Source organism: Pempheris klunzingeri, chromosome 16, assembly GCF_042242105.1.
Source record: "Pempheris klunzingeri isolate RE-2024b chromosome 16, fPemKlu1.hap1, whole genome shotgun sequence".
NCBI classification, from domain to species: Eukaryota; Metazoa; Chordata; class Actinopteri; order Acropomatiformes; family Pempheridae; genus Pempheris; species Pempheris klunzingeri.
Window position 1 is genome coordinate 125,764 of NC_092027.1, and position 69,364 is coordinate 195,127.

Consider the following 69,364-nt stretch of genomic DNA (forward strand, 5'->3'; position numbering starts at 1 on the left):
AACGTGAACAAACTGAAATTTATCTAATAATTTATTTTTATAGTTGATATAAATCTTGTTATTAACTTTAATCACGTCAATCATACAGCATATACTCGTTTGGTGTTTTTCAAATGACTCTACACTATCAAACGTGATTAAATACCTTTATTTTGAAGGACAAATATTTTGCATCACTTCCTGGTGCAGCCTCGTTCTGATGAGTTGGAAACGTAAACGTCATCAGAGTGACTTACAATCGGAAATGTTAGTAATAACAACAACGTTAATAATAATAATAATAATAATAATAATAATAATAATAATAAGAAGAAGAAGAAGAAGAAGAAGAAGAAGAAGAATGTATGAAACACCTGTTCTCCAGACCTCAGACATCCTGTAAGGATCCCATATGAAACAGGAAATAAGAAATGTCACTATCAAAATAAGAGTAGTGGGGTTCTCTGTGAGTTGAAGCTCCTCCATGAAGTTCCAGAGTTTGGTGAAGAGGAATAAGGTCAAAGTTCGGTTGTGTTTTCAGGAATTTATTGTGCAGTAAAAATCATGTTCTCCGTATAATAATCATGTTGATGTTCATTCAGGGAAATGATCAGATTTAGAACAAGTGAGCAGCTCTGATGATCTATCGACGAGATCACCGTCTTAAATGTTCATGTTGGTTCTGTTGGTGTTCTGTTGTTCTGTTAGTGTTCTGTTGGTGTTCTGTTAGTGTTCTGTTGTTCTGTTAGTGTTCTGTTGGTGTTCTGTTGTTCTGTTAGTGTTCTGTTGGTCTGTTAGTGTTCTGTTGTTCTGTTAGTGTTCTGTTGGTGTTCTGTTGTTCTGTTGGTGTTCTGTTGTTCTGTTAGTGTTCTGTTGGTCTGTTAGTGTTCTGTTGTTCTGTTAGTGTTCTGTTGGTCTGTTGGTGTTCTGTTGTTCTGTTAGTGTTCTGGTGTTCTGTTGGTGTTCTGGTGTTCTGTTAGTGTTCTGTTGGTGTTCTGTTGTTCTGTTAGTGTTCTGGTGTTCTGTTGGTGTTCTGTTGTTCTGTTAGTGTTCTGTTGGTGTTCTGTTAGTGTTCTGTTGGTGTTCTGTTGTTCTGTTGGTGTTCTGTTGGTCTTCTGTTGTTCTGTTAGTGTTCTGTTGGTGTTCTGTTAGTGTTCTGTTGGTGTTCTGTTGGTCTTCTGTTGTTCTGTTAGTGTTCTGTTGGTGTTCTGTTGGTCTTCTGTTGTTCTGTTAGTGTTCTGTTGGTGTTCTGTTGGTCTTCTGTTGTTCTGTTAGTGTTCTGTTGGTGTTCTGTTAGTGTTCTGTTGGTCTTCTGTTGGTCTTCTGTTGTTCTGTTAGTGTTCTGTTGGTTCTGAACCTCCAAACACACTCCCTGATGGAGGCAACAGCAGACATCCTTGGATGGAACAGGTGGGTAATAACCATGACCAGAAATCGATCTGATTGATCTGTTTTATTGATCGATATGTTTACCGTCCGTCTGTTGAGGAAGACCATGCCGTTCCACTGAGAGCTCCACAGCAGCTACTACATGATTATTATCATTACTGTCTTCGTACACAGCTCCTCCTCACTTCACAGACTGTGGATGAAGAAATGGGAACACCTGGACCCACGAGGACACCGGCACACCTGCACAGGTGTCTTCTGGCTCCGCCCCCTCCAACAGTACTTCTCCAGGTTACACTGAAGGGGGGGGGGGGGTTAGTTCATTATTGTTAGTAGTAGAAGTATGTTTTGGAGCAGATTAACTCTCTCTGGCTGTCTCTCTCTCTGCCTGTCTGTCTCTCTGTTACCAGGATGGTGATTCTTCTTCTCTTCAGGCGCCGACAGATTCCAGGAAGTCTCCTGTTCCTCAATGACGTGACAACGTTTGAGTTCTCAAAGACGTCGACCTGAAGAACACAAAGACCCAGATCAACAATAGAGCACCTGTCCTCCCGTGCACCTCTCCACCTGTCTTCCTGTCCTCCTGTCTTCCTGTCCATCTGTCTTCCTGTCCTCCTGTGCACCTCTCCACCTGTCTTCCTGTCCTCCTGTCCACCTCTCCACCTGTCTTCCTGTCCTCCTCTCCACCTGTCTTCCTCTCCACCTGTCTTCCTGTCCTCCTCTCCACCTGTCTTCCTCTCCACCTGTCTTCCTGTCCTCCTGTCCACCTGTCCTCCTCTCCACCTGTCCTCCTGTCCTCCTCTCCACCTGTCTTCCTCTCCACCTGTCTTCCTGTCCTCCTGTCTTCCTGTCCACCTCTCCACCTGTCCTCCTGTCCTCCTCTCCACCTGTCTTCCTCTCCACCTGTCTTCCTGTCCTCCTGTCTACCTGCAGCGGCGTCGTGGCCGGAGTGAAGTCGGGCAGACTGCAGTCCACCGTGTGCAGACAGATGCAGCCAATCAGCAGCAGGAACACGGCACATGCATCCGGCTTCATCTGTCAATCAGTCAATCAATCAATCAATCAATCAGTTAGTCAATCAGTCACCAGTTAATCAATCGTCTGCTCGCCCTCTCTCTCTGTCGTCTCGTCTGATCACTGAAACAGGAAACAATAATCCTCTTAGTTGGTTTAGGAGACACGTGATCAGGTGATGACATCATGCTGGTCTCCATGGAGATGTACCTGGTTAAATCTCACCTGGCTACATTCAGATCAGGTGACGTGACGTCAGCCTGCTTCCAGCTAGCATGCTAAGCTAACTTCTGTAGCTTTGTGTGGAGATGAGTCAGAGGTCAAAGGGGAGTTCTTCCTCCACTGTGATCACAAACTCTGTCAACGGAACTTTTATTTTGAAAGCTGTCCCCGGAAGTGATGGCGGGTGTCTGACCGGGGGTCGGTCAGTGGAGGAAACCGTTAGCTGGACGGAAACAGGGGCAGAAAACCGTGAGGGGGGAGCTCGGTGAGCAGAGCGCGGACGGACCGACACCGTGACCCGCTGGACGAGCGTCTGAACCCGGAAATGGAGCCCAGAGGAGCAGGTTGGTTTCCGCTGGAGGCGGCTTCACTGCTCTGCTAACGATGCTAAGCTAACGTTAGCATTCACGGCCTTTGAGAATCATCACTAACGAACAGGTGATGTCATACTGAAGCACACCCGAGACACGTGGTCAGAGGATCGATCGATCACAAAGGTTAATCAATGATCTGAATCAGGGCAGACAGGGGCGGGACTTTTACTCTGAAAAACTAAACAGAAGCAGGAAACAAACACGTTCACTGAAACACAGAAATCAATAAAGCTGTGACCTCCTCCTGTCCTCCTTCTGTCCTCCTCCTGTCCTCCTTCTGTCCTCCACCTGTCCTCCTTCTGTCCTTCTCCTGTCCTCCTTCTGACCTCCTTCTGTCCTTCTGTCCTCCTTCTGTTCTCCTGACCTCCTTCTGTCCTTCTGTCCTCCTTCTGTTCTCCTGACCTCCTCCTGTTCTTCTGTCCTCCTTCTTTCCTTCTGTCGTTCTTCTGTCGTTCTTCTGACCTCCTCTTGTCGTTCTTCTGACCTCCTTCTGTCCTCCACCTGTCCTCCTTCTGTCCTCCACCTGTCCTCCTTCTGTCCTTCTCCTGTCCTCCTCCTGACCTCCTTCTGTCCTTCTGTCCTCCTTCTGTTCTCCTGACCTCCTTCTGTTCTTCTGTCCTCCTTCTCTCCTTCTGTCGTTCTTCTGACCTCCTTCTGTCCTCCTTCTGTTCTTCTGTCCTCCTTTTGTCCTCCTGACCTCCTTCTGTTCTTCTGTCCTCCTTCTCTCCTTCTGTCGTTCTTCTGACCTCCTTATGTCCTCCTCCTGTCCTCCACCTGTCCTCCTCCTGTCCACCTGTCCTCCTTCTGTCCTCCTCCTGTCCTCCTTCTGTCCTCCTTCTGTCCTCCTCCTGTCCTCATTCTGTCCTCCTTCTGTACACCTGTCCTCCTTCTGTCCTCCACCTGTCCTCCTTCTGTCCTCCTCCTTCTCTCCTTCTGTCCTCCTTCTGACCTCCTCCTGTCCTCCTTCTGTCCTTCTGACCTCCTCCTGTCCTCCTTCTGTCCTCCCTCTGCTGGTCAACACTTCTGTCTGTCTGTGTTCCAGTTTCTCCTTCAGACATCCTCAAAGTGATCGTTATGAAAGAGGAGCAGCAGGACCCCCCAGAGCCCCCCCACATTAAAGAGGAGCAGGAGGACCCCCCAGAGCCCCCCCACATTAAAGAGGAGCAGGAGGAGGTCTGGACCAGTCGGCAGGGAGAGCAGCTTCAAGGGCCGGAGGAGGCTCATATCACCGAGTTCCCACTGACTCCTGTCCCTGTGAAGAGTGAAGATGATGAAGAGGAAGCTCAGTCCTCACAGCTTCATCACAGACACACTGAACACATGGAGACAGAAGCTGATGGAGAGGACTGTGGAGGACCAGGACCAGACAGGAACCCACATCCACGTGGACCCTTAGAGGCCGAGGACCAGACTGAAGACTCCTCAGAGACCGAGACTGAGGACAGTGAGGACTGGGAGGAGACCAGAGAAGCTCAGTCTGGGTCAAAGTCCCTGAAAAACACCAAAGTGAGGAGATGTTACATCGGCAAGAAATCATTTGTCTGCTCTGAATGTGGGAAAAGATTTAGTCAGATGGGAAGTCTGAAGAGACACCTGTCCATTCACACAGGGGAGAGACCATTTAGCTGCTCTGACTGTGGGAAAAGGTTTGACTGCAGGGGAAACCTGAAGAGACACATGAAAATTCACACTGGGGAGAAACCATTTAACTGCTCAGTTTGTGGTAAAAGATTCACACATCGGGCGAATGTGACACAGCACATGGCCGTTCACACGGGGGAGAAACGGTTCAGCTGCTCCGTCTGTGGCCAGAGGTTCGCCTGGTCCACTCAGGTCAAAACTCACCGCTGTGACGGAGAGTCCTTGCCGCTGAACCAAGAGAAACCCTTCAGTTGCTCCAAGTGCAAGAAAACATTCAGCCGCAGTACAAACCTGAAGGCTCACATGAGAGTCCACACAGGAGAGAAACCATTCGGCTGCTCTGTCTGTCATCAGAGATTCACCTGGCATCATCAGCTCCAGACTCATACTGATGTTCGTCATTAGTCCTCAGTTCCAGATGGACGCTGAAAAGTAGAGACTGAGGACTAAAGTCAGGGACGAGGACGGGACGAGACCAGAGAACCTCAGTCGGGTCTAAACACTGTTAAACATAACTTTAAATAACAAGATTTGATCTCAAACTCTATCTGAAGACACACATGACTCCTCACACAGGAGAGAAACCCTTCGGCTGCTCAGTCTGTTAGGAGTGCTTCAGTTACAGAGGAAGCGTATGGAGTCACATGAGAATCCACGCATGGCAGAAATGCTTCACGTCCAATGTCAGTACACAATACTCACACAAACATTCACAGTAAAACTCCCAGAGGACCAGAAGCAGCCAAGAACTCCGATCCAGAGAGCCTCAGTCAAGTTTAAATGCTTTGAAAAATAAAGAGCCTGTAAGTGATGAGAGCTGTGACACTGACAGGAAACCCTTCAGCTGCTTTGACTAGAGGAAAACATTCAAGACCAATCTGAAGTCATATGCGGATTAACACAGAAGAGAAACCGTCTGGTTGCTCCGTGTGCCTCAAAGGATCTGCATATCAGACGAATGTGACAACACGTGGCTGTTCACATGGGAGAGAAACCGTACAGCTGCAGCGTCTGTGAGAACAGGTTCACCTGGTCCACTCAGGTCCAACACCACCAGCGTGTCGGCAGGTACTCCTTCTGACCTCTGACTCTCAGGAGGTCTGGACCAATCAGGAGGGAGAGCAGCTTCAAGGGCTGGAGGAGGCTCATATCACCAAGTTCATTCAGGGGAAAGTACAGGTAGAAAAGGTGAGTGAGCAGCTCTGAATGTGGGAAGAGATTTGGTCTCAGTGGAAATCTGAGATCCCCAACGGCTCTGATTGGTCGGCATAAAGAAGTTTCGGTGTCCTCTGATTGGTCGGTATCAGTCTGTATAAAGAAGTGTCCTCTGACAAACAGAAGTCTGATTGGATGGAAGCCAAGGGTGAAATGAGCCAAAAAGGGCTCCCTCTCTGAACTCAGTTTCCCAGAGTCCTTTAGTTTCACACATAGGTGCTAAACGCCCCCCTGGATCCAGATTTCCAGCCACCATTGGTCAATGTGGGACACACGACCCTAAACCAGAGCTCCCCCACTGCTCTCACTGACTTCTCCTCTGGACCCCTGAGGGTCCAGTTCTGTTCCACCTTGGGCTCTGCTGGACACCAGCTCAGCGCTGCACCTCATCCCTCCTGGACCCTGAGGGTCCAGTTCCAGACCTGCAGCTTTCTCCTCCAGCTCCAGCCTCAGTGTGGCCTGTACCAGAGCAGACCACCTTCTTCATGGCAGCGACACCAAGTCCTGCCCGAACCAAGCTTATCAGCGCCAGCTGACCCAAAGTCTACCACCTGATCATCAGAGCAACAGGAGCACACCAGCTAGTTAGCACAGAGCTGCTAACTAGCTTAGCACAGAGCTGCTAACTAGCTTAGCACAGAGCTGCTAACTAGCAGGGAACAAAGGAGCGACCGGATTCCTGCAGCCTGCAACAGGACAGCAAGGACAAAGAACCACCACCTTCTTCCAGCCTGGACCACCAACAGGCTGAGAAGCAGCACACTGAAGGACCTTCTTCTTCTCCCCTTTTAAGGACTGCTAACAAACTCTAACTGGGCATAGATAGCATAGCATTACTGCATACACGGCTAAGCAATGGTTAACCTTGTGAATGTATTGATTTGCTTTAATGATCACTGAGTTTGATTATTGTGATGTGTTGTAGTTTACTGTGCAGCCATAAAGTGAACATTAGTTAACTGATAGCACGACACTGTATTATTGGTAATCTTGTCTGGTGGATGTAAAACTTGTTTGTCGTTCCACTGGTCACATGACAGCTGTAACTGGGTATGAATAAAGTTTATTTTGAACAGGACTCATCTCGTTGTGGATGATAATTATTAATTATTTGATTATTATTATTATATATTAATTTTTATTGATGTCTGATTTTATTGGTGAAAACGAATAAAACCCATTGGTCAGTCTCACTGCTGCCTCAGCGACCTGCTCCGTCGTCACTACAAACATGCTGTCCTGCTGCAGCGCCACATGTAGATTCATCCGCCGCTGAAAACAGGAAGCTTCACTGCAGGTTGTTCTTCGGTGCCCGACACAGATTCACACATTAACACACTCACATTAGCATATATGTTAGCATCCTATTAGCATATATTTTAGCATCACATTAACATATATGTTAGCATTACGTTAGTATATATTTTAGCAATACATTAGCATATATGTTAGCATCACGTTAGTATATATTTTAGCATTACGTTAACATATGTTGGCATCACGTTAGTATATATTTTAGCATTACGTTAACATATGTTGGCATCACGTTAGTATATATTTTAGCATTATGTTAGCATATATGTTAGCATCACGTTAGTATATATTTTAGCATTACATTAGCATATATGTTAGCATCACGCTAGTATATATTTTAGCATTACATTAGCATATATGTTAGCATCATGTTAGTATATATTTTAGCATTACATTAGCATATATGTTAGCATCCTATTAGCATATATTTTAGCATTACATTAGCATATATGTTAGCATCACGTTAGTATATATTTTAGAATCAGAACCAGAACCAGAACCTCGAAGAGACCAGAGACCCTCAGTCAGGTCTAGACTCTCTGAGTGACGTCACACCAGCCGACTCAGATTTTATGTTTCATAGTTTAGCTTGTGTTCGACTCACTTGTTTCACCTGCAGGTTTTTTTTGGTTTGTATCTGATGTTAACATGACCGGCCAATCAGAGAGCAGCTCAGCGGCCAATCAGAGAGCAGCTCTGATTCCAGCATTCATCATTGATTTTAATGATCATGTTTGATCTGATCTGGATCAATAAATAAATCAATGATAATAAAACTACAAACCAACACCGAAGCTGTTTCGGCGCTTCGTGTCGTCACAGTCACACCTGCTGTAACGGAACAACACTGATCACCACAAACTCTGTCACCGGGACTTTTATTTTGAAAGCCGTCCCCGGAAGTGATGGCGGGTGTCTGGCCGGGGGTCGGTCAGCCGAGGAAACCGTTAGCTGGACGGAAACAGGGGCAGAAAACCGTGAGGGGGGAGCTCGGTGAGCAGAGCGCGGACGGACCGACACCGTGACCCGCTGGACGAGCGTCTGAACCCGGAAATGGAGCCCAGAGGAGCAGGTTGGTTTCCGCTGGAGGCGGCTTCACTGCTCTGCTAACGATGCTAAGCTAACGTTAGCCGCTCCCTTCAGTCCCCGCCCTGTCCGGGAGGCTCCGATCAGCTGCCGCCCCCGCGGACCCGGACTCGGTCAGACCGGGTCACGGAGCTAACATTAGCTTAGCAGGCTAACGGCCTGATCGGTCACGTCTTATCAGTCACCTTTAACCCCGGCGTGTCGCCATGGTAACCGCGTCAGAGCACCATGGCAACCAGCTGCTGGAAAACAAACGAATGGTTGAATGATTGATTGATGTTGATGAAGTTTGTTTTTTTATACTCAGATTAATTAGGAAACACGTTGTCTGTGACGTCACACAGGAAGTGATCGACTAATTAAGGACATGAGATCAGTGAAGCAAACAAAATAATAAATAAGGTTATAATAATACTGTGTGTTTCCTGTCGTGACTCGCAGCTCCTCCGTCGATGAACGTGACACTTTGTTTTTATCTGTTTCATACAGGTAGAACCTCCACCTTTAGAACGTTCTAGTGGTGCTTCTAGTTTTCCTTTGGCTCTCAGACGGAGATTTCATTTCGGTTCTTGTATCCTATCACAGCTGTCTGTACTCTGATGTTCTCCTGAGCCTGTAGGGGTTCTTCAGCTGACTCTAGTGGTCCTTGAGTTGATGGTTCTGCTTCATGGCTATTCGTTTTAAGAGGTTCTGGCTATGGGGGTCGTTCGTGGGTTCCTGTAGGTCACGTGGTCACTGAAGAAGTCCTAGGGGTCCATTAGGAGGTTCTAGTCATCCAGCAGGTTCTCAGGAGTGAGTTTATTGTTCGTCAAGGTGCTGATTGTGGTTCATGAGGAGGTTCTAGGGGTCTAGTAGGTGGTTCTATTTGTCAGAACCCAGAAAGACAATTAATTAATAATTAATTAAATAATCATTTAGGTTAATCTCAGATTCCTGGTGTCTGAGTTTGTTTTCCGTCTGTCCCTCACAGACGTCCAGCAGCCGGTGGGGGCCGAAGAACAGGTTCCCTGTGAGCGGCAGGACCCCCCAGAGCCCCCCCACATTAAAGAGGAGCAGGAGGAGGTCTGGACCAGTCGGCAGGGAGAGCAGCTTCAAGGGCCGGAGGAGGCTCATATCACCGAGTTCCCACTGACTCCTGTCCCTGTGAAGAGTGAAGATGATGATGGTCCAGGTAGGAACGACATGGACGAGATAATTTGATGAGATTTTAGGGAGCAAAGTTGACAAAGTAAAAGTTCAGCAGAACCCGGTTTAGGAGTGGAGAACGGTTCTTTAAAAGTCACCAGGGAGCTGAAACTGAAATGTTTACTTTCTGTTATTCTGTAGTTTTGGTTCAATGTGAAGCAGGATGACAGACGACCAGTTATCTTAAAGAACTCAATAGTTCTTCTACAGTTCTGATAACAGTCCAGGATCCCGGGGAACCCACATGGACCTCTAAATACACCGTCAGGGGACGGTTGGCATCACTGGAAGTCGAGCTTTTATGATTTCCCTTCGTTCTCTTTTGTTTGGAGCTCCAGACAAACGGGAAGTAAAACCAGTTTGATCTGAGCTCCTTCTAAAGGTCCGGTGGACCAATCAGGTCCTCGACCAGAGCTGTTTATGATGAGGAGGCGTTCATGTTAACTCTGATGCTGAAGAGGCGTCGGACCGACTGTCGGGGCGACCTGAGGAGAACCGCGTGAGACGGATCAGAGGGGATCTGGTGACCCCCCAGGCCTCCGTAGATTTGTTTGTTCATATGATTTAAAATCATGAATTTTCATTTCAGGTTTTCTTGAAAATTAAATGTGGAAACAGAAGAAAAAAAAAAAACTTTTTAAAGAACAGAGAATTCAACGCTTTGTGGTGAATCAGCGACTAAAGCCTGACTAACTAACCCGTGTTACTGTTAACTAACCCGTGTTATTGTTAACTAACCCATGTTATTGTTAACTCACCCGTGTTACTGTTAACTAACCTGTGTTATTGTTAACTAACCCGTGTTACTGTTAACTAACCAGTATTCTCCGTCTGTCGCCCTGCAGACGTCCAGCAGCTGGTGGAGGCTAAAGAACAGGTTCCCACCGAGCAGCAGGACTGGAGCCCCGGTGTGGTGCAGGACCCTCCAGAGCCCCCCCACATTAAAGAGGAGCAGGAGGAGGTCTGGACCAGTCAGCCAGACCTGGAGACGGGGGGGGGCGGCTGGCCGGAATCAGTCCTTCAGTCTCTGAACATCGTCAGCGTCCCCGCAGGCGAGCGGAGGCGGGGGGGTGTAAAGAAGACGTACAGCTGCTCCGAGTGTGGGAAGACCTTTGGCCGCAGCCCCCACCTGAAGATCCACATGAGGACGCACACCGGGGAGAAACCCTTCAGCTGCCCTTTCTGTGGGAAGAGCTTCACGCAGAAGGTGAACCTGACGTACCACCTGTCTGTCCACACCGGGGAGAAACGCTTCAGCTGCAGCTCCTGCGGGCACAAGTTCACCTGGTACACGCAGTTAAAGAGCCACCGCTGCATCTGTCCGCCCTCATGTGTCCGCCAGGATCACGGTGAGGACGGCGGGGAGATGGAGGGTGGGGACAAAGCCTTCAGCTGCTCCCACTGCGGGAAAGTCTTCAGTCGCAAGGACAACCTGAACATCCACACCAGGATCCACACAGGGGAGAGACCTTACAGCTGCTCCATCTGCGGGAAGAGCTTCAAACACGGAGGACACCTGACACAGCACATGTCGGTCCACAGCAAGGAGAACCGCTTCAGCTGCAGGGGCTGCGACCGCAGGTTCACCTGGCTCTACCAGCTCAAGAGACACTCCTGTGGCAGGTCTTCAGAGCCTCAGGGGGTCTGGACCAGTCAGGAGACTGACATCAACGAGTCCCTGGTCACTCCTGTCCCTGTGAAGAGTGAAGATGATGAAGAGGAAGCTCAGTCCTCACAGCTTCATCACAGACACACTGAACACATGGAAACAGACGCTGATGGAGAGGACTGTGGAGGACCAGAACCAGACAGGAAGCCACATCCACGTGGACCCTTAGAGCCTGACCTGAAGGCTGGAGACTCTCCTGAGCCAGGAGTCATTAGCAAAAAGGGGGCCAGAGAAGTTCGGTCCAGTCTGAAGCATATGAAAGTCCCCAACGTGGATCCAGGAGGTCACCCTGTGAGGAAAGTGTTCAGCTGCTCTGAGTGTGGGAAGGTCTTTGGCCGTAAGGAACACCTGCAGACTCACGAGAGGATCCACACAGGAGAGAGACCCTTCAGCTGCCCTCGCTGCGGGAAGACATTTGGCTGCAAGAGGTCCCTGCTGGGTCATATGACCAGCCACACAGGAGAGAAACCCTTCAGCTGCTCCCAGTGTGGGAAGAGGTTCGGCCGGATGGTGAATCTGAAGACACACCAGAGGCTTCACACGGGCGAGCGGCCGTTCAGCTGCCCCTTCTGTGGCAAAGGCTTCACCCAGAAGGTCCACATGACCCAGCACATGGCCGTCCACACCGGTGAGAAGCAATTCAGCTGCAGCGTCTGTGACAAGAGGTTCACCTGGCTCTCTGGGTTCAGGCGCCACAAATGCAGCAACGAGCAGTCAGAGGTGGATGAGAGCCAGGCAGAGGAGAGCTCGGAGGCTGAGCCTGGGGAGAAACCATTCGGCTGCCGTCAGTGTGGCAACAGATTCAATCACAAGCACAACCTGAAGGCTCACATGAGGATCCACACCGGAGAGAAACCGTTCAACTGTTCTGTGTGCGAGAAAGGCTTTGCCGCCAGCGGAGCGCTGAAGAAACACCTGAGGACTCATTCGGGAGAGAAACCCTTCAGCTGCTCCGTCTGCGGCATCAGGTTCACACAGGGGGGGAACTTGAAGCGCCACATGGCCCAGCACACCGGGGAGACTCGGGAGAAACCCTACAGCTGCTCCGTGTGTGCCAAGAGCTTCACGCAGGTGTCCAACATGAAGCGACACATGAGCCAGCACAACGAGCCACTGCAGGCAGCAGGCAGTGACGCTGGGACGGGCTCAGATCTGACCCAGGACCAGCAGGAGGAAGCCCAGAGTCTGACAGCACTCAGCCACTGACTGCGGGTCTGTCTGAGCTGCACACGGAGGAGTTAACCAAAGCATTTGATCTGGTGAAATATTAAGAGGGAACAGGAGGTGTCTGATATAAACAGCCAGCAGCGTGAAGATGGAGTCAGTCTGTGTTTGTGGGTCCATCATTCAGTCTGCAACATGTCAGGAAATATTAACCCCCCCCAGATGTTCTGTGAGTCCAGCAGGACATCAGCAGGCGATAAAACATGAGCTGAACAACTAATCAGTGGTTCAGATTCAGTGTCTGACAGACAGATGACAGACAAACAGGTGAGAGACAGACAGGAGAGAGACAGACAGAAAGGTGAGTCTGGAACAACCACGCAATGAGGTGTCAGAACCCCCCCAATAAATGATTAAAAGAGGGTAGAAACCAGAGGAGCAAACAAAGATGGACCTCCATTATCAAGAGGAATAAACACAAGATAGAGTTCAGAGGGACCACAGCAGTCAGGATGCCCCATGAGAGTCAGACCAGGTTTAGGAAGTCGCCCCCCCCCCCCTAGAAGAGTAGAACTCCTGCGACGTGTTTTAAACATCAGTCAGTCAGCGAAGACTCCAGCCTGTCCTGTTCCTGTTTCTGTTTCTGCTTTTGTTCCTGTTTCTGTTTCTGCTTTTGCTTTTGTTCCTGTTCCTGTTCCTGTTTGTGCTTTTGTTCCTCTTTCTGTTTCTGTTCCTGTTCCTGTTCCTGTTCCTGTTCCTGTTTCTGTTCCTGTTCCTGTTCCTGTTTCTGTTTCTGCTTTTGTTCCTGTTCCTGTTTCTGTTTCTGTTTCTGCTTTTGTTCCTGTTCCTGTTCCTGTTTCTGTTTCTGTTTCTGTTTCTGTTTCTGTTTCTGTTTCTGTTCCTGTTTCTGTTTCTGCTTTTGTTCCTGTTTCTGTTTCTGTTCCTGTTCCTGTTCCTGTTTCTGCTTTTGTTCCTGTTCCTGTTTCTGTTTCTGTTCCTGCCATTAGAAAACAACGGAGATGTTTTCATGTTTATTTCAAATGTTTGTTGGCGTCTCTTCACATTTCTTAATGACAGTGAAGGTTTTTGGACTAAAATGATAAACTGAAGGAACTTCTGAAATGTTTGTGTAAAAAAGTGACAAAACATTTGAAATGAAAAGTTTCTGTAAAAACAGACGTTGTCATTGGTCTGCGATCATGTGACTAAACTATCTGAATGAAGGTTTGAAGCTACGATAAAAACCTTTTTTTCTTTGGAGTTTGAGTGGAAGATGGTGTTTGTCATGATTATTCAGTTTCAGTCATTAAAGTCGTGAATAAATGTCATCTTTATGACCACAAGGATCCTGTTTGTTAAGAACCAGCTAACAGTCTCTGTTTGTGCTAAGCTAGGCTAACGTCTGCTCTAATGAATAACTGGAAGAACGGTCGTAAAGCTGTTTGTTCTCGGTGCTGCGTGATGAGAGAAAACAGCTTAAAGGGTAAAAAACCTACAACTACCAGAATGCACTGGACTCCAGGCCTGTCCAATAGGAGCAGTCGAGGCAGACGGGCCTCTCTTTTAGAACCATCTCCTTGTCAAAAAAGTGGAGCAGCACCAGTCATCCTGGGGGGGGGGGGGGGGGGGTCTGTGTCGATGGTCCTCCAGATGCTGTGAGTCGGCCCGAACGTCTAATTCTAATTATGCAGACTGTCTGACGAACCCCCACATGAGCAAACAGCAATAGGAGCACGACTAATAGTGATTACATGAAGAAGGAGAAGAAGAACAGACGCTCAAAGTCACCGACTGGAATTATTTTATCTGCACTCCAGGAGGACAGATCAGACTTTGGTGTCTTCCAGGTTCCAGATGGAGAACCAGGCTGTGGATCAGCTGTGGTTCCGTTCAGCTCTCAGGTTGATTAACCCGTTCTGGGGGTCGAAGGATGTCAAGAGGACGTCAAACCGTTTGGGTCACACGTAGAGGTTCTAGAGACCACATGGTCGTTACGCTCAGGTGAACTGAGGAAGGACGCCATGTGACACAGATGGGGGGGGTTACATCAGGTGAACCGTTTTCCCCTCTGTGTACTTCTCATGTTCTCTTAAGGAACCCTGTCACGGCTTCGCACGAAGCTCGTCTCGGCACCTTTGGTGACAGCAGACAGACAGACTGACTGACTGACTGACTGACTGACAGCAGACAGACTGACGACAGACAGCAGACAGACAGACAGACTGACTGTCTGACTGACTGACTGACTGACAGCAGACAGACAGACAGACAGCAGACAGACAGACAGACTGACTGTCTGACTGACTGACTGACAGCAGACAGACAGACAGACAGCAGACAGACTGACTGACTGACTGTGACTGACTGACTGACTGACTGACAGCAGACAGACAGACAGACAGACTGACTGACTGTCTGACTGACTGTCTGACTGACTGACAGCAGACAGACTGACTGACTGACGACAGACAGACAGCAGACAGACTGACTGACAGCAGACAGACAGACTGACTGACTGACTGACAGCAGACAGACTGACAGACTGACGACAGACAGCAGACAGACAGACTGACTGTCTGACTGACTGACTGACAGCAGACAGCCAGACAGCAGACAGACTGACTGACTGACAGCAGACAGACGGACTGACTGCTGACTGACTGTCTGACTGACTGACAGACAGACAGCAGACAGACTGACTGACTGACAGCAGACAGACAGACGGACTGACTGCTGACTGACTGTCTGACTGACTGACAGCAGACAGACAGCAGACAGACAGACTGACTGACTGACAGACAGCAGACAGACTGTCTGACTGACTGACTGACTGACTGACTGACAGCAGACAGACTGACTGACTGACAGCAGACAGACAGCAGACAGACTGACTGACTGACTGGCAGACAGACTGACTGACAGACAGCAGACAGACTGACTGACTGACTGACAGCAGACAGACAGACAGACAGACAGACTGACTGACAGCAGACAGACAGCAGACAGACTGACTGACTGACTGGCAGACAGACTGACTGACAGACAGCAGACTGACTGACTGACTGACTGACTGACTGACTGACTGACTGACAGCAGACAGACTGACTGACAGACAGACTGTCTGACTGACTGACAGCAGACAGACAGCAGACAGACTGACTGACTGACTGACAGCAGACAGACAGACTGACTGACTGACAGACAGCAGACAGACTGTCTGACTGACTGACTGACTGACTGACAGCAGACTGACTGACTGACTGACAGCAGACAGACTGACTGACTGACAGCAGACAGACAGCAGACAGACTGACTGACTGACTGGCAGACAGACTGACTGACAGACAGCAGACAGACTGACTGACTGACTGACAGCAGACAGACAGACAGACAGACTGACTGACAGCAGACAGACAGCAGACAGACTGACTGACTGACTGGCAGACAGACTGACTGACAGACAGCAGACTGACTGACTGACTGACTGACTGACTGACTGACTGACAGCAGACAGACTGACTGACAGACAGACTGTCTGACTGACTGACTGACTGACTGGCAGACAGCAGACAGACTGACTGACTGACTGACTGGCAGACAGACTGACTGACTGACAGACAGCAGACAGACTGACTGACTGACTGACTGTCTGACTGACTGACTGACTGACTGACTGACTGTCTGACTGACAGACAGCAGACAGACTGACTGACAGACAGCAGACAGACTAACTGACAGACAGCAGACAGACTGACTGACTGACTGACTGACTGTACTGTGTTTGTTTTCTATCTTTGGCTGTGTCCCCCCAAACCAGCTAATCTTTGCTGTGCGTAACGCCGTCACGCCCCCTCCCCTCAGCCGGTGGAGGATTTAATTGTTTCCTCCTCCTCCTCCTCCTCCTCCTCCTCCTTCTCGTCCAGTAACGTTGTGAAGAACTGAGGAACCGCAGCGGGACATCGGGACAACAACAGGCCGAGCAGAGGAGCCGGACCGCCGGGGAGGAGCGGAGGATGACTCCCGCTGCCGGGACGGAGAACCTCCCGGAGCCGCTGAGCCCCGGAGGAGGCGACATGACTACGGAATAAACATCCCTCCATCTGTCAACCTGTCGGTGAGAGATGCAGGATAGCTACATAGATGGAGGGTGGAGGGGCAGATACAGGTGCATGTGTGGACGCTGTGATGGCGGCTGAAGGTGCAGACGGAGGCGGCTCTCTGACGCTGCTGTGTCCGCTCCTCGACGCCTCCGCGCGGCCACGGAGCAGCACAGAGAGCCGCTGAGTCCACCTGGAGCCGGACCGGCCTTCTTCACCGTTATAGACAGAGTCACCGGCCCCCGGGGGGGGGGGGCTGCCCGGCTCACTGCGTCCTTCTCTTTCAGGATGCAGGATGTCTGGGCCGGCGTCCGGACCTGCACCGTCCCCCGAGCCCCGCGGCCCCCCCGGGGCGGAGCTGCCGGACCTGAGCCACCTGACGGAGGAGGAGAGGAGCATCATCCTGTCGGTGATGGAGAGACAGAAGAAGGAGGAGGAGAAGGAGCAGAGCATGCTCAGGTAAAGGGGTGGGGGGTGGGGGGGGGGGGGGGGTACTGATAATTGATTACAGACGTCATCACTCATGATCAGCTGCTGTTGACGGTTTGTTTATGTCACGTCTGACTAAATAAAAGCACAGCGCCTCCAGTGTGTATTTTCAAAATAAAAGCCACTTCAGTCGCAGCACAGAGATTTACAGTAAAATGCCGTCACCATTAACATTCCCGGTGACGTCATGTGACCTCTGACCTCTGGTCATTGATGTGTGGTTTACATAGCTATGCTAACTAACAATAATGCCAGTTTCATGAACGGGGTGACACAAGAGACTCTTAAAGCCACGCAGTCGTTTTAACCAGAGCTCCAGGAAACAGTTTCTAGTCTATTGCTGACTGACTTTGGTGTTTAAAAGGTTAGATGATGCAAAGTCCTGTGTTTTAAGAAGTAGAATGACTTTTTTTGTCAATAGAGTCTGGTGAGGGACAGCTGTTATATCAATATCTTCAAAGACCTGGACAGGTGGAATCCATTCTGCGGGTTCAGTCAGTTGGTCAATAATGTTGCTGCCAACGTGTCTGAAGTTCTGCAGGTTAAAAGTCCAACAAACGACGAGTCAGAGACGTGAGCAGAAGCAGAGCGACAGATATCGATTGAACAGTGTCATTCGTATCATTAGTATTGATGTTATTATTGGTATTGTTAGTAGTAATAGTCTTGGTAGTAATGGTATTAGTGTCAATTAATATTGTTTACAACTACAGCTCCCATGATGCTGTGGGAGCTGTAGTGTTGCCATGGAGACAGTGAGCTCTGGGCTGCAGTCTGAGCTCTGTGTTTTCAGGCCTTATTTGTATTTGTTCCTGGATCTGGATTTCAAGGTTGCAGGTTCTCCAGGATCTCAGCTGTTGATGAAGAACGCGGTGATGATCAGAAGGTTCTGCTGGTTCTGCTGTTAGAAGGAGAGAGCAGAGCCACTCTGGTTCTCTGGTAGAGCAGGTCTGAATGGGTCCATCTGGGCTGGTTCTGCTCAGTTCTAACGTTCTCCAACAGATGGTGCAGGTCTGTGGAGGATCAGAGCCCCCAGGATCCACGGTCCCCTCAGTCACAGGAAGTCACATGACTGACAGACACTTCACTGATTGGACAGGTGATGTCATCCTGCGTCCCGCCTCCTTCTCTGACCTCTGCCCTCTCTCTGCCCCCCCACAGGAAGTTGCATCAACAGTTTGAGCAGTACAAGGACCAGGTGAAGAAGCTGGGGGCGGAGCCTCAACCGGCGAGGACGGTGCAGGCTGAGTCTCCCACCTGCGGCGTTTGTTGTAAGACCAAGTTCGCCGACGGCTGCGGCCGCGCCTGCTGCTACTGCCAGAGTCGCTTCTGCGCCCGCTGTGGGGGGGGGGTCCCCCTGAGGGCCAGTAAGGTCAGTGCTTATGTGGAGGGGGGGTCTTCCTGAGAGCCAGTCAGGTCGTTGTGGGGGGGTGTGAGGATGGGTTTCATGGTGTTAAAACATTATTATTATTATTATGTTCACGTGTGCTACTGAATGAGTCCTGAGACAAAATGGGTAACGTCATTGATCCTGGATCAGTTATTGGTGATGTCATGCTGACTGAGGAGCAGCTGATTGGCTGCTGTCGGCGTGTCTGAACACCAGATGGAGCCACGTGTTCATTAAAACTCAGTCAGTCTGTAAGACAAAACTCCACCAATGAGGCAACAGGATTCATCTTGTTACCGGGTCAAAATCCTGTGAATCATCCAATCACATCTCTGATGTTATCAGGATTAATTTCATCCAAAACATCTGTTCATACACAATCAATAAATGAGAATCAGACCTAGAGGAGAATAAACAAGACCGGATCAATGAGGTGTGAGTGAAAACAGGAAGTGTTTCAGGTGACATATTGGTGATGTAGTTTCTGGGTGATATTGATTATTGATTGTTCCAGGTGATATTGATCATTTCAGGTGATTATGATTATTGATCCTTTCAGGTGATGTGGGTGTGTAACGTCTGCAGGCGGCAGCAGGAGATCCTCACCCGTTCGGGGGGATTTGACTCGCTGCTGTCCATTGACCACAGCTCACATGGGGTTCCACACCCAGTGACGCAGGGGCCGGGCGCCACAGGGCCTCAGAGCGACGGAGCCACAGAGCGGTCAGTAGAACCCGGCAGAACCCAGAGGGAGAAAACCCAGACAACACATGTTCCACTTGTTTTTTTTCTGGAGCTTTCGGCCACATCTCAAGGCCTTCATCAGCAGATGGATTCGTTCAGTTGTCATGGAGATGATGTAGTTATCAACTGTCCACCTCTGATCACATGACCACAAGACTATTTCCATAACAACTGAACAAACTGAGGAAGACCACAAGGTGTTGGTTAAAAGCTTCAGAAACAAGTAAGTTGGACTTTTTCCTCTCCCTCCTCCTTCTCCCCCTTGTTCTTCCTTGTTTTCCTCCTCTTTCTTCTCCTCCTCCTCATTGTTTGCCCCTCCTCCCCCTCCCCTTCCTCCTCCTGCTGTAATCAGATAAACAGATTAATAATCCTGCAGCTCAGAGAGGTTTACTGCTGCGGCTAAATACAGCAGCACGCTAACATGAGCAGGCTAACACACAAAGGCTAGCACATGCTAAAACGTATAGGCTAATGTAAACATGCTAACACAGAGAGGCTAACAAATGCTAACACACACAGGCTGAGACATGTTATCACACAGGCTTAAACACAAAAGCTAACACATGCTAGCACACAAAGGTTAATACACACAGAGTAACAGGCCAGCACACACACTATATCACATGCTAACATACAGCTAACACACACAGGCTGACATGCAAACACATACTGGCTAGCATACACATTCTAACATGCACAATGTAACACACAGGCTAACACATGCTACAACACAGGTTAACACAACTCTCATAGGGAGGGTGGGCGGTGATGTGATTTCCTGTGTGGGCGGAGCAGAAGATGAGCAAGGGGGAGGGGCCTCAGTTATGATCCAAATTCCAGTTATAAACCTGCTGAGTGTGTGTGTATGTGTGTGAAGCTTCAAACGTCCGACAGCCGACAGACAAACTGTAAGAACTCTTAATTCTGTTTAATACGTCATGTGAAGAGTTAATACTTCATACTAATTGTCATTTCTTATCTGTTGTGGTTCATTCAGCAGCTTCAGGTTTTAAAACAAAACCTAATCAATAAATAACTAGAATTAGTATGCAGTAATTTTAGATAATAATATATAATCTATTACTCTGAACAGTGAGAACTCTGTACCTCTGACTTGTAGTTCAGTAAGATTTTGAATGCAGGACTTACCCTCGTGTGTGAGTTTCACTGTGGTTATTTAGTGACTGAAGTCACTGGTTCCATCACTACGGTAGAGAACCAGCTGTGGACCTGCTAATGCACCAACATCACCAGAGAAGAAGAAAACTGAAGCTGGATCTAAATACTTCAGAAATCGTCTTTAAATGGTGTTTATCTTCTCACGAGGTTCTCTGGGTTTTGGTTCTGTGTTGAAACAGGTCACAGTTTGTTTATCGAACAGACTCCTCCCCCTCCACTCTGATTTGTTCGTTCTGTGTGACCGACAGGAAGCCCAGCCCCTTGGGGTCGTATTACAATGGTGGGGGGGGCACGATGCCTCGCTCTCCCTCTGATCACAGTCTGGACCGCCGCAACCGCTCGCCGCACAGCTACCATGGTGACAGGGAAGAGAAGCTGCACGGCCGGAGGCGACCAATCAGAGATGGACGTGGCCGCTGGCACTCACAGGTGAGTCTGACCCGACAGGTACATGCTCATTATTATTCATAGGTTTTTATGTATTTTGTTGGTTTTTATTATGTGTTCCTTGAGTTTCTATTTCGTTTTGTTTCAATATGACTGAAACTTTTTATGGTCTCTGATTGGTCTAGGACCACCCTCTGGACCAGGTTCCGGATGAATACGAGCAGCGGCGGCGGCAGGAGGAGGAGTTTCAGGCTCGTTACCGTAGTGACCCGAACCTGGCTCGTTACCCAGTTAAACCGCAGCCGTGCGAGGAGGCAATGAGGATGCTGGCTCAGGTTGGCAGGGTCCGCCACCAACGCCGCCACAGCGATGCCTCCCTGGCAACCGCTGAGCATGACCACCTGATCCTGAGACAAAGCGGTAGGCGTAGAACCATCAGCCTTTTGGTGCCTTACTCAGGGGCGTCCAGTCTGACTTGATGTTTTCCTCTTAGCTCTCCGTCAGAATCGACTTCCAGGATTGGTCGGATCTGGGGGTCAGAGGTCGTTCCATGTCGACCGTGCAGCCATCAGCCCCACATCACCCCGCCGCAGCCCGTTACCTCGGCAACACCTGGACCCGAGTGCTGCCGTCAAGAGGAGACCGACCGACGAGAACACGGCACAGAGGTTGCGGAGGATGGGGAAGATGAATGTGATTGGCAGCTTCAGCAGCTCGGAGGAGGAGCTGACCACACCTGAGTACGCTAGCTGTGAGGAGCCTGAAAGTGAGTAGCTACATGCTAACTACTAGCTACATGAGGCTAGGTGGCTACATGCTAACTGCTAGCTACATGGTGGCTTTTGGCTGAGTGGTGCGTAACTGGTGGATGGCCACATTGACCTGTGTGGAGTGGAGGGTTAAAGAGGTGCTGCAGAGTGTCGTCTGCATATTATCAGAACCAAAAAATTAACACAATTACAACCTGCAGGAGCTTTGGCCAAGTCAGGGCTCACTTACTAGCTTTTTGCTGGAGCTTTTGACCATATGACATTGGCCTTCTATTCTCAGAACATCAACACAGAAAATCTCAGCCAAAGTACCCTTTAGCCTGATGAAAACAGATGGCCCTCATGTCCCGCCCCCTGCTGCGCGAGCTGCTGTTGGCATGTTCTTGTTTAAACTGATCTAAAATGAAAACTGTAACAGACACAGGATTCATTCTTTTTGCAGTAGAAAGCTCAGACTTCGGTCTTGATGTTGTAAACCCGTGTTGCAAGTTATTGATGTCATTAAATTATGTTGCGAGCAGCATAAAGGTGGCTACAGAAAGCACCACCAACAGTCTAACAGCTTCTGGGAGGAAGCTGCTCCTCAGTCTGCTGGTCCTGCTCCAGATGCTTCACAGCCTCCTGCCTGAGGGGAGGGGGTAGAAGAGTGAGTGTGCAGGGTGGGTGGAGTCCTTCATGATGCAGATGGCCCTCCTGTTTCTGCTGGTGTAGGTGTCTGTGGTGGGGGGCAGGCTGCTCCACGTTCTCCACCACACATCCGTAGAAGGTCAGGATGGAGCTCCAGCGCCTCGGCCTCCTCAGGAAGCACAGGCGCTAGGGGGCCTTCCTGACCAGGCAGGAAGTGCTGCAGCTCCAGGTGATGTCCTCGGTGAGGTGTACACCCAGATACCTGAAGCTAGAGACTGGGGGGGGGGGTCTGCCCTTCCTGAAGTCCACAGATGGACCATTTAGATTATAGAGTTCAGAAAAGAGTGAAAGCTCAGGAAGATCCACAGTGCGGGGGGTCTCACAGAGGGGGGGACTCTCTTTGGGCCCGCTGGACCAGGGGAACGATTATTGTAATGACAAGCAGTCAGTTCCAACACTTTGGGGTTCTGGTAACAAAAGCTTAAAAAAAACAAACCTGTAGCTGGTGAATATTCCCAGAAAAAAATCAGACATTAACGTTGTAGATTTCACATATTCTATTCTCACATATTTGCGAGACATTGTTAGACATTGTCTGAGATTAAAGTCACAACTTTACAGGAAGGAAACCTCATGGCTTTACTGGATTGGTGTCATCACGTCACAAACGCCGCCGCTTGTGTGTTCTGCCTGTGGTGATGACCTCACCGCATTATACCACGCCGTCATTTTAGCGATGAGGAAGACCTTGTGATGTCAGCACAGAAACAGTATTTTTAGTAATTATTTTTAGTTTTTTCTTGTTAATAAACAACTTTAATCTTAGAAATTCAGCCCCATTGTTGATAACTCCTGAAAAAGTACTTTGAATTTTCCTGTATTCCATCGTCTCATCATGATTCTGGAGAACACGATCCTCAATATGATCCTAATACACAGACTACATGCAGAAGATAACATGTATGTAACACGTATGCAGTTCCATACAGACAGCATGTTGGCTGAGTCTGAGTGAGAGTAGAGACGCTGAGTGTATGTTCTCTCTGTGCGTCGGTAATTAGCTCAGCGAGATAATCTTCTTACAGATAAACTCTGTTCACCTCCAGCTGAGCAGGTTCACCCTGAACTTCCTCTAACAGACACCAGAGGGTTCCTACTAGAACACTCTGAGAACCACATGCTGACAGCTCTCACCTCAGAGAACAAAATACTCAAACATGTTCTGTGCTGGTGGGCCCTGTTTTTACTGGACTCTTAAGTTCCAGATCCGGAGCTTCTAATACTGATCTGAGGGTTCCTGTAACCGTCCCAGGGGTTCCATGACTGTTCAATAGGGTTCTGTTTTGTTCCACACTGGAACTCCACATCTGCTCTGTGTGGTTCTTCTTCTGTTATGTAGGGCTGTTTTTTTCTACTTCATTTCTTTTGGGTTCTCGTCCTGTTCCGTTGAATAGTTCAAGTTGTACAAGTTCTGTAAGAACTCTGGTCAGTAGAGTGTCTTTGATATCCCCGTGGGTTCTCTGTTCAACATGGTTCTTAGGCTGACCTGCAGGATTCTGTCACTGTTCACAGTAAGGTTCTGTTTCTGTACTATGTAGCTTTTTTGTTGCTCTAAAGGGCTCTATGTTCTGTGAGTTTATAATAGCAGTGAGCATGCCTGTGGTTCTATTCTAAAAGCTCTTCCTTTTAATAAGGTTATTTTGTACCCATAATTCATAAATATATTAGGATTCTATGTTTGGTGTTCTGCTGCACTATAGGGTCCACACTGTTTGCTGTGGTTCTCTTTCAGCTTCTACTTTAGTTCTGTTGGTTTCTTCCGCTGCTCTATCAAACAGTTCAAGTTCTTTGTTCAAGTTCAAGTTCTGGCAGAACTGCCTCTGCTCTCATTGCTCTGGTTGATAGAATTCTCACTCCCAGTATCGCACAGGATTGTGCTTCTGTTCCTGTTGTGTACTATTTTTCTTCTAGGAGGTTCTTCTACTGGGCTCTGATGCTGTTGCTGACGGTTCTGTCAGTGTTCAATAAAACTTTTATTACTTTCATGTGATGTCTTGTAGGGGTTTTCCTGTGATTCACCTACTACTCCGTGTCACAGCTCCATTTTGTCATTGTTCTGTAGGGTTCTACTTTGTTCTATTTTGCCCCTGTAATTGGTACTGCATGTGTTGTGGGAGTTTCCTCTGCTGTCTGCAGTGTTCGACTGGGTTCTCCTCTTGTTGTCTGGGATTCTTCTGTGGCCTGAATGTGTTAGGTTTCCTACAGGTCATGTCTCAGGAAATCAGGCGTCATGCTGACGAGTTAATCTGCTGCCTCGGTGTCGTTGAGCCACAAATCACCTGGTCAGAGATTATGAGCTCTGATTGGCTCAGAGGGTTCTCAGTTCCTTCTCTCAGGTCTTAGCTGGAGGAGCAGCTCAGTCGCCACCGTCTTGAAAACATCTGGAGAGGAACAAGAAGCAGGAGAACCTTCAGCAGACCCTAAAACCGGAACAGTCCAGGCTGGGAGAACCGGTCTGAAAGTCTGACCCAGATTAGAACAGAACACGACCTCCTGGCTACTCTGGTGCTGCCACCAGATCATCGCCTTCACTGTTGTTCAATTGGATTAACAGTGGAGCGTGTGGATTACCCAGCCTGTCTCAAGAGTCACCGCGGAGAGACAGGAATAGAAACTGAATAGAGACGGCAGGAGGCAACTGTCCACCAGCCAGACCACAACATGTCTACACACCTGAGAGGGCAGGTGAACACCACCGCACCTGCTGGATCCTCCGCTCATCAGGACCTCTACTGATTTTTCGGTAAACTGCTGGATTTCCTGGTGATTTTCTGGATTTCTGTGACAAGATGGAGCAGGTCAAGACTTCCAAACTGCATGCCAGGCTACAGCTCCGGCTAACATTGGGCTAACAAGAGCCTGACTACTGGCCAAAAACTGGCTAACATAAGGTTAACAACAGACTAACATCAGGCTAGCTACAGGTTAACAACAGACTAACAGCAGGCTAACAACAGGTTAACAACAGACTAACAGCAGGCTAACAACAGGTTAACAACAGGCTAGCTACAGGCTAACAACAGGTTAACAACAGGCTAGCTACAGGTTAACAACAGGCTAGCTACAGGCTAACAACAGGTTAACAACAGGCTAGCTACAGGCTAACAACAGGCTAGCTACAGGCTAACAACAGGTTAACAACAGGCTAGCTACAGGTTAACAACAGGTTAACAACAGGCTAGCTACAGGTTAACAACAGGCTAGCTACAGGCTAACAACAAGCTAACAACAGGCTAACAGCAGGCTAACTTGGGTAAGTCTGTGTTGATGAGGAAGCTATGATTCTGCTAAAATAAGAACAACAGCAGCATTCAGATTGAGGTAATCTGATTACTGAGCTGCAGCCTGCAGGCAGAGTTCAGGGTGACAGTGAGGAAGAGGAGGAGCTGCAGGGTCACCACCTCCTCTTCAAACCCCTCCCCCTATACTTAAGGCTGTGCTTTAAGACAAAGTTCTGTCGCATAAAGGTGGATTGCAGGTGACATTTAGGAATTATTAGTGTGTTTGTTTTTTCGTGGTTTCATGTGGTCTTTGTTATGTAAAGTGTTGGATCAGAGCCTGGACCGGCTTTAAGTGTTGGATCAGAGCCTGGACCGGCTCTGGGGGGTCCGGCTCTGAGGGGGCCTCAGGAGGACTCTGTCTGTCTGTGCACTGATGGCTGGTGAACAGTCTGTGTTGTTTCGTATCGAGCAGCTCTAGTTTCTGATTCAGGACTCAGCTGCTGAGTCTCCTAATGCCTGCTGGGAAGTGGAGTTCCTTTGCTTTGGTTCTGTGGATCCATTGATCGATCAGATCAGATCAGGTCTGATCACAGATGAGTCAGAGCTGTGATCGATGTCAGACCTCTGACCTCAGCTCTTTCCTCTCGTTGCTAGGAGACATGGACAGCCAATGGTGGGATCACGGCTCCTGGCACAGCGAACCGGCGCCCATGTCTGTGGTAGGACTAAGCCCCGCCCCTCCGTGAATCCATCCATCTAATCCCACCTACACCTGTCTGCCCCCCATTAGTCTGCCCCCACCACATGTCAGGTCACAGTTAGTGTGGACTATTGTTGTTGTTGTTGCTGTTGCTAAGAGACCACATGTGTGACTCATCAGCAGCCAGTCACATGGCAACCATCCAAGGATGGAGAGCGTCTGATTGGTCGAATTCTGCTGAATAAGAGGATGAAGGATGGGACGGTTCCTGCAGATACAGGGGCGCTGCTGGGACTCAAGGTGACAACCTCTTCATCTTCCTCTTTTTCTTCCTCCTCTTCCTCTGTGCTTATGGGTGGTGTGTTTTCAGGTGGTGGGGGGGAAGATGACGGAATCCGGACGTCTGTGTGCGTTCATCACTAAAGTGAAGAGAGGAAGTCTGGCTGACACCGTGGGACACCTGAGACCAGGTAACAGTTTCATCCTGCTCCCAGACTTTGTGCTAAGCTAGGCTAACAGGCTAACAGTTTCATCCTGCTCCCAGACTTTGTGCTAAGCTAGGCTAACAGGCTAACAGTTTCATCCTGCTCCTAGACTTTGTGCTAAGCTAAGCTAACAGTTTCATTCAGTCTTTGTGCTAAGCTAACCCCGCCCTACTGTGTTTTCAGGCGATCAGGTTCTGGAGTGGAACGGTCGGGTTCTTCAGGGCGCCACGTTTAATGAAGTTTACAACATCATCCTGGAGTCCAAACCAGAACCGCAGGTGGAGCTGTTGGTGTCCCGACCAATCGGGTGGGTCAAAGGTCACCAGAGGTCGCACCGTCAGCGGCAGCCAATCAAACAGAAGCGTTAAACACGTCTGTAGCGACAGCAGACTGAGGTGGTTCATGTCTGAGGTTACAGGAGCTGATTTAATAGCAGGTTCTGATGTTTTAGATCCTGACCCGGTAACACATCAAAAGTCAGATTCTGTTGACGTGGAAACCAGCAGCAGCTCGACCAGTACAGACTGGACGAGCAACCAGAGGTGCACTGACCCCGAAATCTCACCGGGGTCGTCTGCGTGGTGTTCAGGTGTGGTAGGGTTCAGCTCTGTCCTCCTCGAGTCTTCATCTCCATCGGGAGCGTTTCAGATCCATCCATCCATCCATCACATCCAAGATGAACCTCTGGTCGTCATGGTGTTAAAAACCCTCGGACCGGCTGACGTCTGGCCTGGTGCCCCCCCATTAGAGAATAATACTGATGTGCTGCTGGAATATACCACTGACATTCTGCACGGGGGCTTTTATTTTGAAAACTGAGCAGATTCTCTTTGCTGTTCCTGTGTCTGACTTCCTGCCGCCTCCTCTGCTCTGAGCTGCTTGACGTCCGTCAGAAACAGACCAGGAGAGAATCTTTAGCGGAGCGCTGAGACCCTTCTGGGGGGTCTGAAGGTGAACTAGAGCCTGAACGTGACACAGACGCTCCTGGTGGGATTTTGGCTTTAGAATCAGAGACGATGAGGAAGAGGCTCAGTCCTGTAAACCAGAAACTAAACGATCACCAGTTATTGACGTCCACCTTCTTACTTGTTAGATCAGATTTTTATTTAATTCATTCCTGGTTTCTCTCCCATATTTAATGTTATCGTTTTTTCCACCTAACAGAGAAAAGGTTCCTAAACAGGAGACCGTCAGGAGGAGAAAAATGAAATGTTTAATAACAATGATGATTAATTAGAGGGTTGTTGTCAACGACAGGGTTCCAGTTCCTCTGTGCTTCCACTGCAGCAGGTTCCACTGTTAGTACATGATGCGCCCAGCTGGAGTTTAAGATGATTTTCTCTGTAAAACCAGAGAATCACAGACGGACTGTGATGAACAGCGAGAGGAGAACGTCTGTGGATCAAATGTTTTCTCTCAGACCACCTCCAGATTAAAACGTTCTGGAGGCTGTTAACACGCTGATTTCTGCTCCTCAGAGATGTTCCCAGAACGGCAGACGGAACCCACGTCCAGCTGGACTCCAGTGAGTTTATCACACAGAACCATCGCAGAACCAACACAGAACCTCCACAGAAAAAACAGAAAAACCACAGAACCACCACAGAACCATCGCTGAACCACTGCAGAATACAGAACCACCACACAAAAACCACAGAACCACCACAGCACCACCACACAACCACTGCAGAATACAGATCCACCACACAACCACTGCAGAATCCACACAGAACCAATGCAGAGCCACTACAGACCACAGAACCACCACAGAACACACAACCACTGCAGAACCACCACAGAACCAAGACAGAATCACCACACAACCACCACAGACCACAGAACCACAGCTGAACACAGAACTGCCACAGAACCACCACAGAACACAGAACCATTGCAGAACACAGAACCAACACAGAATCAAGACAGACAACAGAACCAATGCAGAACACAGAAGTGCCACAAAAACACCACAGACCACAGACGCACCAGAGAACCACCGTAGAACACAGAACTGCCACAGAACCACCAAAGAAACACCACAGAATACAGAACCATTGCAGAACACAGAAGTGCCACAGAACCACAGAAGAACTACCACAGAACACTGACCCATTGCAGAACACAGAACCACCACAGACCACAGAACCAACAGAAAAGACACAGAACCACCATAAAGAGACGCAGGTTCACCACAGAACACAAAGCCACCACAGAACCAAGACAGGCCACAGAACTAACACAAAGACACAGAATCACCACAGAACCACCACAGAACCACCACAGAACCAAGACAGACCAGGGAACCAACACAAAAAGACACCAAACCACCACAGAACTAATACAGACCAAAGAACCACCACAGAACCAAGACAGACCAGGGAACCAACACAAAAAGACACCAAACGACCACAGAACTAATATAGACCAAAGAACCACCACAGAACCACGAGAAAGAGACACAGAACCACCACAGAGACACAGACCGATCGGAATAAAATAACGGTTAAAGGAGGTGTGGCTTCCTGACGGGTTCTTTGTGTTTTGTGTTCAGGTTCCAGCTCCTTCGACTCTCAGAAAGTCGGTCCATCCATCTCCATCACGTCTCCCATGAGCCCCAGCGTTCTGTCCGGACAGGTCGCTGTAAGTTTACCCAGCACACACTGCACCGGCACACCCCACAGCCAATCAGCTGTCAGTTAATGGTGATGTGTGTGTGTGTGTGTGTGTGTGTGTGTTACTGTGTGTGTGTGTGTGTATGTGTGTTTCAGAGTGTGAACCGGCGTCCTCTGGTTCCCAGGATCCAGGTAAACCGTAGTTGTAGAGGAGTGTCGGTTCCACCTCTCTGTTCTGTAGCTTTAGCCGTTAGCCCGCTGTTCTTCCTGCTTCCCGTAGTGCAGGAGAAATGTACGTTGTGATGGTGAGGTTCTGAGACATTGTGTCACTGGGTTCCATTTGGCTCTGTTTCTGTTCCACAGGACACTGCTGCTCTGTCGGGTTCCCTGTCTGTTCTCTTTGGTTCTGCCTCTGTTTTATAGGGCTCTTCTGTGGTTCTCAGGCTTTCTGCCTCTGTTCTTTAAGGTTCTACTTAAGTTCTGAGGGTTTCTCGTGGTGCTCCATCGATCTTGGGGCATAGGATTTAGCTCCAGTTCTATCCTGTACAACTTTTCTTCTATTTTTGTTTCTTCTGATTTTGTTTAGGGTTCCTCTGTTACTAATGAAGGTTCTGACATTGTTCTACAACATAGGTCACTAACTGGCGGACCGTGGTCCGGGTCTGGACCCAGACACCTTCCTATGTGGACCCAGACCTATTATCAATAAATTACAACAACATATATCACACTAACTAAGTTAGACATTATGATGTTCCGCACCTTTTGCTTTAATACATTTTCTCTGACTGGACCTTTTTGAATTTTAGTTGAAGAATTTTAGTTGAATAACCCTGTTCTATAAGGTTCTATGTGTTTTATGGTGTTTGTCTGATGTTGTTATAGGGTTGTTACTGTGTTTTCTAGGTTTACACTGATGTTCTACAGGGTGCAGCTACTCTGTATAGTTGTTCTACTCCTGAGAGGGTTCTGCTTTGTTCTGTTATGTTCTGGTTTTGGGTACCTCGGGGTTCCTGAGCTGTCCTGATTTTCACCTGGTGTTCTCACAGGTGAAGCTGTGGTACGATAAAGTTGGTCATCAGCTGATCGTCACCGTTCTCGGAGCCAAAGAACTTCCTGTCCGAGATGATGGTCGACCGAGGAACCCGTACATCAAGATCTACTTCCTGCCAGACAGAAGGTAAAGAAAGAATCAGGGCTCTATGGATGAGGTGGTAGAACATGCGTTGGTTTGGGTATATGTGATGTGTCTTGTTCTCTGTGGCCCAGTGTTCTCTGGCTTCTCGTGTTTTCGGATCCATGTGGTTCTGCCATAGAACCTGCACAGCCTCTAGTCTAGTTCTGTAGTGGGTCCTGGTCTGTGATTGGTCTCTTCTCCTCACAGTGATAAGAGTAAGCGGAGAACAAAGACGGTGAAAAAGTCAGTGGAACCTCGGTGGAACCAGACCTTCATGTACTCTCTGGTCCATCAGCGGGAGTTCAGAGAACGTATGCTAGAACTGACAGTCTGGGATCAGGCCCGAGTCCGCGAAGAGGAGAGCCAGTTCCTGGGAGAGGTGAGAAACTGGAGAGCACACAGAGAACACACTGGGAACACATATGGAGAACACACAGGGAACATACTGAGAACAAACTGAGAACACCCAGAAAATACATGGAGAACACACGGAGAATGCAAGGAGAACACCCTGAGAACACAATGAGAACACACAGAGAACACGCAGAGATCACATGAGGAGAACATACAGTAAACATACGGAGAACACACAAGAACACACAGGTAACATACTGAGAACATACTGAGAACAAACTGAGAACACAATGAGAACACACAGAGAACACACAGAGATCACATGAGGAGAACATACGGAGAACACACAGGTAACATACTGAGAACAAACTGAGAACACACAGAGAACATACGGAGAACACACAAAGAACATCCAGAGAACACACAGGGAACACACGCAGAACACCCAGAGAACGCAAGGACAACACCCTGAGAACACAATGAGAACACATGGTGAATACACAAGGAACACACAGAGAACCTGACCTGTCACTGTAAAGGAACAGTCCACAGAAAATCTCAGCAGCTGTTTTGACAAAATGTTTGTTAGTCAGTTTGTTTGCCCCCCCCCTTAGGTTCTGATAGAACTGGACTCGGCCCTCCTGGACGATCAGCCTCACTGGTACAAACTGCAGCTCCATGACGTGTCCTCTGTGCCGCTGCCCAGCGCCTCCCCCTACCTGCAGAGGAGAGGACTGCAGGCCGAGGAGGGGGGGGCAGGGGGGAGGAGACTATACAGTGAGAGACACACACTCTGTCTGGTTGTTTGTGTTTAATTTTTTTCTTCTTCTATTGTTGATTTTGTTTTTTGTTTTCTCCCATGATGCCTTGCCAGACAAAGGTCCTTACTATAACTCAGGTAATGACACCTGTGTGTGTGTGTGTGTGTTTGTGTGTGTGTTGCTGCTGTAAAACACTTGTAGAACTGTCTTAGGCCTCGCCCCCTGTCAATCACAGGTGTCAGGTGACTTTGGCGTTTCTGTTCTGCTGTTGTTTGTCTGAGGGTTTCTGATCCCGGCGGCCCTCAGAGGTTCCACAGGTTTAGGAAGTGGTTCTGGGTTCCATCAGACTGGCCCTGATGGTGATTCCAGGTTGTTAGCGTCCCAACGGATATGGATGTCTGGGAGTCCTTAACAGAGGTCCAAGAACGTTTGCCAAGAGGGTCCGGATCCCAAGAACCCTGGGAGGGCTTATGGGAGAACCAGAGAATTTTAACATCTGGAATTCCTGAGGAGGTGTCATGGGATCTCAGAGGGTTCCAGCTGCTTTTAATTGATGGATGAAATTTCAGGGTTCCTTAGGAGGGTCTTAGGTCCACAGAGGGGTTCTAGAGTCTCCCAACAGGGTGTAGATGTCTGAAAAGAGCCAGCAGTCATGGCAGCATGTCAAGGGGATCCTGGGGGTTCCATGGGTTCCTTTGGAGGTCAGGGGTTGTTTTGTCTATTGTTTGTTTTGGTGCTTTAGTAGGATATTCTAGGGTTCCTAAAGGGGCTTCCATGGAGGCTCCTGGGGCCAGACACGTAGTCGTAGTCTCAGGTCGGGTTCGTCTGTTTGATGGATGAAGCTAGACGAAGCTAGACACGCCATGTCACACCTTTGAATGTGTTCATTCAAATAAACAGCCGAGAAGTCACTGATGGAAAATATGCTGCTGCTGCAGCCGCCATTTTTTCCTCTGTGAAGTGTCTCATTTTACCCATAATGCACTGCATCAGTCAGAAGGAAGTTTAAGGCAGGTAAAGAAAAGAGCCTGACTGGCAGTCGGTGTTCTCTAAGAAACCCCAGGGTTCTTTACAATATTCTAGAGGTGGTTCAGGGGGCTTCAGGGGGATCCTAAGGTGCTGCTGAGGATCCTAAACTGGACCTGAAACCTTTCAGTTGGATTATTCTACTTTCAGTAGGCGATTAGAGAGGATTAAACACCAGCTCAGTCTGTGTCTATGTCTCTCTCTCTCTGCCCCCCCCCCCATCTCTCTCTTTAGGGTCTCAGAGGATCAGTGACAGCGAGTTTTCAGATTACGACTGTGAAGATGGCATTGGAGTGATATCAGGTGAACTCATCATATTCATATACATATACATACATACACATACATACATACATACATACATACATACATACATACATACATACATACATACATACATACATACATACATACATACATACATACATATATGTGTGTGTGTGTGTATATATATATATATATACACTTTTGCCCATAAAGTTGGAATAAAATGTTTTTTACCTCTTCTCATGAAATGATTGTGACAATGTGATTTATTCTTGATAAATAAAGTTTATATCTTCTCAACCTTTGCAAACTGTGTATTCAGGCTTTAACTAAATTGGGGGTATTGAACAATTATTCCAACTGTATGGGCAACAGTGTGTGTGTGTATATATATATATATATATATTTACACACACACACACACACACACACACATACATATATATATATATGTGTGTGTGTGTGTGTGTGTGTATATATATGTGTATATATATATAATACTTAATACACACACATATATATATACATATTATATACATCCTGGTGTCTGAGTGCCTGTTAGGTAGTAAAAGTGTTGGAACTGGTCCAGTAGATCACCTCAGCCAGCAGCCACCAAACGGGCTGCAATGGCTGCAACGTGATCCTTTGGGACAACTGCACCTGATCACAGTAGGTCCACTAAAAGTCCCTTTTGATGCTCTGTTTCTTTGTGCCCAGACTATAGACAAAATGGGCGGGACCTCCACAGCTCCACCCTCTCAGTGCCAGAGCAGGTGATGTCGTCCAATCACTGCTCGCGATCTGACATGGTCAGGATGAGGTCACGGTCGCCGAGCCAACCGCCCCCTCAGAGGTAACCACCTATGTTTGCTCATGAGGTCAGACCAGGTGAGGTGACTAAATCTGAGCTTTGATTGGATGCTGGGGACCAATGAGATGAAATAAGATTATTGATTGATTGTTTATCAGGGACCAATAAGGGGACATCTGTTCTGGTGCAAACACTGGGTGTCCAGACAGCCACTCAGCTTCCTGACAAGCCTCACCTTCATTTCACACCACTGTGCTAGCAGTAACCCTCTGACCCTCTGACCCCTGACCTCTGGTTGCCAGTGGTAACCCTCTGATCTCAGATCTCTGACCTGTGGTTGCCAGTGGTAACCCTCTGATCTCAGATCTCTGACCTGTGGTTGCCAGTGGTAACCCTCTGATCTCTGACCTCTGACCTCTGGTTGCCAGTGGTAACCCTCTGATCTCTGACCCCTGACCTCTGGTTGCCAGTGGTAACCCTCTGATCTCAGATCTCTGACCTGTGGTTGCCAGTGGTAACCCTCTGATCTCTGACCTCTGACCTCTGGTTGCCAGTGGTAACCCTCTGTACCCGTTGTACCGGGAGGACGCCGTGCGGCTGCTGCGAGGCTCCAGGCTGAGCCGAGCGTACTCTGACGCTGGCCAGTACAGCAGCCTGGACAGGTAACCATGGCAACACACAGCAATGCACCTGACCTGGGTCACCTGGACGCTGGCCAATCAGCACAGTGTGCAGTCCAGCCAATCAGCACACAGCCCGAGTTTAATGACACGTTGAGGGGGGTGAGGGGGGTGGGGGGGGTGCCCCCCTGACACCACTCAAACACACAGCGAGGACTGGAGCGGGTCTGAACCAGGACCCAGGTCAGGTTGTAGTACTGATACTAGTCCTGGTTGTAGTACTCATAGTACTAGTTGTAGTCCTACTTGTAGTACTGGTCATAGTACTAGTTAGAGTACTAGTTGTAGTCCTGGTCTTCGTACTGGTTGTAGTACTGGTCATAGTACTAGTTGTAGTACTGGCTGTAGTCGGTTGTACTGGTCTGACTGCTTCTCTGTGTATTCAGGAGGTCACTGAGGAGAATGTCTGTTGCCAACTCTCTCGACTCCCACGACAGGTACTGTATTGTAGCAGTAGTACTCATAGTATTGCTGGTAATACACATAGTACCACAAGTAGTACTAATAGTACCGGTAGGAGTAGTAGTAGTACTGGTAGTAGTACTTGTAGTGCCAGGAGTAGTACCTGCAGTACTGGTAGTGGTAGTAATAGATGCAGGATTAGGTTGTGACCTCCTCGTCTTGTGTGCTTCCGTGCGTCAGGTATTTTAATGGTCCCAACGCTCTCTGGACAAACCACATGATGAACGGGAGCTGTGAGGACTACAGGTGAGCCCTGGGGCTTGTGGGTAATGTAGTGTAATGTTAGTGGATGATGTCGCTTTTGTGCCAGTCAACACTGAGTGAATTTTATTCTCAGAGGTTGGACTTCCTATTGTTCAGAGTTTGTGAGGGGGGGGCATGGTCTGTCCAGGTATTCTTCAGGATGTACCTGCTCGTCCTGACAGGAGGCCTCTGACGGAGTCACCTGGATGGGCTAGTGGGAGGGTGCAGGTGTGGTTTGGTGACTGGTGATGATGTGGTGTTCTGACGTGTTTCTGTTCTTCAGTCAAGACTTCATCCCTGACTTCCCGTATGAGCCTGATGCCTTCGAGGAGGAGCTGCTGAGGTAAACAGACGGACAGGTGGACAGGTGTACAGACGGACAGGTGTAGAGTTAGATGACATCATTAGGTCCTCAGTCTCTCCTCCTCCTCCATCCCTCCATCCAAACCTCAGGCCTTCCTCAGTACAAAGCATGCCAACTTTAGACTCCCGTCCCTGGGTGTCCAAACAGGGACAGCAGCAGTCATGTGGTGTCAACTACCCAGCTGGACTCAGGTGAGTAAACACAGCTGGACACCTGGAACGATGTTACATCAACTCAAAGGTCCACCGACAGGTCCTCATAGGCTCAGCTGATACTAGCTTAGCATGCTAACATTTTCTAGAGAACAGGGCAGTGTGGAAGGTGTGTGTGGTGACTGTGTGGTTGAGTGAGTGAGAGTGCAGGCAGCAGAGGGAAAGGTAGGGCTAGCGGCTAGCGGTTAGCAGTTAGCGATAAAGCTGTCAATTTAGCAGGAAATGTTCAGAGAAGGTTACAGCACAGGAAGACTGAAGGCTCACACTCATCTCTGTTCACACCTGTGATGTTTCTGTTCTGTTCAGAACATTCACCGAATATCACATTTACACAGTGACACCAAACGTCCTCCCGATGTTCTGTGGACTTTTCTCCACAGGATGAAGACCATAGACTGAAAGCTCTCGCCTGGCTAACAGCTCAGACAGACATTATTTTAAAAACTGTCCACCATCCAGGTGTGAAATGGGATCTGTAGTGTCCTGGTGAACCAGGTGCAGGGACACCTAATCAGATGGGAGCGGCGGTCCCAGGCAGCGTACCTGAAAGCTCGGGGCAGGTGTGTGAGTGGACCTTTGAGTGGAGGACATAGCGTCACAGAGCAGGTGTTCAGGTGTGTTTACTCACCTGAGGAGAACGCTGCGGTTCCACCTTCAAACTGATCGGCTCTATGTGTCGAGAACAACCTTAGAATTTCACTCCTTCCAACATCCTTTCCCTCTCACAGAGGCCTTATGGGAGACGCAGTGCCTTTCACTTTTCTTCTTCTGTGGTGTCTGATTTCCATTCGTGCCTTACATCTTCTGTTTACCTGCCTCACAGCCCTCCAAAGGTGCGACCAGCTGGCCGTCGTCATGGTGACATGACTGACTAATCGTTCCTGCAGGTGCAGTGGTTGTCATGGTGTCAGTGGGTAATGGTTGTCATGGTGATGTGCAGGTACAGCCGGGGAATGGACCGGCGGGATTACTACACTCGCTCTCGCTCGGCTGACCAGCGAGCACTGGTGGACCGACCACTCTACACTCGGTCCCTCTCCACCGACCGAGCTGACTCCACCCACCTGAGGTCTGGACACTCCGCTCCCCCCTCACCTGCCTTGACCAGGTGACCCACAGGCAGCCAATCAGAAAGCAGCTCTACCAAAGTGGAGTCTGTGGATGTGGTTCTTATAAGAGAAGCATGGGTCTGTTTGAGCATTGGCCACACCCCTTTTTCTTTCAACCCCTCCCCTTCAGTGATGTCACACTATCTCATTAACCTTCTCTTTTTTTTTAATGTTTCATTTTCTGACCCGTTTATTTTACAGCATGCTGCCTGTCTGTCTGTCTCTCTGTCTGTCTTTCTGCCTGCCTATCTGTCTGCCTGTCTCTCTCTCTGTCTGTCTTTCTGCCTGCCTATCTGTCTGCCTGTCCCTCTCTCTGTCTGTCTGTCTGTCTGTGTGTGACTTGTTGACGTTCGGTTTCCTTCCTGTGTATCTGGTTTTGTCCAAACTGAACTTGTCGTCCTGCTGAATCCGTCCTCTGGACAGACAGACAGACAGAGACAGACAGACAGACAGAGACAGACAGACAGACAGACAGACAGACAGACAGACAAACAGACAGGCGTCCTCTCTGTGTCCATCTTTACTGTTGCAAACATAACCGTCCTGCTTAAGGGACAGTCCGTATTATTGGCGGTGGGGTTGTACAGTCATGTGATCCTGGCGGCCTGCAGGCGGTCAGCGGTCCACAGATGGACCTGATCAGGACGCAGCCTCTGATTGTTTTTTAAATCGGTGGCGGTGGAGTGAGACGACTCATCTGGTTCAGTTTGGACAAACTTTACAAGCTGAACACGAGTCTGAGCCGACTCCAGCTGGCTGATCAAACCATCCTGTAACCTTGGAGACACAGTCCTGTGGTCAGATTGGTCTTCTGCCATGTTCACCCCCCCCCCTAGTTATCCTCTAGCTGTGTGCTAACTCATGTAGCGTAGCTACACTCTGACGTCTGACTTGTGACCTCTGACCCCCCTCCTTTCTGCTTGGTAGTTTGATTCCTGCTTTTCCTTTTTTCCGACAGGATGAACCCGCGGGGCGGTTCGGCCCAGACGAGCCCATCAGGAACACCAGTCTGCAGCCGCCGAGGACGCCAGCTGCCCATCGTCCCGCCCAACGGAGCTACAGACAGAAGTACGTCTGTCAGTCACCTGTCAGTTGACGTCTGAGGCAGCCAACCAGCTGCTGACCAGCAGTGACGGTCACAGTCTGACCAATCAGAGCAGAGATGGCAAAGTGCCATAGAACACATTTTTGTGTTTTCCTCACGTCGTCTCTCTAGAACCGTTTTGTTCTCTGAATGAGTTTGTTCCCTCTGAGCCACAGACACCAAACTGTGTAGACATTTCACTGAAAACATGTGATTCAGGATTTTAGTTTGGTCTGAATGTAACTGAAGGATGCTCGACCTATGGTCGGTCGCCATGGTTACGACAGTGTGAAGATGCTGAGATGAAAGGCATGGTCGCCCGTGAGGGGGGGCGCTCTAATGGTGGGTCCTGGTCCTGTCTTTCAGGTGGAGGGGAACCCTTCGACAGCGTGCAGACAGGTACAGGCTGTTCTCTGTGTGTAGTCTAAAGTTCCTTCAGCATAGAACTAGAACGGTTCTGCTTCCCTGTAGAACGTCTGAGGAGAACTCTAGTACCTGTAGTTGTATCTGTCCTGATATCAGGTAACACTGTGAGAATTATTAAAAAAAACATACATCTGAACCACATATGGTGGTTCTTGGGCATGCTGGGAAATGTAGTCCCTCCAGAAGGTCACAGCAACTCGTCTGAGCCATCGTCTGGGACGGTCAGCGGGTTCAGGTTCACTGTCAGTTAGACCTGATGCTGGATCATGGGACAAGGTGCAGGTGCTTCAGGTAGAGGCTCCCTGACGGTCAAGACCAATAGGAGTTTTAACAAGCAGCAGTAGAAGAAGAAAAGCTGCCACGTGATTGGTTGCAGCTGAAACAGGTCATGTGATCATTCATCGTTTGTCTGTTTTCATTGATCATCTCTTCTGTCTCATTTCTCTAAAATCTTCTGCCATCCATCAGTTTTGGCAGCGTTCACCACAGGAGCACCAACGGCAACTGTAGCCCCTCCCACTCCACATCATCAGGCCCCACCCCCTGCACACAAACAAGCCCCCCCCCTTGCCAATCATCAACAACCTCCTCTTATACGGATCCAGGCTCCGCCTCCTCCTGCTCCGCCCCAGCCCCAGCCCCATCTGCCTCCTGCACCTCTACGTGCACCTTCACCAGCCCCGCCCCCAGCTCCTGTCCAGATCCAAGCGCCACCCCGAGCACCTACCCAAGCGCCAGCCCCAGCCCCTACCCAAGTGCCAGCCCCAGCTCCGGCACCTACCCAAGCGCCAGCCCCAGCCCCGGCACCTACCCAAGCGCCAGCCCCAGCCCGAGCACCTACCCAAGCGCCAGCCCCAGCCCCTACCCAAGTGCCAGCCCCAGCTCCGGCACCTACCCAAGCGCCAGCCCCAGCCCCGGCACCTACCCAAGCGCCAGCCCCAGCCCGAGCACCTACCCAAGCGCCAGCCCCAGTACCTACCCAAGCACCACCCCCAGCCCCAGCACCTACCAAAGTACCACCCCCAGCCCCAGCACCTACCCAAGCACCACCCCCAGCCCCAGCACCTACCCAAGCCCCACCCCCAGCCCCAGCTCCTATCCTGGACCCAGCCCCACCCCCTGCTCCGGCACCTGCCTCTGCTTCAGCCCCACCCCCGCCTGTTCCAACAACTGCCCAGGCCCCTCCCCCAGCTCCTGTAGTCCAATCACAGCTGCCTCCCGAGCCCACCCTGCCTGCTCCACCGCCTCCAACACCTTTGCCAACACCTACCCCTTCCACCGCCCCCTCACCTGCCCCACCCCCACAGACTCCAGGTGTGTATGTCACAGGTTTGATTTGTAAGGTTTGTAGACCTGTAGATCCATGAGAACCAGTCGCTGCTGACTTCATTCATTCATTCATTCATTCTGTTAATCCTGTCAGATCCAGACAGACGCTCAGCGACACCTGGAGGGACCAGAAAAGGCAAGTCCTAGCCTCACGTGGATGTGATCATGTGTTCAGGTGATCCTAGTCAGCTGGTAAACTCGTAGCCTGCTCAGGTGTTGCTGTCCAGGTGTGTGGAGGTGAACTCTGGTATCTGATTGGTCTGATGTGAGGAGGATCACCTGAACAGGTGTGTGAGTATCGCTGTTGTCTGACTAATCATCTCTCTCTCTGCTATGATGCAGAGGTCAAATGGGAGGACCAGCAGAAGAAAACAGCCAATGGTATGGTACTACCTGTTAGCCACGCCCACCTTAGACAGGTGGCTCCTCCCCCCATAGAACACTCAGTCATGTGACAAGTTAGTTAGCTGACTCTGTGAAGAGATGGCCATTAGAGGAGTATTTCGTGTTTGGATTTCCTGTTTCTGACACTTCATCATCAGTCAGATCAGGGTTAGGTATCAGTGTGTCCTCAGGTAGATCTAACCCTCTGCCATCTGCACAGAAATGAAACCGTACGTAATGTCGGCTGATTTTGTGGCCAAGAGGAAGCATTTAAATGCAGTAAAGAGTTGGACCCAGAATTGAACCTTGAGGTACCATGACGACACTCTGTGGAGACAAATGTTGTTTTTAAACAATCAGCTTTCATAAAATAACAAGTCGAGAAAAATGAAACCAAACATGAATGTGTGTGTTGATCTTCTGTAGTGTTGAAGTTTATCGATGAAGGTACCAAATATGGATACCCAGTCCATCCAAGTCTTTGTCCTTCTTCCTGTTTCTGTGATTTCTTGGTGAATTCTTTCTCGTCGGGTTGATTGTCTTCTGTTTTCCGTCCCTGGTGGTCCTGTGAAGGCGAGGTGTTACCACCGAGCAGAGAAGGTATCTGTCCTCATCTCTTTTCTCTCGTTTCCAGTCTGACTGAACTTCCTGTTCCTCTCGTGTTCATCTCGCTTGTTTCTGTCGGCTTTGTCGCCGATCGCTGAGTTGTTGTTGATCACTGGTGACTGTGTGATGTCATAAGAATGACATCCAGATCAGGTCTCAGCGTCTGTCGATGATGATGATGAACGTGATTGGTTGGTTTTCAGTGTGATGGCACTTCAGATTCAGTGACATCACTGTCCAGAGACCTGAGACTATGACATCATCAATTCTGTTGAACATAACTATGACATCATTGTTTCTGATAACATCAGAGCTGTAATAAATTGACTCTCCTCTCGTCTCTTTACAGGTGTGATGAAGGACCCATCAAAGGTGAACAGACTGAATTACATCATCTCTGGCATCACACAGCACATACATCACTGGTGATGTCACACACCTGCTCACCTGTCATCTGTCTGTGTCTCCAGATGTCCTTTAAATCATCAGACAGTGACGTCAGCGAAGTGTCTGCCATGGCCACCATGTCCGCCCTTGTCCGATCTGCCCGCAAGATGAGGTGAGACCAGCAGCCAATCACAGGCTGAGGATTGATGAGTGTTGAGTTGAAGTTTAGAACATGTGATGTAGAAACCTCTAGAGGTGCCAGAGGAAGCATTCATTCTCTGTGGAGCATGCACATGACCAGTAAATGACACATGACCCTGCCTCCAGCAAAACATCATCCCATGATGCATCAGTCATCTTTCACCATGTTTTAACATCTGTTGCTGGTTACACATGACTGAGTTTATGTTAGCATGTGTTTCTTAAATACCATGCTATTAGCATGTTTTCATTAGCTTGTTGTTTAAATACCATGACATTAGCATAGTTACATTGATGTTTTATTTGCTACCTGTGTTAGAATTTTGTCTTTCAGTTAGTGGGATCTTGTTTGTCATAGCATGTTGACTCAATATCATTCTGTCTTCTGTTGCATGTCTGCATGTGGCTGCTCTCTCTCCTCTCATTGGTTGAGGCAGTCGGGCGGAGGCTCTGGAGGGCCAGTCGGTGGAGTTGGGGGCGGGGTCAGAGGGAGCACAGGGGGCGTCAAAGGATGGAGCTATGCTGCAGAAGCGCGAGTCAGTGGAGGAAAAGGAGGAGGTGGAGGAGCCTAAGACTTCAAAGTAAGCAACCAACCAATGAGGCGTCTTAGCAACAGTAGTGACCCCACCCAGTTCCTCTGTGGGCTGCTTTGACCCCCCCCCTCCTGGTCTCCCCTGCAGGCCGGCGCAGGCGTCTGGAGCTCCGCTCACCAAGTCGTCAAGCGTCGGTGGGGAGATTTGTTCGTTGGGGAGAAACGACGACGACGATGATGACAAGAAGCGACGCTCAAGCTTTGGTGCAAAGATGATGGGGATGGTGGGACTGGGAAAGAAGAGCCAGAGCGCCTCCCAGCTCAACCCCGAGGGTCAGTACAAGTTTAACTAGTAACCAGCAAAAGTCACCAACAGATTCTAATATTTATCCTTCGGCTGAGCAGCGTATGGTCCGCCTTTATGCTGATGACACTGTCTTGTTTTTCACGAGGTTCCAGACCTCTTTTATTCGTCTGTACCTGACTGAGTGTGAAACCTACCTGATCCGGTTCAGCTGTAGAATAACCGAGGAGACGTCGGCCTCTTAAAATTCACTTTAAACATCTCAGTCAGAAACTAAAAATCCAAACTGGAGTCTGATGCTGGAACAGAGTTCGATTCTCCTTCAGTGACAGAAGGAAAAATCATCATGAATCCACAGAAGACTCCAGTTCATTCCAGCAGGAACTAGGACGCAAAATATCAAGCCAACAACGCCGTGTAATCAAAACGATTACATCATCAATTCATTCAAATGAAATGTATTCTGTTATTTGATGAATAAAATCTAAACAACGTCAAATAAAATGTAGTTTTAACGCTGAAGTTTTATTTAGTGAGTTGCAGAGCGATGCTGCAGCTCGTGATTGGTCGAGTAATTTCCTTCAGCAGCCAATAAAAGTTCAGTTTGGTCTCGTTACCTGATGGTTTCTGGGCTGAATTCATCTGAATCCACTGAGATCCGACAGGAAGCAGCAAACAGACAGGAAAAGCTAATGGCTAACGTGCTGAGGCTAGCGTTACTCCAGTCGGCCGTCTTTCCTGTTGATGTTGGAGGGAACGAGTGCTCGCCGTGGTCACATGACAGAAAGATGATGGCGCTCTGCTGCCTCCTGCAGGAGGGATGATGCAGATGATCATGTTAGTCACATGTTCTCCTCTTTGTCTCCATCCCTCCATCCAGAGGAGGAGAAGAAGAAGAAGGTGATCAGACTTCCTGTCCAGAGGAGCGTAGAAACCGGCCTCGCCATCGACTTCAAGTCTCGTTTCACCCGTCAGCCGAGCCGCGACCCCGACGCCGAGGAGCCCAAACCTGGAGCGTACGCACCACTCCTCCTTTACACCTCCTTTACTCCTCCTGCACACATCCACTCCTTCACTCTTCCTTTACTCCTCCTCCTCTCCCTCCATCTTTGATCTCTCTCTCTCTCTCTCTCTCGTCAGTCTCATCTTTCCTGGGGTGAAGTTGGCGTCGGACAAACAGTTCACTGGCTTCCTGGAGGGATTAGGCCCCGCCCAGCTGGCTGGACGGCAGACGCTGGCCACGCCCCCCATGGGTAACGACCAATCAGAATGTCTGTTACACTTTACATGTCAACATATTTAAAAAGGCCAGTCTGCTCTGATTGGTCGGCTGTTTTTAAAACATCTAAGACACGCCCTCTCTGTCGTCTGATTGGCTGTCTGCTGGTCAGGTGACATCCAGATCGGGATGGTGTTCCGGAAGGAGCGTCTAGACGTAGAGGTGATCCGAGCCCGGGGGCTTGTGGGTAAACAAGGCAACAAGAACACGCCAGGTAACGCTAATACACACTAACCGGATGAATAAAGTATCCATCTATCTACACACTAGCACACACTGGTACACACTAGCACACACTAGTACACACTGGTACACACTAGCACACACTAGTACACACTGGCACACACTAGCACACACTAGTACACACTGGTACACACTAGCACACACTAGTACACACTAGCACACACTAGTACACACTGGTACACACTGGTACACACTGGTACACACTAGTACACACTAGCACACACTAGTACACACTGGTACACACTGGTACACACTAGCACACACTAGTACACACTAGCACACACTACTACACACTAGTACACACTAGCACACACTAGCACACACTAGTAGACACTAGCACACACTGGTACACACTAGCACACACTAGCACACACTAGTACACACTGGTACACACTGGTACACACTAGCACACACTAGTACACACTAGCACACACTACTACACACTAGTACACACTAGCACACACTAGCACACACTAGTAGACACTAGCACACACTGGTACACACTAGCACACACTAGTACACACTGGTACACACTAGTACACACTAGCACACACTACTACACACTAGTACACACTAGCACACACTAGTAGACACTAGCACACACTGGTACACACTGGTACACACTAGCACACACTACTACACACTAGTACACACTAGCACACACTAGTAGACACTAGCACACACTGGTACACACTGGTACACACTACTACACACTAGTACACACTAGCACACACTAGTAGACACTAGCACACACTAGCACACACTACTACACACTAGTACACACTAGCACACACTAGCACACACTAGTAGACACTAGCACACACTGGTACACACTAGCACACACTGGTACACACTGGTACACACTAGTACACACTGGTACACACTGGCACACACTAGTACACACTGGTACACACTGGTACACACTGGCACACACTAGCACACACTAGCACACACTGGTACACACTAGTACACACTAGCACACACTGGCACACACTAGTACACACTGGTACACACTGGTACACACTGGCACACACTAGTACACACTAGTACACACTGGTACACACTAGTACACACTAGTGTAGGAACCTGTAAAAAGATAATAACATAATATAATGATGGTTTATAATAGGTGTATAAATCAGAAAAACTTTACTCCGAGTGTGTGTGTGTGTGTGTGTGTGTAGCTGCCTATGTGAAGGTTTACCTGATGGATAACGGAAAGTGTGTGTTGAAGAGAAGAACACGTCTGGCGAGAAAAACTCTCGACCCGCTTTATCAGCAACAGCTGCAGTTTGAGGAAAACCCTGAAGGAAAAGTCCTGCAGGTAACACACACACACACACACACACACACACAGATACACAGTGATACACAGTGATACACTTGGAGTGTGTATTATAAACTGTGTGTGTTCCAGGCGTGTTCACTGTCTGTCCGTCTGTCTGTAGATAATCGTGTGGGGCGACTACGGTCGGATGGATCATAAATCCTTCATGGGTGCAGCTCAGATCCTATTGGACGACCTGGACCTGTCCAACATGGTGATTGGCTGGTTTAAACTGTTTCCTGCCATCTCATTGGTGGACCCCGCCTTGGCCCCGCTGACCAATAAGGAGACAGAGGGCAAGTCGTAGCGTCAGGAGGTGGGACGAACTGTATCGCCATAACAAAAGGTCAACAGGGACACGTTGTTGCCAGATGGAGCCTAAATAACTCCCATGATCCTCTCTGCTGCTGCATGCTGCATGATGACATCACAGCAATGACGCAACAGTGTCACAATGATGTCAGCGGGGAGGAGCGAGGCTCAGATCCCTGCTGCTCAAACAGGAAATGACCCTACTCCCAGAGAGGGCACGGCCACGCAGCAAAGGATGCTGGGAAGGAAAGGAGAGGCCATGTGACCCCCAGCATCACAGTAGCTCCTCAGGAGCCACATGACTGTTAAGAGGCATGTCCAGTAACCAGGAACTGATCGTTTCCATGGAGACACAGGAATAGCTGATTCTTACGGTTTTTGCATGGAACGATAAAAACAGAACATAAAAAAAAGTTGAAACATGAAAACTGAAAAATAAAGGTTCTCAAACCTCTGTGGTTCTCTGAAAATGTGTTGTATGTGACCAACTATGGTTCCGTAAAGTCTGATACTCTGCAGGTATCCACGGTTCCACAGGTATCACTGACACGATTCTGGTTCATCCTGTGAAGGTTCTACAGTTATAACCAACAAGATTCTGATTCTATGAAGGTTCCACATACATCAAAAATAATATTTTGGTTCTGTGAAGGTTTCACAGATGTTGAAAATAAGATTCTGGTTCTGCACAGTTCTCCTAGTGTTCCTGGTGAGGTTCTTTATGGTTCTTCAGGTATCAAAGTAAGAACAAAGATGGCTGATTTACAGTAAAGTTTGAATCTTACAAACTGAATGTCTGTTCTCGTATTCTGTTTGTTCTCCATAAAGACAGTAAAGAACCATTCGATTAGAACAACTTACATAGTCTGAATTTTCAGATCAGTTTGGTGACATCTGATCGTCTGAAGTTTCACATTTTAATTGTTCCAAGAGTTTAAGAAGAACCTGTTAGAAGAACCGAACAAACCTTCACTCTGGTTCTTTAGGAGCTTCAGATACTTGACGGGGGAGACAGACGTCCTGCTCGTCAACACCAAACGCCAGACGGACGTCAAGTCCAGACACTTTTAATCTTTAGTGCAGTTTAACAGTTTTTTACTTTACAGACTCAAAGAAAAAAAAACACCAAACGAGTTGAATCATGCAGGTCAGAAAAAACGGCTACGACACAGAAGAACACAGGAACACAGAAGAACATTAATAATAATAATAATAATAATAATAATAATAAATATACAGTCAGTCGAGGTCCACTGAGATCTGAGAACCCTAACCTACGATCATAAATACAGACGGGTCAGTTTGAATGGCTTCAGTCTGAGGAGGAGGAGGAGGAGGAGGAAGAGAAAGAAGAGGAAGAAGAAGATGAGGAGGAGGAAGAGGAAGAGGAGTGGGAAGAAGAGGAGGAGGAGGAAGAAGAGGAGCAGGAGTGGGAAGAGGAGGAGGAGGAAGAAGAAGAGGAGGTAGAATAAGAGGAGGAAGAGGAGGAGGAAGAAGATGAGGAGGAGGAAGAGGAATGGGAAGAAGAGGAGCAGGAGTGGGAAGAAGAGGAGGAAGAGGAGTGGGAAGAAGAGGAGGAGGAGGAGGAGTGGGAAGAGGAGGAGGAGGAGGAGGCGTGGGAAGAAGAGGAGGAGGAGGAGGAGTGGGAAGAAGAGGAGGAGGAGGAGGAGTGGGAAGAAGAGGAGGAGGAGGAGGCGTGGGAAGAAGAGGAGGAGGCGTGGGAAGAAGAGGAGGAGGAGGAGGAGTGGGAAGAAGAGGAGGAAGAGGAGGAGTGGGAAGAAGAGGAGGAAGAGGAGGAGTGGGAAGAAGAGGAGGAGGAGGAGGAGGAGGCGTGGGAAGAAGAGGAGGAGGAGGAGGAGGCGTGGGAAGAAGAGGAGGAGGAGGAGGAGGAGGAGTGGGAAGAAGAGGAGGAGGAGGCGTGGGAAGAAGAGGAGGAGTGGGAAGAAGAGGAGGTCAGATTGAGCTCTAATCCAGAACTGAACCTGGTGGTTCTGAAACTGGTCCAGTCTGGATCTCAAAGTCCTTTATGCTGAATATGAAGTGTAAACACGACCTTTGACCTTTCAGACACGTGGAACATCATCCAGAACGGATCCAGAATGTTCTCGGTTCTCAAAGAACCATCAGAACCAAAACCTTCTCGGTAATGGGACCTTTTTCTAGGTCTCAGACAAGAGCTGTCTAGAACCCGGATCTCCCTTTAGAACCGGTGAACTGAATAGGGACAGACTCTGAACACCAAGAGAGAACCGCTATGATGAGGGTCACATGACCCGGGGAGGTAGCCCAGTTAGCTTAGCATCATTTGTTAGCAAACTGCTGCCTGAGGGGTTGTTTGATTTAACCTCTTAGAAAACTATAAAAATGACTGAAAATGATGTTTGTGCTTCATTTTGAAAACCAGCGTCAGTGTCGGCGTTCGATCTGTTTTAACTGACGTTTGATCGGCGCTTCCGTCGGAGATGTCGGCCAGATTAGTTTCATGAAGCCACACGTCAAACTGTGTTTGTACAGTACCACTGGTCTCACCAGGCTACCAAAACCTAGCCTAAAGGCAGCTACCTGTGCCTACCTCCATGGGTCACATGACCTTAGTCATCTTTAGCAACTAGCCCGGGGGGGGGGGCATTTAAACTGTTGCACCTGACCAGAAGTCTGACACGTAGACGGTTCAGAAGCAGAGAGGGTTCCTTAGTTTGTTCTGTCAGGACACAGTTTACAGTCGTACCAACGAGGAGGAGGTCAGTGATCATGAAGTCGTACCGCAGGAAGTCCTCTGGCCGGGAGGCGGGGAGCGTTGTAGTGGACGGACCGCACTGGGGGAATGGCGGGGGGAGTTTTCATTGTCGTACCAAATCAGAATCCAATCAGTGACATCACTCCCGTCAGTCTCTGATTGGTCCATTCATCTCCGACATCACCAAAAGCTAACCCTTAATCCAGCTAACATGCTAACACATGCTAACAAGTATTAGATTATCCCTGTGTGGTTGTGGTTCAGTCTGATGTGTTAGCATGTTGGCTAGTTGTAGTGCTGAGTGAGATGTTAGCATGTTGGCTAGCTGTAGTCCAGTGTGAGGCGTTGGGTCATGGTAGTATTAGTAGCGTCGGCCAGACAGTTCACGTTAGCTAGCAGTAGATGGAGTTTTAGAAGTATTAGCTCATCTGTTAGCATGTTAGCCTGGCAGGTTAGCCCGTTAGCAGAGCAGCAGCAGCTCGTCGTCGCTGCTCTCCGTCTTGCCCGTGGCCTCCAGACAAGCATCAGGGATCTGAGCTGTGTGGACCATCCCACAGTGTTCACAGGGACCATCCCTCCCTCCTCGACAACCGTTTCCACGGTGATGGCGGGGGTCGTGGCCAGAGGTGGAGGAGGGGTGTGGCTCCAGCAGCGAGTGTCGGACATCGCTGACCAATGAGGAGGACGAGGAGGAGGAGTCAGAGTCAGAGACCGGGATCAGGAGCTCCACGTCTTCTTCTTCTTCTCTGCTTCCTCGTTGCTCGGCAGCTTCTGCCCCGCCTCTTCCTGTCTCCAGCTGGCGAAGCGGACTGTGATTGGTCCAGGTCTGGTCCTGCTGGTACTGGCTGGTTCTGGTCAGGTTCCTGGCGAGGCGATGCAGGTTCTGGGCCAGGCGTTGCAGGGCGGAGGTGGGCAGAGTCTGGAGCTCTGAGGCGTCGCTGTGACATTCAGGATCTGGGGTGGAGGTTACCACGGTAACAGGGCTGGAGGGGGGCGGGGTCTCTCTGGGCCTGTCCCGGCCTCGGTCACGGCCAGGCGTTGGGGTCACAGAGGTCACGGATGCCGTGACAGATACCACTGCCTCCACTGCGGTGGATGGCGGAGTTTTGTGGGGGAGGGGGGCGACGGGCCCGCCCACGGCGCCCACGCCTCGCTCCCTCCCTCGATCGCCCTCCGTGTCCGTGTCATCGGAGTCTGGAGACAGTACGTCCGAACCAGAGCTGCCAGTACTCCCCGTGCCGCCGCTGTCCTCCAGGTCGGCCGACACCAGAGCCAAAGAACCCGACCGTCGCGACCGCGAGAAGGTGAAGAGACGGCGCAACAGGTTGCTATGACGACCAGAGGGCAGTCGCAGGGAGGTGAAACCGAGCTGAGAGCGAACAGCCAGACGGAGGTTTTCCAGGACGGACGCCTGAAGATGGACAGAAAAGAAGGAAATACAGGACGTTAAGTCACAGACAGACAGGTAGAGACAGACAGGTAGACAGACAGACGGTGTGTCTGTACCTGGCTCCCGGAGCACACTGGGAAGTCCTCCACAGGTGGGATCAGTCCCTGGGCGATCAGCTGACCATAAGAGGGCGGGGCTTCCCTCCTCAGGAGCTCTGCCTCCACTCTGGACAGCTGCGTCTCAAATGACCTGCAACAACCAATCACAGAGCTGGAATCACACAGCTGGAGTCACAGAGGGCAGCAGTAACCAATCAGGGGCAGCGAAGGGGGAGGGGCGCCTCACCTGCGTTCAAACATGCGCAGCGAGTAGAGCTTACAGGTGCAGCCGAGGGCGATGACCAATAGGAGGCCGCAGATGAGGCTGCCGATGACGGCGGCGGTGATTACTCTGGTGGGGACGATGACGGGACAGCTCTCCTCGTCACTGCCGTCGCCGCAGTCGTCCTGGGCGTCGCACACCCACGACTCGAACACACAGCGGTTATTCTGCCAGGAGGTCACAGGTCAAAGGTCACCGACGTTACGCTCATCGACCCCGAACTAGCTAACAGTGTTAACAGCTAACAGCTAGCGCGACCTCTCCGTCTGTCCCACGGACGTCTGAGGCTCCGTTCATCCTCTGAAAGCTGCTCAGTGGAGCACGAAGACAAAAAAGTTCCACTTCCTGGATAAAAGAGTACCTCATCACGAGGATCTTCCTCATCCCACAGACCCTGGAGCACTAGTATCTCTAACTTCCCGTTAGCCCTCAGCTACCTTGAACGGTGACAAAATGATTTAATCATCAGCTCTCTAGACTTTCCAAACATTATCGGACTGAACTGATCAAAATCTGACAGTGACACGAGTCATTATCCGTCTCTTTCACAATAAGAGTCTGTGGAAAAAGTCTTTATGGCCAAACGGCATCGTGTGACGGACGCCACTGTTGTATTGACACAGTTTGACCGCTCGGCTTCAGAGCCTGGAGAGCTTCCTGGGGGGGGTTGGACAGTTATATATATTCTATATTTGGACCCGCTAAGGTAGGAGCTGCTCCTCCTGGGGTACATCCACCCATCCACTGTGTATGTGCCCACACAGCACGGGGAGAACAGGAGAACTTCACACAAAGGGTCAAGGTTCAAACCACAAACCTGCTGCCCAGCGGATCAGAACCTGGAACCTTCTAGCTGTGAGGGAACACACCAGCTCAGCTTTATCACTAACCCTGTGAAGTACTGAACTGAACGTCAGCTCATCATTACCTCACCAGCGATGATCTGTTGATTATTTCCCGATTAGTCGGTGAGTTGTTTGGTCTGTAAAATGTTCAAAAATGGTGAAAAATGTCGATCATTGTTTCTTGAAGCCCAAAATGACTCAAACGTCAGCTTTCTGTTTCAGAGGAAGAACCAAACCAGGAAATATTCACATTTAAGACGCTGGAATGACGTGTGAATCGATCAAACAGTGGGTGATTAAATTAGCAAAGTGACGGATAAAGCGGATGTGGTGGCGCTCAGGTATGGCTGGTGTCGCTACCTTGCAGTGGAAGTTTCCCGGCTGGCAGAAGAAGCAGTTCTTCTCGTCTGACCCGTTGGGGCAGCGGTTCTGGTAGTTGCAGCGGTCCGATCGAGGGTAACAGGCTCCATTTCTGGAACAGGGGAACTCGTCCTCCTGACACGATGAACAGTTGAGCTCGTCCCGGCCGTTGGGACAGTGCCAGTAGCCATCGCAGCGCTGCTGCTCGGTGTAGCAGCCCCAGTTCCCCCCACAGGGAACCTCCCATGGCAGGCAGAACCCATCCACCTTAAGAACACAGAGAGAGAAGAGAGCCACATCAGACAAAACCAGTCCACCTTAAAGGAACTTGGGTCCTCTCTGTCCACATCCTGGTGTCTAAATGACTGGTAGGTACTAAAAGTGTTGGAATTGGTCCAGTAGATCACCAACTCCACTGTTCTGTCAGGTAAAATGCCTGTTTTTGTCAATAGAGTCTGGTACTTTGGAAGATATTAATATAACAACTGTTATTCACCAGACTCCATTGACAAAAATAAGTAAGTAATTTTACCTCTTAGAACACAGGACTTTGTGTTACTGTGGAGTCTTAAACAGTTAGTTGATCCAAACTAACTGTTTAAAACTCCAAAGTCTCACAATCACACCAACACACTGACTGATGGAGGCAGCAGCTCTAAAATCCCTGTTTTAGTGAATGTAGTCTGGTGTGTGTGCTGTTTGTGGTTAAACCAAAAGGATCTTCCAGGTCTCTCTCTGTAGGGATCCTTTCCATGATGCTGTCACACACTTAGAATAACACTCTGAGCCTGTCAGTGGATCAAACAAGCTCTTTTAGTGGACCTACTGTGATCAGGTGCAGTTGTCCCAAAGGATCACGTTGCAGCCATTGCAGCCCGTTTGGTGTCTGCTGGCTGAGGTGATCTACTGGACCAGTTCCAACACTTTTACTACCTACCAGTCACTCAGACACCAGGATGTGGACAGAGAGGATCATGGGTAGAAACAGGGGAGTTACACTTTAAACCCCAGCAATAGATTCACAGAAAAAGGTTTGACAGGTGAAAATGAACCAGACTCACTTGGTATGTGACATTGAACCCTCTGGCGGCGTTAATCTTGTCAGCGTAGAAATGGACTCGGAGCTGACCGGATGATGACACTACAGCAACTGGCGCCCTCGAGTCGAAGGCGGTGAGCACCCTGAGGAGACGGCGAGGGTTTTCTTCCAGGCCGTCGTAGACCTTCACGTAGTCGCCGTAACCCGTCCCGTCCAGTTTGAAGTCTGTGAACCGGAGGATGACCTGCAGGGGGAGGAGTGAGGTGTTAGCCAGGGGTCATGGAGGAGCTCTGCCAGGACGCTGAAGGTCAGAGATGGGGTTACCTTCCTGTGGTCTCCAGTGTCAATCAGCCAGGTGCAGTTACTTCCTGGAGGGTAGAAGTCGGGGTAGTTTGGAGAGCTGAAGGAACCATAGAAGTTCCTCAACCATTCTCCACAGGTAGGAACGTCACAGTCGATCTCATCGCCGAGATCCTGGACAAACAACCAGCAAACACACACACACAGGTTCAGGAAATCTACAGGGTCAGTTAGACATTAAGACTTTAAGATGTTTACAATGCTGCCGTTTCATTAAGCTCCTGCTAAAAAAAACCTGTAGCTCACACTGGCCACTGCCTTTCGCCCAGATATCGGTGCAGTTGGACGATTATTTACCAGGAAATGTTTCCTACACATGATGTTTATATTTCCTGTTGGGGATGTGCGAGGGGACGCCGTGACGCTGAACCCTAACCCTGCAGAGAGAGGGTTAAAGTCCAGGATTCAGTACATCGAGTGACAGGTTAGCTAACCAGCTAACTAACCAGCTAGCTGCTCCCTGCTGTCCACACAGACACTACGGTGGCCACCAATAGCAAAAACCTACAAGACTAACAGGATCACTGAGACGTTCACCGTCTGGAGGGGAGAACGTCTACCTTCAGCACATCGATGTGCAACTCCTTCACTGATTCCAGCCGAGATTTTAAGACCCTGTGAGGAGTTTAACACCTCAGCAGAGGAGGAGGTCCCTCTCATGGCTGCTTTTGATCACAGCCAATCACCAAAGGCGTCCTTTGATCTGGAGCGACGTGATTGGCCCACTACAGGGGTGGTGAAGTTGAGGGCGACTCAATGTGTGGTGTAGAAACAAACGTACGCAGTATAATGCCGCGTTTCCATCGGCTCGACTTGACACGCTTTAGGTAGCGTTTCCACCGGCTCGACTTGGCCCTACTCGACTCGACTCGACACGCTTTAGGTAGCATTTCCACCGGCCCTAGTACCTGGTACCAGGTACTATTTTAGTGCCTCCTCGGCCAGGGTCGAGCTGACAATGCGACGTCACCAGACTGCAGACCACTGATTGGCCAGGGAGCGGCGTCACTTGATGAGTCATGAGAGCAACTATCAAACCCGCCATTTTTAAAACCCTGGAAACAGAGACCAAGCGTTTTTATTATTTCTGTGAACGAGGTAAACGGATACACACAAACCAAACACTCCACGTCCTTAGTTGTGTTTGTTTGTGCCGTATACAAATTACGCTACCGGAGTTTCGGCCCGCCTTGCTATGGCGACCCCGCCCACGTTTGAGGTGGTACCTGGTGTAATGGAAACACAACCGTGCCGAGCCAAGTCGAGTAGAGTAGGGCCAAGTCGTGCTGGTGGAAACGCGGCTTAAGACGGCTGATAAAGTCCTGGATGTGGGCGCGGATGAACAGTCTGAGTGCTGTATGACGGCAGCTACATTAAACACTACATTAACTCTTTCCATCACAGTCCTGGATGGAAATAACCACACTGACGGGGCGGGGGGGCACACGGTCACCTGGCAGTCGATGCTGCCGTCGCAGCGCAGGCTGTGCGGCAGGCAGGTGTAGATGCGAGTGTAGCGGGACAGGCAGGGGAACTGGTTGAGGCTGCAGGGCTGGAAGGAGAAGGGCGAGTCCACACACAGCTCCTCGTCAGAGTTGTCTCCACACTCGTCCATGGAGTTACAGCGCCACCAGTCTGGGATGCACTTCCCGTTGGAGCAGTGGAACTGGTCCACGTCGCAGCTGGACGCCTCAGGCTTTCCTACACCGACAGGGTCAGAGGTTAGCGGAGGTTAGCAGCCCCCCCCCCAACTCTAAGCTCTGTTATAGATGAGACAGAGGATGGTCGGGTCAGACCCCCCCTCTCCAGAGAAACCTGGATCAGCTCAGGAATCAGTCCCACATGCTCACCGGTGATGTAGGACAGCCTGAAGCCTTTCCCCGTCAGACTGTCGTCAGAGTGGAAATGGATCCAGACGTGGTCCTGGGAGGAGATGTAGGGGGGCGGCAGGGACGACCCACAGACCCTCAGACCATCCAGGCTTCTGTAGCTGCTGATGGACATCCAGTCTGAGGAGCAGCGGTGGGACCCCTGCAGGTCAAAATCTTGGAAACTACGGGGACAGAGAGGGGGCGTTACTAAGGTCATGACCCTTGTGACCTCTATACGACCTCTGACCTCACTGTGACATAACTGTGACCTCTGACCCAAGGTCTGTGTGACATTATCAGGCCTCTTTCTGTCTATGCTGGGAGTTTTTGTTGCTAATGCTAAATGCTAATGTAGATGACCACATACGTCCACGGTGGTCACCATGGAAACAGAGTGTGCGTCACCTGATGGTGATGGTGTCTCCAGGTCGGGCTCTGATATTCCAGCTGCAGTTCAGTCGGGCCGGATACTGAAAGGGCCAACCGGGGCTGGTGATGATGCCGCTGGACGCCCGCAGGAGGTCGGCCACCTCACCACAGGCTGGGGGGAGACAGGAGGGGTGGTTAGTTCATGCTGACGGTTTGGCTGAAACGACATCATCGTGGTTATGATCTTACCATTAGAAATCCCTGACACGTAGACGTTGTCGTTCCTCTGAGACGCAGCCATGCATCCTGAGAAACACAGTGAGAGTTAATGGGACAGAGCCACAGACTGTATGACACGGGTCAGGTTTAGACAGGACCCTCCTCTGATTGGTCAGTGAGCAGGTAGCCCCGCCCTAATCCCCCTGAGAGCAGAAACTCAGAAAATGTTCACTGAGCTGATAAATCAGGAGAGAAGTTGCCTCATTTCCTCATTGACTTCCATCCAATCAGACTTCTGTTTGGAGCCAGTGGAGTCGCCCCCTGCTGGACACTAGAGAGGATGCAGCTTTAAGGCTCTTCAGCATCGGCTTCACTGTTCAGACCCAGAGGACACCGACACTCTTTATAGACTGATACCGACCAATCAGAGGACGCTTCTTTATAGACTGATACCGACCAATCAGAGGACGCTTCTTTATAGACTGATACCGACCAATCAGAGGACGCTTCTTTACACAGACTGATACCGACCAATCAGAGGACGCTTCTTTACACAGACTGATACCGACCAATCAGAGGACGCTTCTTTATACAGACTGATACCGACCAATCAGAGGACGCTTCTTTACAGACTGATACCGACCAATCAGAGGACGCTTCTTTATAGACTGATACCGACCAATCAGAGGACGCTTCTTTATACAGACTGATACCGACCAATCAGAGGACGCTTCTTTATAGACTGATACCGACCAATCAGAGGACGCTTCTTTACACAGACTGATACCAACCAATCAGAGGACGCTTCTTTATAGACTGATACCGACCAATCAGAGGACGCTTCTTTACAGACTGATACCGACCAATCAGAGGACGCTTCTTTACAGACTGATACCGACCAATCAGAGGACGCTTCTTTATAGACTGATACCGACCAATCAGAGGACGCTTCTTTATACAGACTGATACCGACCAATCAGAGGACGCTTCTTTATAGACTGATACCGACCAATCAGAGGACGCTTCTTTACACAGACTGATACCGACCAATCAGAGGACGCTTCTTTATACAGACTGATACCGACCAATCAGAGGACGCTTCTTTATAGACTGATACCGACCAATCAGAGGACGCTTCTTTATAGACTGATACCGACCAATCAGAGGACGCTTCTTTACACAGACTGATACCGACCAATCAGAGGACGCTTCTTTATAGACTGATACCGACCAATCAGAGGACGCTTCTTTACACAGACTGATACCGACCAATCAGAGGACGCTTCTTTATACAGACTGACACCGACCAATCAGAGGACGCTTCTTTATACAGACTGATACCGACCAATCAGAGGACGCTTCTTTATACAGACTGATACCGACCAATCAGAGGACGCTTCTTTATAGACTGATACCGACCAATCAGAGGACGCTTCTTTATAGACTGATACCGACCAATCAGAGGACGCTTCTTTACACAGACTGTGGAAACAGGACGGCACTAACATTAGCAGCACTGCTGCTGCTCAGACTGAAGCATTGTGACAGTGAACTAACAGGATGTCAGTTTTAAGAATTCTGATGGTTGAAATATAACATAAAGACATTAAATAGAAGTGGAAAATAGCTCTCAGTAGAGTGCACATCTCTGCCAGGTCACCTATACCTAACCATAACCTAACCCAAGCCAGTATCTCTGTTCTCCACCTGCCTGTTATCAGGGGCTAAAGTGGGCTGAAACCATCTAGAACGGCGTTCCAGCTCCTGCTGACCGTTTCCTATGACCTGCAGCGACTGGTCACCTCAGAGCTGTTATCTGTGAGGCAGGAGGAAGCGAAAACAACCACGAGATGACTTCAGTTATTTAAAACTCTGTCTTCAGTGGAATTACAGAACAGCTACTGTATGGGGGGTAAACACTGTCACTGCGAGGGAAAAGAATCTGCAAACGTTAACATGGACTCTGGGAAAGTAAACCAATGATCAATAAAGCCTCTCATAACAGCAATACTAATAAAACAACATGGACCACTGTGAGCTGGACAGGACGTGATGTCAGACAACAGGACGTGACGTCGGGCCCCTCGCTGGGTTAATAGAGAAATAAAACAACCGTGAGAACTTTCTGTTGGTCTGGATCAGGGTTCAGGTACCAGCTGGTCCTGAGTCAGTGAACTCACCTGACAGTAGGAGCAGGTAGACGACACACGCTGAGCCGCTCTGCCTGCAGCCTGATCCGAGGGCCATAATAACCCGGAGGTCTCCAGCAGCTGACGATGATGACGGTGATGAAGGTCACTACACAGCTGGAGCAGCTGGCGGCCACGAGTCACACAAAACACTGAAGTCTGGCCGGAAACAGCTGGCAGGTCACAGCAGACAAAGACTGGCCGAATGATGTGATAGCTTAGCATCTGCTACACTCACATCGTGTGCTCGCTCCCCGCTGTCCTCCCAAACAGCTGCCGTGAGAGTCCTACTCTGCTCCAGCTGCTAACTATGCTAACAGTCCCAGTTAACCGACTCTCGCATCATATCCCGTCCTGGTGGAAACAAAGACTGCCGATAGCTCCGGCTAACAGCTGCCGTTAGCCGTCACTAGCCGTTAGCTCAAAGAACGGAGCCGTTAAACGGACCACATCTCACCACAGTAACGACCTCCGACTCATGACGGAACCGACCCAGCAGCTGTGTTCACACAGGGACAGACAGCCAGTGAGCGAGCTCTCTCTGGAGACACTTTAACCCGAAGCTAACAGCCAAGCAGGCTAACGTCAATAACACTGGTCGATTAGACGGAACATGCTAAAGGAGCTAGCTAGCCCGTCCTCCTCCCAAACGAGGACACAAAGCCGGGACAGTTAACCCGGGATAATCGGAGCTAATCCCGGCAAACTAACACAACAAGGTGAGCGGTTAGCAGCGCGAGCGTCGCTCTGCATGTCAGACTGACGACACCATCACGGTTTCTGCTAGCGGTTAGCTGTTAGCGGTTAGCTGTTAGCTGCTGGTGTCGAGCTGAACAACAGTCCGCAGCGACATCTGTGTATCTGTGTGTGTGTGTGTGAGAGAGAGAAAGAGAGAGAGTGAGTAGGTAAGCCCCGCCCCTCCGTGCGTGTCTGTGACGTCATGACCCCTAATAATAGATGATCAATAGATGATCACACAGCTGATAGCATGTTCTCTCTTTTACTAACAGAAGAACTTTATCAACAAGAACATTTTGTTCCAGAAGAACAGTTCATTTTTGGTTTATTAATGTAATTTTCATTTAGTTTCATCTTTTTAGTTTAGTTTTTTATTTTAAAACATGAAAGAAAATATGAACATACAGAAGATAAAGAGTTTTAATTCAAATAAAAGTTACATAAAGATGAACTCAGAGCAGCTGCAGCCCCCCCCATCACACACACCATGCCCTGGGTCTCGAAGCGGGTAGTTTTAAACTGCGGCTGCCTTGCCTACCCAGCATGCACTGTGATCAGGCCTCCAGTGAGCCTTCACAGCACAGGTAACAGCGCAGGTAATCTGAGACCTGAGTGCTGCTTTTGATACCATTGACCATCACATCCTGTTACAGAGACTGGAACACTTCATTGGTATAAAAGGAACCACATTAAGCTGCTTTAAGTCCTATTGATCAGATCGATTTCAGTTTGTTCACGTTAACAATGAGTCCTCTGTCCACACTAAAGTTAGACATGGAGTTCCACAAGGTTCAGTGCTTGGACCGATACTATTTACCTTATATATGCTTCCTCTGGGTAATATTATCAGGAAGCATTCCATTCATTTCCACTGTTATGCAGATGATACCCAATTATACTGATCAATGAAGCCTGATGAATCCAATCAGCTGGCTAAACTCCAAATCTGCCTTAAGGACATAAAGTCCTGGATGAGCAGCAACTTTCTGCTGCTAAATTCAGACTAAACTGAAGTTATTCTGCCCCAGACACCTCAGAGACACCTTTTCTACTAACATAACTGCTCTGGACAGTATCACTCTGGCCTCCAGCTCCACTGGGAGGAATCTGGAGTCTTATTGATCAGGATTTGTCCTTTAACTCCCACATTAAACAGATTTCCAGCTCTGCCTTCTTCCATCTACTAATGCTGCTAAAAGCAGGTCCATCCTGTCTGGAGATGATGCAGAAACACTAGTCCACACATTAGTCACTTCCAGGTTGGATTATTTCTGTTCCTTATTATCAGGCTGCCCCAATAAGTCCTTAAAGACTCTCCAGCTGGTCCAGAACGCTGCTGCTCCTGTTCTGACCAGAACTAAGAGAAGAGACCATCTTTCTCCTGTACTGGCTTCTCTTCACTGGCTTCCAGTAAAATCTAGAATAGAGTTTAAAATCCTTCTCTTCACCTCCAAAGCTCTTAATGTTCAGGCTCCATCATCTCTTAAAGAGCTCATAGTACCGTACTACCCCACTAGAGCACTGTGCTCCCAGACTGCAGGCCTACTGGTGGTTCCTAAAGTCCTCTAAAGTAGTGATGGAGCCAGAGCTTTCAGCTATCAGGCTCCTCTCCTGTGGAACCTCCTTCCAGTCTGGGTTCAGGGGGCAGACACCCTCTCTACATTTCAGAGTAGACTAAAAACCTTCCTTAGTGATGAAGCCTATAGTTCAGGGCTGGATCAGGTCTTGGACCAGCCCCTACTTATGCTGCTATAGGCTCAGACTGCCGGGGGACTCCCATGATGCACTGGGCTCCTCCTCTTCCTCTTCATCCTGATGCTTCATGTCTCTTTAATGTCTGTTACTAACTTGGTATCTTCCCCGGAGCCTTTCTGTGCTTTTCTCATCTCTCTGGTTCCTGTGGATCCTGGTCCTGGTCCTGCTGCTGTGGTTCTCTGGTTCCTGTGGATCCTGGTTCTGGTTCTGCTGCTGTGGTTCTCTGATTCCTGTGGATCCTGGTCCTGGCTCTCCTGCTGTGGTTCTCTGGTTCCTGTGGATCCTGGTCCTGGCTCTCCTGCTGTGGTTCTCTGGTTCCTGTGGATCCTGGTCCTGGTTCTCCTGCTGTGGTTCCCTGGTTCCTGTGGATCCTGGTTCTGGTTCTCCTGCTGTGGTTCTCTGGTTCCTGTGGATCCTGGTCCTGGTTCTCCTGCTGTGGTTCTCTGGTTCCTGTGGATCCTGGTTCTGGTTCTCCTGCTGTGGTGCTCTGGTTCCTGTGGATCCTGGTTCTGGTTCTCCTGCTGTGGTTCTCTGCTTCATGAAACACTGTTGCAGATCGTCGTCCACTCATCATGTTTTTCATTGTTACCATAGTGATAATTTATTAGTCTCACTCCTGTTGTTAGTGCTGTAGCTGCTGTTGGTGTGTTGGTTGCTGTTTGTGTTCTCTCCCTCTCTCTGTCTCTCTCTCCCGTTAAAGGGGAGTTCTTCTTCCCGTTAAAGGGGAGTTCTTCCCGTTAAAGGGGAGTTGAGTTCCTCCTCCACTGGGTCCTAATCTAATCTCTGAGCTGCTCTTTCTGGAAACAGTCTGAGAGAACAGTTCTGACCAGGAGCTGGAGAGAGAAACACTGACTGACTGACTGATTGAGGTAACACTACAGGTAACGGCACAGGTGAGCTTTTTGCTGCACACAAACAAAGAGAAAGAGAAGATTAAAAATACCTACATCTTTCAAAAAGGTAAAAAAGCTACAAAACGTGGCGATCCCTCAGACTTAGAACAGAGCCTGATGTGTGGTTCCACCAGCAGGTTCTCCACCTCTTCCAGCTTCACCTGTTGATCCAGATCAACGTGGACCCCCAGTCAGCACCCCCACAAAGAGGCAGAACAGGGGGAACTGAGGAGAACAAGAACCCACATCTGGTTCCAGTAACTAATCTGTGATTTTAGAACGTCCCAGCTGAGCGAGCAGGTCAGTTTGTTCCTTTGAACTACAGTCTCAGGTTTAGTGGAACCTCCCAGAGAACAAGAACCAAGACCACATTCATCTGGCAAGCTTTGTTCTCAGACTGACCGACCGGTTCTAACAGGAACCAGAAGATGTGCCCGGCCCTAAGAGGTTCTAACAGGTAATGGAGGGTATTTTAGGTTCTAATGTAAAATATATTTTCAAATGTATTTTAGGTTCTTTTGGGTTTTAGCGAGTACTGGGAGGACTATTCCAACAGTTTCTTACCAGTTCTAAAAGGTGTTTCAGGTTCCAACAATAAATGAAAAGGAATGTAGGTTCTAACAGGGACCGGGAGGAACCTCCTGGGTTCTATAAGATACTGTGATGTGTTTCATGTTCTAACAGGTTTGTAAAGGTGTTTCAGGTTCTAATGGGGTTCTGTAACATGCTTCAGGTTCTGAGGAGTTCTACCTAGTCCTGGAGAGGATTTCAGGTTCTAACTAATGAGATGTAAAATAACTGAAAATCGTTGGAGAACCTGAAGGAGAGCAGGCAGGACGTGAGTGGCAGACTGATGCTGCTGATCCATCATGGTTTCAGTGTTGACTGACTGGTTTATTTAGGAACACACACACACTAATGTGCTCTCCGTGTTTTACTTTTCTTCTGACTTCATCTCTAAATCAGCCCACTGAAAAACCAGGAAGGTGACGATGACGATGATGATGACACGTCTGAGCATGTGCAGAACAAAGTCTCACTGTGACATCAGAAAGGTGAAATCATGACACACCGCAATGCTTCATCGAATTTATTTCATGTCATTTAGTCCACACGTGACATCATCACACCGAGACAGCGAGCGGGAGCCTGCGGTCACAGTGACATCATCACATCGAGACAGCGAGCGGGAGCCTGCTGTCACAGTGACATCATCACATCGAGACAGCGAGCGGGAGCCTGCGGTCACAGTGACATCATCACATCGAGACAGCGAGCGGGAGCCTGCTGTCACAGTGACATCATCACATCGAGACAGCGAGCGGGAGCCTGCTGTCACAGTGACATCATCACATCGAGACAGCGAGCGGGAGCCTGCGGTCACAGTGACATCATCACATCGAGACAGCGAGCGGGAGCCTGCGGTCACAGTGACATCATCACATCGAGACAGCGAGCCAGAGCCTGCTGTGACATCATGACAGGAAGTAAGACAGAGGTGAGGTGTCTGACCTGCAGCACGTGAGCAGGTGAGCTCAGCACAGGTGAGTCTCTGCAGTCTGACGACAAACTGAAGACCTACGATGAAGCTGCTGCTGCTGCTGCTGCTGATTGTGATGATGATGATGACTGTGATGATGTGGTCGATGATGAAGAGCGTCCTGTGTATCTCTGCAGGAAGTGGTCCAGACTGTAAATGGCCCCCCAGCCGACGGCAGGGCTCATACTGATGAAGTCATCCAGGTTCATCTGACACTCTACAGAGGAAACACATCACAGTGATGTCATCACCAGGTCATCTGATCACATCGCTGGACATGCTGACATCATGTAACGCGGAGTATCATGTGACCTGCTGTGTGTATGGGGGGGTAGAGTGGGGGGGGCATCTTCCACGACCCATCCGGGTTCTTCATGTGAGAACGATCCGACGCAAAGTTCAACAGGAAGCTGTCAGCAGGGACCACACGCAACTTCCTGTTAGAGCAGAGACAGGTACACGTCATGGTGATGTCACTTCCTCTCGATACCAAGTACGCCAAGTTCAGACTTGCGCACTTGGTAGTTCGTCCTCCAGTCTGGACTCAGAAGTCACCACCTCTGCTCAGCTCAGATTGAGAAATGCCCAGAGTTTAAGGTTTTACTTCCTGTTGTTCAGGTATGTGTTACCCGTACAGGTGTGTGTGTTACCCGTACAGGTGTGTGTGTGTTACCCGTACAGGTGTGTGTTACCCGTACAGGTGTGTGTTACCCGTACAGGTGTGTGTGTAACCCTGTACAGGTGTGTGTGTGTTACCCGTACAGGTGTGTGTGTTACCCGTACAGGTGTGTGTTACCTGTGGTACGGGGCTTTGACGTGGCGGTCTGAGCGGAGGGCCTGGGCGGCGTACAGCTGCAGGCTGCAGGGAAATGGCAGCTCGGAGTCCAGATCATAAACCAGAGTGTTGGACTGACGGCCGACCTGCAGCAGGACCACGTGGTAGTCCTGGAACACGCAATGACATCACTATGACATCATAAGGTAGAAGATTCCTTTATTAGTCCCACGGTGGGAACATTTAGAACGTTACAGCAGCAGTGAGGAACAAAAATAGAGTTTAGTACAAAACAGTCAAATACACAATAAAAATGAGGTCTGTCTGTCTGTCTGCCTGTCTCTGTCTGTCTGTCTGTCTGCCTGCCTGTCTCTGTCTGTCTGTCTGTCTGCCTGCCTGTCTCTGTCTGTCTGTCTGTCTGCCTGCCTGTCTCTGTCTACCTCACCAACAGACCGCAGTACGTGAGGCTCCAGGACTGTGTGTCTGACATGGTGGTCTGCAGCACAGGGACCCCACAGGGGACAGTACTCTCCCCCTTCCTCTTCACCCTGTACACCTCGGACTTCAGCTACAACTCTGGGAGCCGTCACCTCCAGAAGTTCTCCGATGACACAGCCATCGTAGGGTGTGTGTCAGAGGGGGACGAACAGGAGCACCGGGAGGTCGTCTCCAACTTCGTCGACTGGTGTGAGCTAAACCATCTTCACGGAGAGGGACAGAAAGAGACTGAACAGACTGGTCAGGAGGGCCGCTTCTGTCCTGGACTGCTCCCTGGACTCCATAGAGGAGGTGGGTGAGAGGAGGACACTAACAAAACTCAAGTCCATCATGGACGACCCCTCTCACCCCCTGCATGAGACTGTGGGGGCCCTCAGCAGCTCCTTCAGCAGCAGGCTGAGGCCCCCACCCTGCAAGAAGGAACGCTACCGCAGGTCATTTCTCCCATCAGCCATCAGACTCTATAACACCAGCATCACTGGCTGATGTTAACACACTGTTTTTCCATCCATGTCTTTCCTTCATTCCTTCATTCCTTCATTCCTTCATTCCTTCATTCCTTCATTCCTTCAGTCCTGTCCATACCTGTACATTTCTGAACCAAAGTGTAAATATCCCATAGTGTAAAGATTTATTTCATCACAGCCATATATTTATATTTATATTTATATTTATATTTATTTTGCTATTTTTTCTTTTACTATTGCTTCCTTTCACTCTCCCTGTTCTATTGTTGCTGCTGGAACATGAGAATTTCCCCCTATGGGGGATCAAATAAAGAAAAGTCTAAGTCTAAGTCTAAGTCTAAGTCTAAGTCTGTCTGTCTGTCTGTCTGTCTGTCTGTCTGTCTGTCTGTCTGTCTGTCTGTCTGTCTGTCTGTCTGTCTGTCTGTCTGTCTGTCTGTCTGTCTGTCTGTCTGTACACTGAGGGTGCAGCAGTCTGTCTGTGACATCACTGACCCAGATCACCGCCTCGTCTCCTCGTCCGGACCTCTGCTTCCACAGCGGAACCTGATGGAGAACCAACAGAAGATCAGCTGCTGAGCCACAGTGTTCTTCAGGAACATGCCAGGTGTTCTGTACTGCCTCCTTCAGAACGCCTTATAGAGCCCAAGAGATGGTTTATAGAACCTGACTGGTGTTATATGGAACCTGATGGATGCTTTTTAGAACCTGTCAGACAGTCTGTAGAACATAGCAGAGATGTTCTCCTGTGTGCTCTCACCATTCTGTTGTCATTGGAGATGAAAACCACAAACAGTTCTTCCAGCGGTGCGGTTCTCTCTGTTCTGACAAACTCACAGAGTTTCCAAACATTTTCTTCACTGTAGAACAAGAACAGAAAACAGAACCAGTAACTTACAACTTGTGTTCAACTGGTTCCACATCAGCAGAACCACACAGTCCCTGCTGTAGTGCTGCATGGACTCACCAGTAGCAGCTGGAGTACACACAGTCCTCCCTGCTCGGAGTGATCCGCTCTTCCGGCGCCATTTTGGTGTCACACTGAGGAACGCGCTGCCGGAAGACACGTCACATCCAGGACAGCAGCAAACCTTTCAAATTAAAAGCCTGGACTATGCTCTTTTGTTTTCGTTGCCGTGAAGATTCGTCTCTTCAGGATCTGCGTTCGCAGTGCGGAAATGATACGGACCAAACCGGATATTTAACGTCTGCTTTCAACATAAGAGCACAACGTCACGCTGAAGAGCTGGCAAACTTTTACTTTGAAGACGAAAACAGGAACTAGTATTTGTTTACTGGGTGTTTTTTTCCCTTTAACTTCATTTTAACGCGCGCTGGGTGTTCAGGTACGCCATGAGGTGATGACGTCACAGTTTATAGATCCTGCAGCTTGTTTAGCACACCTGTGTCCACGTGACCTGCTGGAATCATCTGACGTCGTTAAATTGTGTTTTACCTTTAAAAGCGAGTTCTGTGACGTCAGAGTCTGTTTCAGTTTGTGGTTTTGTGGAGGAGAGAAATTCCCGGATGTAACTTTTTGTAAACGTGCCGTGAGCTCACGAGTCAAACAGTCAGTGAGATAAAGAAGAGCCTTGTAGAGCTCTTCATGATGACGCTGCCTGTGTGCCGTCAGGAAGAAAGCAAGTACATGTTCCCAACGAGAGATTGTAATAAATAAAAACCCGCCCCAGAATGCATTGCGTCTCTTCGGACTGTCGGTTGTAGCGCCACCGTGTGGCTGCTGAGGTCGGCTGGATAGAATAATACAGAATGACGTTGGGATAAATGATCCACCGGGATCTATTGTTTCCTCCCTGAGCAGCCGGAGCTTTCTACACGACTTCTTCCTGGTTTCTAGAACGATTCAGCGTCAGAGATCAGAGGCTACTTTCAGGAACTCTCAACGTTCCCGTGTGCACGGTCACTGCAGCAAACACTGTGGAACGTTTGAGCAGCGGAACCACAAACTGTAGCAGAAGCCGAAAGAAACGCTCAGCTTCAGAACACGTCTGTGTTTTAGAAGCTCAGGGTTTATCTGGAGGAGTTAGATCCTGATAGATCCTGTGTGGAGATCTTAGTAATCCAAGTTGAGCTGCTGTGCTTCGTGCGTAAATCACACACACACACACAGCGCATGCACACACACACACACACACACACAGGACACAGCGCGCACACACAGCGCACACACACACACACACACACACAGCGCGCACACACAGGACACACAGCGCACACACAGGACACACAGCGCGCGCACACACACACACACACACACACACACAGCACACACACAGGACACACACACACAGCGCACACACAGGACACACACAGGACACACACAGGACACAGCGCGCACACACAGCGCACACACACACACGCACACACACACAGGACACACACAGGACACACACAGCGCACACACACACACGCACACACACACAGGACACACACAGCGCACACAGCGCGCACACACAGGACACACAGCGCGCACACACAGCGCACACACACACGCACACACACACAGGACACACACAGCGCACACACACACGCACACACACACAGGACACACACAGCGCACACAGCGCGCACACACACAGGACACACAGCGCACACACACAGGACACAGCGCACACACACAGGACACAGCGCGCACACGCACACGCACACACACACACACACAGGACACAGCGCACACACAGGACACACAGCGCACAGCACACAGGACACAGGACACAGGACACAGGACACACACACACACACACACACACACACACACACACACACACACACACACACACACACACACACACACACACACACACACACACAAAAACTAACAAACAGGTGGAAAAGTTTCACTTTAATTAAAAACTAAGACAGAAAAATGTTACGAGGTCAAAGGTCAGACATGAAATCGCCACTGAGGTGGGAAACGGCCACCTGTCGTATCCTAGCAACCTTCCACACCAGGTTGGCTGAGTGCCTTGCTGAGCGGGTTGCTAGGATACCACAGGTGCGTTGATGGGACCACCTCCAGCCACGTGCAGGTTCCCGGGCTGGTTCCCGGGCTGGTTGCCGGGCTGGTTGCTAGGTGAAGAGGCGGATGGTGGCGTCGGCTCCAGAGGAGAAGATCCAGGGCTGTGTCGGGTGAAAGGTCACGTCCAGAACGCCGAGGTCATGAGTGATCACATGACCTCGGAGAACCTTCACCGGGACAATGAGCGGGTTCTGCAGGAGATCACTGGGGGGGGGGGCAGGACAAGAGGTCAAAGTGTAGAACTCTATGTAGTACTACCTAAATTGTGTGTGTGTGTGTGTCAGCGTGTGTGTGTGTTACCTGTAAACGGTCCCGTGGCAGACGATGACCGATCCGTCGTCGGACGCCGAGGCAAACAGCGGGTACAGTCTGTGATAGGCCACGCCCCTCACCGCTTTCTTATGGTGTCTGCAGACAGGAAGTGATCAATATCAACACAATCAACAAGATCAACACAATTAGTCAACAATTAGCATCATCAATAAAATTGATAAGATCAAAAACATCAATACAGAAACAACAAAACCCTGTAAACAATAATGGATCAATAATCAAACACATCGATCAAATGATTGACGGACAGGTGAGTGTTTGACAGACAGGTGTGTACCTTAACATCTTGTACGGTTTGGTTGACAGATCGAGGTCAAACCAGCTCAGCCTGCAGTCGTAACTCCCACAGATCACATGGTCACCTGAAGACAGACAGACAGGTAAGACACAAGCTCCACCCCTCAGCAATGACATCATTTGATTATTATCCAATCATAAAAGTCTGTGAAGAGTCTAGCTCTGTTTGTGATGATTCTGTGGTGGTTCTGTGGTTCTATGATGGTTCTGAGGTGGTACTGTGGTGGTTCTATGATGGTTCTGTGGTGGTACTGTGGTGGTTCTATGTTGGCTATGTGGTGGTTCTATGATGGTTCTGTGGTGGTACTGTGGTGGTTCTATGAAGGTTCTGTGGCGGTTCTGAGGGTACCCCCGGGGTGGACGGCCATGCTGGAGATCCACTTGGAGTTGGCCTGTAGTTTTTTGGTCATTTCCTGTTTGACCAGGTTGTAGATCCGGACGGAGCGCTGCGTCGCCACAAAGAAGTAGGGCCTGACGGGGTGGAAGGATACGCACTGGACCAGGCCTTTGTTCTTCCTGAAGGGGTTCTGGCTCCGCCTCCGGCTCACCTGATGGATGAACACCTGCAGGTGGCTCGAGTGATCCGGCATCACGGACGCCAGGTAGTCTCCTTTAGCGTGCCACACCACCTGGTGGACGTCCTGCGGAGGGCGGTACCAGTTAGTTAGTTCAGCTCAGTACGCATCAGGTATCGGTAACCAAACAGGTGTTCTCTCACTTTGGGGTGTTGTATCTTTAGGCGGATCCCCTGGTTTAGCTCCTCCCCCTCGCCTTCGCTCCAGGTGACAGACCCCGCCCCTTCTGGAGACTCCGCCTCCTGCTGACCCGACAGAAGTTTCTCTGACGACGAGAGCACCTGTCTGTCTGCCAGAGCCGGAGACAGGATGAGCACCCGAGAGCCCCTGAAATGGAGCGATTGGGTTATTACATAAGGAGCCCTTTAGTGCCCAAGAGGAGCGCTGATGACCCCCCCCCCCCCGAGGATGTCCAAACCCCAGTACTCAACCTACAGGAGGCCCCCCCCTCACCACTTCGGGATTGCAAAAGAGACCCCCCTCCAGCCAACAGACCACCCCCCCCGCCCCGCACCCCACCCCCCAGTCTACAGACCCTGCTGTCTGACATGTTCCTCCCTGCTGTCTGACATGTTCCTCCCTGCTGTTAGCATGTTCCTCCCTGCTGTTAGCATGTTCCTCCCTGCTGTCTGACATGTTCCTCCCTGCTGTTAGCATGTTCCTCCCTGCTGTTAGCATGTTCCTCCCTGCTGTCTGACATGTTCCTCCCTGCTGTTAGCATGTTCCTCTCTGCTGTTAGCATGTTCCTCTCTGCTGTTAGCATGTTCCTCTCTGCTGTTAGCATGTTCCTCTCTGCTGTTAGCATGTTCCTCTCTGCTGTTAGCATGTTCCTCCCTGCTGTCAACATGTTCCTCCCTGCTGTCTGACATGTTCCTCCCTGCTGTCTGACATGTTCCTCCCTGCTGTCAACATGTTCCTCCCTGCTGTCTGACATGTTCCTCTCTGCTGTCAGCATGTTCCTCCCTGCTGTCAGCATGTTCCTCCCTGCTGTTAGCATGTTCCTCCCTGCTGTTAGCATGTTCCTCCCTGCTGTCTGACATGTTCCTCCCTGCTGTCTGACATGTTCCTCCCTGCTGTCTGACATGTTCCTCCCTGCTGTCTGACATGTTCCTCCCTGCTGTCTGACATGTTCCTCCCTGCTGTCAACATGTTCCTCCCTGCTGTCTGACATGTTCCTCTCTGCTGTCTGACATGTTCCTCCCTGCTGTCTGACATGTTCCTCTCTGCTGTCTGACATGTTCCTCCCTGCTGTCAGCATGTTCCTCCCTGCTGTCTGACATGTTCCTCCCTGCTGTTAGCATGTTCCTCCCTGCTGTTAGCATGTTCCTCCCTGCTGTTAGCATGTTCCTCCCTGCTGTCAGCATGTTCCTCTCTGCTGTCAACATGTTCCTCCCTGCTGTCTGACATGTTCCTCTCTGCTGTCAGCATGTTCCTCCCTGCTGTCTGACATGTTCCTCTCTGCTGTCAGCATGTTCCTCCCTGCTGTCTGACATGTTCCTCTCTGCTGTTAGCATGTTCCTCCCTGCTGTCAGCATGTTCCTCTCTGCTGTCAACATGTTCCTCCCTGCTGTCTGACATGTTCCTCTCTGCTGTTAGCATGTTCCTCCCTGCTGTTAGCATGTTCCTCCCTGCTGTCTGACATGTTCCTCTCTGCTGTCAGCATGTTCCTCCCTGCTGTTAGCATGTTCCTCCCTGCTGTTAGCATGTTCCTCTCTGCTGTCTGACATGTTCCTCTCTGCTGTCAGCATGTTCCTCCCTGCTGTTAGCATGTTCCTCCCTGCTGTCAACATGTTCCTCCCTGCT

The 69,364-nt window shown here is 49.5% G+C and overlaps 5 protein-coding genes across 7 annotated transcripts in view; 2 read left to right on the forward strand and 3 right to left on the reverse strand.

The window, feature by feature from the left end:
* The first annotated feature begins 2,929 nt into the window (after positions 1–2,929).
* On the forward strand, positions 2,930–12,325 carry LOC139215729 (zinc finger protein 420-like). Its single transcript, XM_070846772.1, has 3 exons — positions 2,930–2,948; positions 4,021–4,948; positions 10,503–12,325. The coding sequence occupies exons 1-3, from the start codon at positions 2,930–2,932 to the stop codon at positions 12,292–12,294; spliced, it is 2,739 nt and encodes a 912-aa protein (XP_070702873.1). The 3' UTR covers positions 12,295–12,325.
* Positions 12,326–16,644: 4,319 nt separating this feature from the next.
* LOC139215048 (regulating synaptic membrane exocytosis protein 2-like) lies at positions 16,645–45,303 on the forward strand. The gene is made up of 42 exons (XM_070845869.1): positions 16,645–16,808; positions 17,271–17,411; positions 18,000–18,210; positions 18,788–18,951; positions 20,400–20,598; positions 20,724–20,958; positions 21,032–21,304; positions 25,871–25,958; positions 26,007–26,022; positions 26,100–26,216; positions 26,287–26,386; positions 26,585–26,708; positions 27,880–27,926; positions 28,953–29,041; positions 29,170–29,205; positions 30,063–30,193; positions 30,398–30,569; positions 31,159–31,321; positions 31,419–31,442; positions 32,566–32,634; positions 33,316–33,451; positions 33,964–34,071; positions 34,476–34,526; positions 34,732–34,797; positions 35,078–35,137; positions 36,311–36,478; positions 37,438–37,547; positions 38,458–38,703; positions 38,812–39,080; positions 39,168–39,303; positions 39,413–39,454; positions 39,661–39,699; positions 40,276–40,302; positions 40,658–40,680; positions 40,779–40,834; positions 41,334–41,462; positions 41,577–41,761; positions 42,613–42,748; positions 42,873–42,985; positions 43,124–43,225; positions 44,439–44,578; positions 44,703–45,303. Exons 1-42 carry the CDS (start codon positions 16,645–16,647, stop codon positions 44,886–44,888), a joined length of 5,091 nt encoding a protein of 1,696 aa, XP_070701970.1. The 3' UTR covers positions 44,889–45,303.
* Positions 45,304–45,944: 641 nt separating this feature from the next.
* On the reverse strand, positions 45,945–56,736 carry lrp12 (low density lipoprotein receptor-related protein 12). Its single transcript, XM_070845873.1, has 11 exons — positions 56,645–56,736; positions 54,495–54,551; positions 54,282–54,417; positions 53,856–54,058; positions 53,459–53,706; positions 51,970–52,119; positions 51,668–51,889; positions 50,607–50,873; positions 49,366–49,568; positions 49,137–49,269; positions 45,945–49,041 (listed from the first exon to the last, which is right to left on the reverse strand). Exons 1-11 carry the CDS (start codon positions 56,709–56,711, stop codon positions 48,091–48,093), a joined length of 2,637 nt encoding a protein of 878 aa, XP_070701974.1. The 5' UTR covers positions 56,712–56,736; the 3' UTR covers positions 45,945–48,090.
* A 4,378-nt stretch (positions 56,737–61,114) lies between these two features.
* ntaq1 (N-terminal glutamine amidase 1) lies at positions 61,115–64,518 on the reverse strand. The gene is made up of 7 exons (XM_070845902.1): positions 64,284–64,518; positions 64,077–64,176; positions 63,812–63,862; positions 62,376–62,524; positions 61,892–62,016; positions 61,622–61,796; positions 61,115–61,506 (listed from the first exon to the last, which is right to left on the reverse strand). The coding sequence occupies exons 1-7, from the start codon at positions 64,343–64,345 to the stop codon at positions 61,479–61,481; spliced, it is 690 nt and encodes a 229-aa protein (XP_070702003.1). The 5' UTR covers positions 64,346–64,518; the 3' UTR covers positions 61,115–61,478.
* Positions 64,519–66,160: 1,642 nt separating this feature from the next.
* bop1 (BOP1 ribosomal biogenesis factor) overlaps positions 66,161–69,364 on the reverse strand; it is an 8,932-nt gene continuing 5,728 nt past the window's right edge. For all 3 annotated transcript variants that reach the window (XM_070845876.1, XM_070845875.1, XM_070845874.1), the window contains exons 11-15: positions 67,705–67,888; positions 67,336–67,627; positions 66,967–67,051; positions 66,657–66,764; positions 66,161–66,560 (exon numbers count right to left, since the gene is read on the reverse strand). In XM_070845876.1, the coding sequence (XP_070701977.1) occupies positions 66,407–66,560; positions 66,657–66,764; positions 66,967–67,051; positions 67,336–67,627; positions 67,705–67,888 (823 nt within the window). In that variant the 3' untranslated portion in view covers positions 66,161–66,406. The remainder of the gene's footprint in view (positions 66,561–66,656; positions 66,765–66,966; positions 67,052–67,335; positions 67,628–67,704; positions 67,889–69,364) is intronic.

Excerpts from the sequence above, each read along its gene's own strand:
- ntaq1 (XM_070845902.1), bottom strand. The coding sequence starts at position 64,345 with ATGGCGCCGGAAGAGCGGATCACTCCGAGCAGGGAGGACTGTGTGTAC. Across the intron at positions 63,863-64,076 it reads TCTCCAATGACAACAGAATG|GTTCCGCTGTGGAAGCAGAG; the intron begins GTGAGAGCACAC and ends GTTCTCCATCAG. Across the intron at positions 62,017-62,375 it reads GTCAAAGCCCCGTACCACAG|GAAGTTGCGTGTGGTCCCTG; the intron begins GTAACACACACC and ends CTGCTCTAACAG.
- LOC139215729 (XM_070846772.1), top strand. Across the intron at positions 4,949-10,502 it reads GTCCACACAGGAGAGAAACC|GTACAGCTGCTCCGAGTGTG; the intron begins ATTCGGCTGCTC and ends TGTAAAGAAGAC.
- LOC139215048 (XM_070845869.1), top strand. The coding sequence starts at position 16,645 with ATGTCTGGGCCGGCGTCCGGACCTGCACCGTCCCCCGAGCCCCGCGGC. Across the intron at positions 39,304-39,412 it reads CCCACCCCCACAGACTCCAG|ATCCAGACAGACGCTCAGCG; the intron begins GTGTGTATGTCA and ends TAATCCTGTCAG. Across the intron at positions 42,986-43,123 it reads GCTGGCCACGCCCCCCATGG|GTGACATCCAGATCGGGATG; the intron begins GTAACGACCAAT and ends TCTGCTGGTCAG.
- lrp12 (XM_070845873.1), bottom strand. The coding sequence starts at position 56,711 with ATGGCCCTCGGATCAGGCTGCAGGCAGAGCGGCTCAGCGTGTGTCGTC. Across the intron at positions 51,890-51,969 it reads ACACTGGAGACCACAGGAAG|GTCATCCTCCGGTTCACAGA; the intron begins GTAACCCCATCT and ends CTCCCCCTGCAG. Across the intron at positions 49,042-49,136 it reads CAGTGTGCTCCGGGAGCCAG|GCGTCCGTCCTGGAAAACCT; the intron begins GTACAGACACAC and ends GTCCATCTTCAG.